The sequence below is a fragment of the Papaver somniferum genome, chromosome 5 (assembly GCF_003573695.1).
Source record: "Papaver somniferum cultivar HN1 chromosome 5, ASM357369v1, whole genome shotgun sequence".
Lineage (NCBI taxonomy): Eukaryota > Viridiplantae > Streptophyta > Magnoliopsida > Ranunculales > Papaveraceae > Papaver > Papaver somniferum.
Genome location: NC_039362.1, coordinates 106,758,109 through 106,830,197, shown reverse-complemented (window position 1 = coordinate 106,830,197; position 72,089 = coordinate 106,758,109). Strand labels below are relative to the sequence as shown.

The following is a 72,089-nucleotide window of genomic DNA, read 5'->3' as shown; positions in this document are numbered from 1 at the left end:
TACGCTAAATGCATTCGAGAGACCAGCGACAGTGGTATAGGTAGGATTTCCTTAGTTTTGTTTTACTTGAGGACAAGTAAAATTCAGGTTTGGGGGTACTTGATGAGTGCTAAAAAGTGCATATTTCTATATATTTTTCTTGGCATTTAACTCATCTTTTGTGCATTAATTCTACATTTTATCCCATATTCTGTATTTTCTTTATTTTCAAGAATAAATATTTTTCTTAATTAATTTTGTATTTTTAGGTAATAATTGAAGTTCGGATGAGTCGCGGAGCGAAAAGAGCAGAAAAGTAGTGAAAAGCCGGGAAGAATTACGCAAGGAAGCCGCAAAGAATGGAGCACACGTCCAAAAAGCTAGGAATGGGCTCAAGAAGGAAGAATTGTTCTTAAAGAAGATATGGGCTTGGCATACCCAAGGCCCAAAACCCTTACCCAAACCCATTTTCTATATCCATAACCGCCTCCATTCTCAGCCGTTAGATGGGACTACATCGAAATCCTACGGTCGCTCCTTCGTAGAGCATCAAAATCTGAAGTCTCTGCAAAACACCACAGCGCTTAAATTCCAAGCCTTCAGATTAGATTGTAGTTGAATCCAACGATCGCTTCTTTGCCTGCGCATCAAACCTCGATACTTCCGCTTAACATTACAACACCTAACTCCATCTGGTGTCGTTAATTTTGTTGTATTGTATAATCCAACGGTCGCTTCAGGATCCACTTCATCTCACCGTCAGATTGATCTTTCATCTCCATATCCCACGGTCGAGATTCGCCAAACATCGAACTCGATGATCCCGCTACACACCATAGCGACCGAACCCTATGACCTAACCAAACATCCCCTTCTTCCCAAAACAATCTACCTTCACCTTCTTCCTCTCCACCATACCCTGTGCAGAACCACCACCATCACCCTGCCACTGCCATCGCCACCACCTACTCCATAGCCACCTAAACACCACCACCAACTCCACTATAATCATTCCCCCCATCTTCTAGCCATCTATCCTACCAATTTCTTTTCTTTTCTTTCTCAGAAAACCCTAGGAAAGAAATTGGTACAATAGCTAGGGCTAGAGAAGAAATAGAAGCATGGGAATGGAACATAGGACCAAGGAGAAGAATGGGTCGAAGAAAAAACTCGTCAAATCACATCAATTTGGGTAAGAATTTACCAAACCCTAGTTCTGTCAATTTGGGGGTTTTTACATAAATCCTAATTAGGTTGAGATAGAGCATGGAGAAGATAAAGTGGGTGATATAGGGTAGGTAATTGAACCTAACTGTGATTTTCTGTCACATTAGGTAGAACCCTAATGTCTACTGTTTTGGGAATTTTTGGGTGAAAAGGGTGTAAACCCTAATTATGTAATTGGGTATAAAAAGGGGACTGTGGTGTGTGTAATGAATTATGCCTGGATTAGCCAGTGTGTCACCCAAGAGCACTGGAATAGCCAGTGTCTCAAGGGTTAGTGTTTAATTTGCAACTATCTTTATGTTTATTCCATTACTCTTATTTAGTTTCAATTCAGTTCATGTTTTTGTTTTATGTCTTCTGTGTTTGTTTATGATCAGTTCAATGCTCTGTTTAGTAATTGTTTTGTTTTTGTTGCTGTTATGTGAGCTCACATGTGTATGTGTATAGCTAGGCTGATATGATGCCTTAAGTAACTGTTAGTGGTGGAATGCTAGGTTATAATTCATGTAAATTGAGTTGATTGAGTAATGGAGGAATTTAGTGCTCAACTGTGCTTGTGATTGATTGTGCTGTCAAAAGACAGTCAATGCTAGGAGTAAACAGTTGAGCAAGCTTCTTCTCCTTCCATTCCATTTATGTATGCCCTGGAACATAGGAAGGCTTGAACCTTCACCTAGCTCCATTAGGGACAGGGATTTAACATAGAATTACACTATCTGGCTAGGTCACAAGGTGGATTCATAACCTAGTTGTGTTGTTTCTCTGTTTTGTATTTGTAGTTTTGCTCCCCTGCCATTGCCCTTGGCTTAGGCCTTGGTTTATTACACTGTCATTTTATTGTCTTTGCTTCACTGTTTATCTTCATTGCTGTTTTCTCAATTGTTCACTGTTAAACTTTCACTGTCACCTTCTCACTTTCACTTTGTTCCATTTTGTTTTGCTTTTGTTCTCTGTTTAGTTTCATTGTTCTGTCACCTTCTCATAATACTTTTGTTCTGTTTACTTTTGTTCATTGTTTTGCTTTTGATGTGTTCACTGTCACCTTCTCACACACTTTTGTTACTTCAGTTTCAAGATCTGTCACTTAAAAGCCCATTTGTTCTCTTGCTTGGCTAAAGCCTAGTTCATAGCTCAGAAGCCTAGCTAATCTAAAGGCCCAGCCAACTGAGCCCAAGGCTCAGTTCATTCCAAAAATCAAAGGTCCAGTCCACTGTGGACTTAATCAAAGCCCAAGGCCCAGTGCAATTCAAAAGACCAAAAGCCCATAAGTTCACAGTCAATCCAAAAGCCCACTGAGCCCAAAACCATTTCATTATTACAAAAACCCACTAAGCCCAAAGCACAATTAGAAGCCCAATAGCAATTTAGAGCCCAAATAGCTAGAAACTCCAAACACCCCCAGTCTCTGTGGATCGACCCGTACTTGCACGAGCTACAACTGACGACCGTGCACTTGCGGTATTACTGTAGGCCCGCAAGTGCACTTTTTAGCACTCATCAACTGACGACCCATTGTAACAATGAAATGGTTTTGGGCTCAGTGGGCTTTTGGATTGACTGTGAACTTATGGGCTTTTGGTCTTTTGATGTGAACTGGGCTTGGTAACAGTGAACTGGGCCTTAGGCCTTAACCTGAACTGTGGCTGGGCCTTGAACTAAACTTTGGTCTTAGCTGAGCCAAGCTCAGTTGCAGCAGCAGCAGTGCAAAGGGCAGGTGCTCAGCAGGGAAAGGGAGAGCAGGAGCTGTTCAGGCAGACAAGGTAAAGCAGGCTCTAGGCAGACAGGGCACTAAATCACACAGGACCAAGGATGGCATTTACAATGACATGTACAAAGAAAAAGTGACAATGGTATATACATGGAAGCAACACAGGGCAAAAGGATGCAAATTTACAATGGCAATGAAGATAGTAGTGAAATAATGAGACAATGGATGATAAAAAAAAAACACAAGAAAACAGATACAAATACAAAACACAAAGCAGGTGACAGAACAATGAAACTAAACAAGAACAATGGAACCAAGGCCTAAGCCAAGGGCAATGGCAGGGGAGCAAAATTACAGATACAAAACAGAGAAACAACACAACTAGGTTATGAATCCACCTTGTGACCTAGCCAGATAGTGTAATTCTATGTTAAATCCCTGTCCCTAATGGAGCTAGGTGAAGGTTCAAGCCTGCCTATGTTCCAGGGCATACATAAATGGAATGGAAGGAGAAGAAGCTTGCTCAACTGTTTACTCCTAGCATTGACTGTCTTTTGACAACACAATCAATCACAAGCACAGTTGAGCACTAAATTCCTCCATTACTCAATCAACTCAATTTACATGAATTATAACCTAGCATTCCACCACTAACAGTGACTTAAGGCATCATCTCAGCCTAGCTATACACATACACATGTGAGCTCACATAACAGCAACAAAAACAAAACATTTACTAAACAGAGAACTACAAATTAACATGTGAACTAGAATGAAATGTGAATTAAAACATAAAACAAACTGAATTGAAACTAGATAAACTAAAACTGAATTTGGAATTAAAATTGAAAATTAAAATTAAATCTACAAATACAAAACAGGGAAGAAAAATCTACCCAAGAGGAACTGGCTAGTCCAGCCCTCATGGGGATACACTGGCTAGTCCAGAGATAAGCCTTTACATACACCACAGTCCCCTTTTTATACCCAATTACATAATTAGGGTTTACACCCTTTTCACCCAAAAATTCCCAAAACAGTAGACATTAGGGTTCTACCTAATGTGACAGAAAATCACAGTTAGGTTCAATTACCTACCCTATATCACCCACTTTATCTTCTCCATGCTCTATCTCAACCTAATTAGGATTTATGTAAAAACCCCCAAATTGACAGAACTAGGGTTTGGTAAATTCTTACCCAAATTGATGTGATTTGACGAGTTTTTTCTTCGACCCATTCTTCTCCTTGGTCCTCTGTTCCATTCCCATGCTTCTATTTCTTCTCTAGCCCTAGCTATTGTACCAATTTCTTTCCTAGGGTTTTCTGAGAAAGAAAAGAAAAGAAATTGGTAGGATAGATGGCTAGAAGATGGGGGGAATGATTATAGTGGAGTTGGTGGTGGTGTTTAGGTGGCTATGGAGTAGGTGGTGGCGATGGCAGTGGCAGGGTGATGGTGGTGGTTCTGCACAGGGTATGGTGGAGAGGAAGAAGGTGAAGGTCGATTGTTTTGGGAAGAAGGGGATGTTTGGTTAGGTCATAGGGTTCGGTCGCTATGGTGTGTAGCGGGATCATCGAGTTCGATGTTTGGCGAATCTCGACCGTGGGATATGGAGATAAAAGATCAATCTGACGGTGAGATGAAGTGGATCCTGAAGCGACCGTTGGATTATACAATACAACAAAATTAACGACACCAGATGGAGTTAGGTGTTGTAGTGTTAAGCGGAAGTATCGAGGTTTGATGCGCAGGCAAAGAAGCGATCGTTGGATTCAACTACAATCTAATCTGAAGGCTTGGAATTTAAGCGCTGTGGTGTTTTGCAGAGACTTCAGATTTTGATGCTCTACGAAGGAGCGACCGTAGGATTTCGATGTAGTCCCATCTAACGGCTGAGAATGGAGGCGGTTATGGATATAGAAAATGGGTTTGGGTAAGGGTTTTGGGCCTTGGGTATGCCAAGCCCATATCTTCTTTAAGAACAATTCTTCCTTCTTGAGCCCATTCCTAGCTTTTTGGACGTGTGCTCCATTCTTTGCGGCTTCCTTGCGTAATTCTTCCCGGCTTTTCATTACTTTTCTGCTCTTTTCGCTCCGCGACTCATCCGAACTTCATTTATTACCTAAAAATGCAAGATTAAGTAAGAAAAATATTTATTCTTGAAAACAATGAAAATACAGAATATGGGATAAAATGTAGAATTAATGCACAAAAGATGAGTTAAATGCCAAGAAAAATATATAAAAATATGCACTTTTTAGCACTCATTAAATACCCCCAAACCTGAATTTTACTTGTCCTCAAGTAAAACAAAACTAAGGAAATCCTAACTATACCACTGTCGCTGGTCTCTCGAATGCATTTAGCGTATGCACTAAGCCTTTTAAACCACTAAGTGTCCCTAGTGGACGAGTTGAAGTCTCGTGAAGGTTTGCTTAGAACGTACCTACAAAGTTCTAGGTCAAAATATAAGCTCAGATTCCATCAAATGTGACATGTGCAAGTCAGTTAAGCTCACAGCAAAATGGAGATGTCAATCTAGCTATCGAAGGCACAATCCTAGCACTGATAACAAATAAGGACATGTGATAAGAGTGTAAAGTGTATCTACACATGTGTAAAGAAAGATCGGATGTTATGACTACTAATCACCAAGAGATAGTTTCTCAGGCTAAGAACCAAGGTCGAAATCTAGCTAGCTGTCCGGACTTTACGAGAATTGTGAATGAGTTGGAGGTGTTTCACAATTACTCGCGTTGTACATCAATGGAATACACCCTTCCTTGCTTATTACAATAAAACACAAAAGATGACTATTTACATGACTCTTATTTACATTGACTACTCTCTTTTATTTTTGGAACAAGAGAATGGAATTGATAAATACTTGATTTTTTTGTATTTTTCTGATATTTTTTTTTTCTGAATATATACATCGTTTTTTTTTTTTTTAATATTTTTTTTTTGATAAAGAAACACTTTTGATACATATACAAAAGGAAACAAAAGATTACATGACACTTTGCAAGAGGTAGCCCTTTTTGATGCACCCAGTTAAATTCGATGGTTGTCTTTCTTAATGTAACCTCCACCTTCTATCCCAACCAACCAAAGAACAAGCTAGTCAAGTTTCGTTCAGTATTCTAAAGTGATTGGCAATCGTGACTTCCTATCAAACACCTTGAAGATCGAGGCTATACATGTATTGGTAGATCGTGCGCGTGCAAATTTCTTATCACTATGTGAATTGTGCTAGAATCAGGGTGCCTAAATATCTAGACTAAGACTCCTAATAATTACATATTTGCACAAGAGTCAACATTTCAAGGTAAATGAGCTCCATTTTTATGTTTTTTTCAATTTTCAATTTTTTATTTTCATTTTTCATTTTTCAAAAAGAAGGAGTTCTTGTTTTCAATTATGGCATATTATCAAAGTATCTACTTTTCACCCCCAAACCTAAACTAAACATTGTCCTCAATGTTTTAAAATATGAACAAAATTATAATACAACATATGAAGAGGATCATGTTGAGTAGAGAAAAAGGAAAGAGAATACCCGATTTCGGCGAAAGCAATATTAGAACTCCGTTATTCAAGGAAAGAATCCAACATATGTCAGCCGAGATCATATTGGATTAGAAAAATATATACAAAAGGAACAAAAAGGTTTTTAAGAAATTTTATCTACTGGATTATATACAAAAATTCACCATACACTAACAATCTAAAGAGTTGAGGATCAACCCAAAAGACAAAGTGTAGAGGTTTCAACAGCTTCACACAATAATAATATGATAGGCATGCAAGTGAAGCTGTGAAACAAAATGAGCTACCCCCAAACCTGGATTTTTCAACGGATAAAATTTTGGAAACAAAATCTCGCAGTTTTGGGGGTTCATCATGCACAAGGTCTAGCTCAAAATGGACTGTGTTTGGGATGGTCAGAGAAATTAATTCCAACTGTGTTTCTTTAAAGATGTTATATTTAGATGCAAAATGGTCCAAAAGGACTTCGGAGGCACACAGTTCCAATCCTAGATTAGGGACTCTCAGAATAGTTGGTTTAAAATTTTTGTGACAAACCAAATCTAGCTTGGGTGGAAAAATCTCAATCTGTGATTTAGGCGAGAAAGTTGGTGCATCTAAGTTATTTTCATTTGTACGATCAATAGTACTAGCACATACTTTCCCTAAATCAGAAACAGGTAAATCATGCACACATTCATGGAACAAAACATCAAGACCTAAATCGGGATCATGATTGTCCAAAGTACTCACATCAACATCAGAAGGGACAGCATCTTGTGACTTAGGCATGGAATCAGACACAACTAATTCATTTTCAATTATAGGAACATTAGTGTCTACAGAAGATTCAATTTTTCCTATATCATGCTCATCTTCAATGAACAATTGTACAAGCCCCAAATCAATCTCAAAATCATATGAGTTGCAATGATTATTAGAATTAGAAGAAACAACATTCATGAAGGTCGAGGGCGAGAAGCCATATGTTATTGAACCAAAAGGTTCCATAATGTTTTCATGTTCTTCTAACATAACATCATCATCATAATCATCATCATGGTAACATGCATATTGGTCCCTATTAACAATTGTGGTATCCTTAGTCGACTCATGTTCCTCTAGGTTAGGATCATATTCAACATCATTTACATGAATGGGACTAGACACTTCATTAGGAACAACACACATTTCATCATGAATTTTTTCATTTTGTTTAATAAGCAACATCCGATCTAAACATGCCTGCATTCGTAATTCCAATCTAGCATTATTTTGATCAATGAGTCTGAGATTTTCCATGATAGATTCGTACTTCATAGGGGAACAAAATTCTTCATGTTCGAATTGTGGTGATGGGTGCATGTGTGCATGGTCATTTGGGTTTATAAAAGATTGATCGCAACCCTCAAAGGATTGATTATGGTCCCAATGACTACCAGCCTCACAATTTGTGGGCATTTCATAATTTGGATTTTCATGGGACTCTCTAAATTGTCTAGAATCATGCAACATATAACAGTTCTCAACAGGATGGTCTAAACCACCACATAAGGTACATGCATAGATTTCAGGTTGTGTTGGTTGATACATGTGTGAATAATTATCAGGGTATATGTATTGAGGCTCATGACTATGAAAATGTCCATAACAATCCCTATAACTATTGACATCATGGTCTATGAAGGGCTCATAATGTGGCACATGCCCATAAGCAAGTTCTCTAAGAGTTTTATTTCCATCCCCAGGAGCAGACCAAAATCCAGACATGTTATGTTTATCAAGCAATTACACAATTAAAAAGAGAATAAGGCCCACAATTTTCAGTTATGGGTTTCAAAATTTTGGTTTTAGACTTTAAGGATAAAGCCTATTTGGGAATTTGGTTTAAATGGGAGCAAAAAATTTGGTGGGATAAAAGAAAAAATTTGGTTGTTAATGTGGGAGCAAAATAAAATTTGGTTTTAAAATTTGGGAGCAAAATTTATTTATTTATTTATTTATTTATTTATTTTTAAAGAAAATAAAATTTGGTTTTTGAATGGGAGCAAGCCCACTGTTGGTTTTGTGTTTGCTTTGGCTCAGCTGGTTTGAAAACGTTTGGTGAAACTGAGTCCAAAATCTCGGCCTAGAATTTGGGTACTCGGCCCACTAACGAGTTAACCTAGCGTGATCGGTTACAAGCTCAGCTGGGTTTAAAAACCCAGACTACAAAATACCAGTCCAAATTAAACAAGCTCACAAAAATTAAATACAAGCCCACAAAAATTAATTACAAACCCAACAGAAAATAAAAAGCCCAAAAATTGGCTTTAATATTACAAGCCCACAATTAAGAATTGGAAGCCCACAATTCGGGTTCTCTTAAATGGGTTACCTTTTAAGCACAGCCCAGCTGCTCTGATATTGTTGCAAAAACCCAGTTGGGCTTTGGTTCTTTTCCTTGGTGGCGTCCCAGCAGAGGAAAAACTGGTTCAGAACAGCAGGTCCAACAACAAATGAAGTGAAGCAGATGCAGGTGCAAATGCTATGCAGTGAAATGCAAAAATAGCTAATAAAACTACTATAGAAACAAACCCGAGTCCCCGGCAGCGGCGCCAAAAACTTGGTGGGCCCGGGAAAGCGTATAAAATTGAAGAGAAATGAAACGCGGGCCTACAGTAATACCGCAAGTGCACGGTCGTCAGTTGCAGCTCGTGCAAGTACGGGTCGAGACTGGGGGTGTTTGGAGTTTCTAGCTATTTGGGCTCTAAATTGCTATTGGGCTTCTAATTGTGCTTTGGGCTTAGTGGGTTTTTGTAACAATGAAATGGTTTTGGGCTCAGTGGGCTTTTGGATTGATTTTGGAATGAACTGTGAACTTGGGCTCAACAGTTCAATTGTGAACTGGGCTTGGGTTTTTGAGCCTGGCAGTGAACTAGGCCTTTGAGCTTTAAACAGATTACAATGGGCTTTTGTAAAACAAGGTAATGAATGCTGTAACAAGAACAGGAGAAACAAATGAGAAGAAAGAGCAAATAGTGGCAGTGAAGCTGTGATATTTACAAAGCAATGAAGATGGTAGTGAAATAATGAGACAATGGATGATAAAACAATAAACACAAGAAAACAGATACAAATACAAAACACAAAACAGGTGACAGTGGCAGTGGAGAGTGATAGTGAAGAAAAGCAAAGGAAATGGTGAAAATGGCAGTGAGGATGGCAATGGAAATGAAGCAAAGAGAAATACCAAGGCAGTTAACAAAGCAAAGATGACAAAACAGCATGGAACCAAGGCTGTGAGCCAAGGGCAGGGGTGAGTTTGTCATCTTTGCTTTGTTAACTGCCTTGGTCTTTCTCTTTGCTTCATTTCCATTGCCATCCTCACTGCCATTTTCACCATTTCATTTGCTTTTCTTCACTATCACTCTCCACTGCCACTGTCACCTGTTTTGTGTTTTGTATTTGTATCTGTTTTCTTGTGTTTATTGTTTTATCATCCATTGTCTCATTATTTCACTACCATCTTCATTTCTTTGTAAATATCACAGCTTCATTGCCACTATTTGCTCTTTCTTCTCATTTGTTTCTCATGTTCTTGTTACAGCATTCATTACCTTGTTTTACAAAAGCCCATTGTAATCTGTTTAAAGCTCAAAGGCCTAGTTCACTGCCAGGCTCAAAAACCCAAGCCCAGTTCACAATTGAACTGTTGAGCCCAAGTTCACAGTTCATTCCAAAATCAATCCAAAAGCCCACTGATCCCAAAACCATTTCATTGTTACAAAAACCCACTAAGCCCAAAGCACAATTAGAAGCCCAATAGCAATTTAGAGCCCAAATAGCTAGAAACTCCAAACACCCCCAGTCTCTGTGGATCGACCCGTACTTGCACGAGCTACAACTGACGACCGTGCACTTGCGGTATTACTGTAGGCCCGCGTTTCATTTCTCTTCAATTTTATACGCTTTCCCGGGCCCACCACTAGTCGATTAAGATTATTGTGAGGTGATCGATAATTCTAGGCTGTTCTTCGGGAATATAAGTCCGGGTATCGATTGGAACCTGTTCACCTTGATTTATCAAAATACGGAACAAAACTCGTAGGTATTTCTGTGGGAGACAGATTTATCTATTATCGTAGACTTTTCTGTGTGATACAAATTTGTTTATTAAAGTCTTCGACTTTGGGTGTAGCAACTCTTAGTTGTGGGTGAGATCAACTAAGGGAATCAAGTGCGTAGTATCCTGCTGGGATCAGATACGTAAGGAGCGCAACTGTACCTTGGATCGGTGTGAGATTGATTGGGGTTCAACTACAGTCCAGACCGAAGTTAGTTTGTATTAGGCTAGTGTCTGTAGCGGCTTAATACATTGTATGTTGAATCTGGACTAGGTGCCGGGGTTTTTCTGCATTTGAGGTTTCCTCATTAACAAAACTTTTGGTGTCTGTGTTATTTCTTTTCTGCATTAAATTTTGTTATATAATAGAAATATCATAGGTTGTGCGTTGTATCGATCAATTGTGAAATCCAACCTTTGGTTGTTGATTGAAATTGATTGATCCTTGGATATTGGTCTTTGGTACCATCCAAGTTATTTCTCTTGTATTCAATTAGACTCACAAATTTTTGTTTGCTTGAGTAAGGATTGAATCGGGAAATTGAGATATTAACTCTTTGATATATCTTTCTTAAGATTGAGTCTAACTGTCTAGTTGATTCTCTTGAAAGTATATTGGAATTAGTCCATACAGATTGCTAATCGAAATATTGGGTGAGGTTGTTAGGCCCCCTCTTTTTCAAGCTATCTTGTCCATTTATTGAAGAGTTAGCTTTCCGACTATAAAATTTTATTCATGATGCTCCGGACGAGGGAGGTTATGATGACCTTCCGCAAACTTGTATAAAACCCATTCTTTCAATTTTTTGTTTCTATTAAATACTAGCTTGAACGGAAAATTAGTTTTCTTTGATAAGGCTTTGTTCTTCCTCTAGGTCTTTCCTTTATACACACAACCTTTCCTCTTATGACTAGTTTCAGGTTTATTGTTTCTCTCACAAACCATTCAAAGCGAGTATCGCTTTCTTTTCCATTCAAAATTAATACAGACATGTCTTTTTGTGCATGCTCTCTTTGCCTATGGAGGACCTTCGAATATCTACATTACGGATATATAAAGTTACAAAAATATAAACATACTTCGAAATATTTGATTTACACGTAAAATGTCTATTAATCTACCAAGTCATTCATATAGTGATAAGATGTATCTTTGTACAAAATATCAGCGGGAGAAGGTTGATCATGCATTGGTATTGGTTCACATTGGATCCACAAAAAAATAGCTGAACATCAATAGCAACCACAAAAAAGTAATACTCTATAGTTCGGCAATGTAAATAATACTGTTGAGAGGGCCGAACACAAAGTTCGACATCCTCTCAATGTGAGAAAATTATATGAGAATATCGAATTTTGGAATTCCCAAACTTCCACATTGGAAAGGTAACCGAACTTCGACCGGGGTATATATAACACTTTTCAAACTCAAATTTTTTGCAAGGAAAGTGATACACTCGAGTAAACCGAATATTACTCTGTATACTTTACCATAAAAGTTCGGCTACCTGAAACAGATAGCCGAACTAACCAAAACCTCCATTAAATAGTAGTTCGGCTACGCGCGTCTGCTGAAACACTAGCCGAACTGCACTTATAAAACAGTTCGGTTACATGTCCTTCGGATATCGTAGCCGAACTCTTTTGACCTAGCCGAAATTTGTTTATAAAAATTTTAATTTTTCAAAAATCTGGTAAATTCAAGCAACATTAACTTAATCTGAATCATACTTGAGTACCCAAGGCTTCATCCTCTTGTTGTGGTTGGTAAAATCCATCATTTTGATCTTGAGGTTGAGTTTTGGGAAGAACGTTTTCACCATCTAACAAATAACTCATTTTCGGATCGTTGACTAACGAATATTGCAGGAGATGAAGGAGGTTCTGACTCGGAGGAGGAGCTATCATCACTAAAATCACTCATTTCAAGTGAACCCATCTCAAAATATTTTTTTTTTTTGGGTTCACAAACCATCTTTTTGTTCTTCTACTTCTTCTCTTTTTCTCTCAATAATTCTTCTTCTTATAACAAAACCCTCTTATTAATAAATCACTAATCACTAACTAATCAACAATTAATCATTCCACTAACTAACTTATCTAACAAGGGTAAGTTTGGTATTAACAGAAATATTTAGATAAGGGGTGTCTTAGGTCTACTTCATAATAACCTACTAAAATTAAAATGATGGTCCCCATGAAAAAGGGCCGGTGCCCAAAAACTCCTGATTAATTTGGGGCTTATGGAGTTTATTTGGGGCCTAACGCTAGATGACAAAAGTGGGTCATTATGAAATAAATCCAAAAACCCCTTAGCCACTATTTTTACTAATATCTAGTTTATCCCTGATTAATTAGCTAGGTGAAAATAAACGGTTTTAGACGTAAAACCAACTAATGTTAATTGAACTTCCAAACATCAAATAAGTGATTTTTATTTTTATTTTTTTTCCAAAATCCATAATCGGTATATGTTAGTGCACTCGTGGACTGGTTCTGGGTTAGTGTTCTTCATTCACGAAGAATACACATGATCGGTTAACATTGGTAAGGTTATAAACCGATTCCAACAATCGGTGAATTAGAAAACTTATATAAACCGATTGTTTCAAATAAGGAATTTTTTTAATTCTAAATCAAACTAGCCACTTTCGTGGGCATCACTGATGCACTTAGCACTGGATGAAGCTTTTAAACCCTTATACGATCCTAATGGACGAGTTATAATCTCGGGAGGATTTACATAGAAATATACCCACAAAATCTACATAAAAACTTCTAAAACTATTAATCTTTATCGGAAGAATATCCGTCCGATATATTGAATGACATATGGTCCGGGTTAAATTTCGGAATTTTGGACTTCATGAATTCATAACTTTCAAAAAATAAGAATTCTCCACCTTATGCCTCCAAGTAGTGCCTTTTCGCGACTTCGTCTACACAAAACTAAACATATGCTTACTTTTTTAGTGTTCAAGTGGAAGATCAAACAACTGAGGTCATGCAATAAAAATCAATAAATACTTATAAATTCTTGGATCGACAAGTCTCAATGGCTATGACAAAATATATTCTCTTGTATGCCTACATAATCAACAATTCCTTTTTGGATAACTTGGAACCTTTAGTACATTTGTCGCCAAGTTCTTCCCCTTGTATTTTGATAATGTACCACGAATTGGAGATACACCCTGCCCCAGATTTAAGAGGTTACCCTTTCGGATAAGACATCTTCATGTCAAGTTTCATTGTACCATGTTTTGACTATGGTCAAATCTTCGGCAAAATCAAATGATGCCATGCTTGTATGTAGAGATATGAAATGAGTAGTTGCAGCGCATAATAGAAATGAATAGAATGAGAAAATTTGGGCTGGGTATGAAGTCTCCTCAAAATAGAGAAAGACCCCGACACTAGTTTTTTTTTTCTTCGAAAAAATCGAATAATTGAGAACAATCGGTATTCGTAAATGTCCATAAAAACCGATTTCAAAGGAATCAGTTATTTGTATTTGTCCACTTTGGCTGATTGCGGATTTGAAAAGCAACAACAAATTCTAAAGTTCGATCCACCGGCCATAATTGGTTTGTCTTATCGCATACACAATATGATTGTGTGCAAATAAAGATACAGGAAACTGACTTCTCTAAGGCTTACAGAATCATACCATACATAACACCTACATAAACCGATTCCAAGGTTGTGTTTACAAAATTTTTTGAACAAACCGTATACATAATTGTACCATAGATCCATTGCATATCGTAAACATATTAATCCAAACCATAAACATAATAATCCAAGCAAGAAACATATTATCGAAACTTAAAAGATGTCTTTTAATAATTCAAACTTAAATAGTTATGCTAAAATATAAATTCATCAAGGATCAGTAACACCACCATCATTTTCAGCTCCAGCACCACCGGCATCGGCAACTGCAACAACATCACCGACATTGGCATCAGCAATGCCACCTGCATTGGAAGCAACATCAATAACTTTATCGGCAACAACATACATTTCTGCCCAAAGAGTATCCCCCTCAGCGTCCTCTACCCCCCGTGTTACGATTTCATCCCTCATTCTTCTGGAAAATCTAGTGAGCTGAAAGAGCTCTTCCAATGCAAACTGGTCAGCAAGTGCCAATGCCTGATCCAACTTGGTCTCCCTTCCAAAGGAGAACTTGTACATGCTTCTTTCCACGATCTCCAATTTCCTGACACCATCCTTTCTCCGTGGCCCGATTGAAAATCTCAGATGACTGAAGTCCATACCTACAAAAAATCAAGCCAATCGGTATATTAGAAAACGACGAAGCCACCGATTCTGCACTTATCTAACTTTAAAAAAGACAAACCCAAGAACCCGTACATATGAAAATGTATGTAATCCGATTATGGGTATAAAAGTCTACAAAGAAATCAAACTCTCGAAACGGTATATGAGGAACATCCTATAACCGATTCACATGACCTAATATTTAACATATAAATACCAGGAATCGGTTTATGAAAGTAGAAATGTTTTCTATACGTGTTTAGGATTAGAGGTAATTTGAGCCTAATTTTGTAATTTCACCTACTTAGACACCTCTTTGTATACTTCTAGTTGGAGCAAAATTTTGATAGGCTCCAAAAAAGAAAACCTAGGCCCCAAACTAGCCTAGCCGGGCAAAAAAATCGTTTAAAAATAAGTGTAGCCAACTCATTGTTGTACTTACGTAACGTATCAGTTTCACCTTTGCAAGCACAATTTTCGGTCCGCGAGTTATAACCCCAAAAGTGTCACTATTCATCCACAAAAAACTCATCAAAACAAAAGTAACACAAAAACCCCATCAAAACAAAAGTAACACAAAACCCCCAAAGAATTTGATGAAACCAAACATCATAAAATTTGATGAAATCAATTTTGAAATTTGGGTTTTTTGTATCAATTTTTAAAAATTTGGAATTTTTGTATCAACTTTGTTTAAAATGGAGTTTTAATGGATCCCATTTAAATGAGATTTTTGTACGACAAATATGATCACCTTGGATTTTTATGACCTGTTTTGTTTAGTTTTAGCAGATAATTTCCTCAACTGTTAAATCGGATATTCGTTAAATATATACCCCCTTAAAAAAAGAAACAAGTTAGGGTTTCACCAAAATCAACCGATCTTATCTTTTTCTTATAAAGCTCTGCAAGTAATTCTTCTTTAGTCGATCATGGCTATGGAGTGTATAACAGAGTTTCCTCACAATCATATGGATCGCCGTCCTCGTAAAAGACCAAGGCTGTTAGGTTGGGATGTTCTTCCTTCTGCGACGTCTGAGGTAGTTTTTCCTTTCTTTTTCCTTTTATTTTATTTGAAATTGTAATCTTTGTTGTTCTTTAGTATAGATCTGATGCTGTTTTTGTACATCTCTTATTTGTTAGATCTACATATGTTTTTTTTTGTTTTCCTTCCCGATTTAAAAAATAATAAAGATTAGCTTGTATCTGATATTTTCTATAGTTTTTGTATTTTTTTTCTGGTTCTGATTTGGTCCTATAAGATGTATTTTTATTATTTAATTTCATACTTTTCCAATCGCTGTTTTGTTTTAAGGGTTTGTACAACGTATTAAAATTGTTCAATTTTTATATTTTCGCATCATAGTAATTGGATTGAGCCTTATGATTCTCTTAATCCGTTTTGGTGGAGGATGACTTTTTTTGCTGAATTTCACATTACATTTTCAGAAAATTGTAAGTTGCTTAATAATAACCAAGAATTATGTGATGTTTTTGCAAATTTTGTTGTGGTATATAAGATATATTCGAAAGGGAATACTATTGAAGAATTGACTGACTATAAAGGGGTGAGAATTTTAAATATGTTTCTTTGTTTAAGAAGAATATGAATGGGTGGATGTGTGTAGGCTCAGATAGGAATAATATGTGCGCAAGAAGTTGGAAATGTTACGAGCTTTGTTCCTTCAGACCACACTACTAGTTCTTCTCTATTTGGAAAGGGTGTTGTTCGAAATGGTTCTCCCCCATGGAGAGATGATGATAAAGATGGGCATTACGTGTTTGCAATTGGAGATAATTTAACTGCTCGCTGTAATTACACTGTCCAACCATTGCTCTCTATAAGAGCATAGACTGCTAGTAGATTTCTAATTGTGTTAATACTTTTTCTATTTGCGTTTTCTCATATCTTTGCATTTCTTTTCTTACAGACAAGATACACAGCAAGATGGGTGAAGGTCAGTTTCTACACTTCCAATTATAAGCTACAGTTAGTATAATTATGTTGTTGTCTTTATTTGTTTTTCTTGTAGATGGGTTGTTACATTTTTTTGTGCTCTGTTTTTATTGATTATCTTTTCAAAAGAAAGGTTAGTATCGCGTGCTTCTTGGCTTTGTACTTATCTTTAGTTTCTTTCCCTCTGTGTCCAGGAACCTTTGGGCAGGTTTTGGAATGCTGGGATCAAGATAGGAACGAAATGGTGGCTGTCAAAATCATCCGTTCTATTAAGAAGTATCGTGAGGCAGCAATGATAGAAGTTGATGTTCTTGAGAAGCTTGCTAGACACGATAAAAATGGGATCAAGTGCGTAGTTTTCCTGAGCAGATTCTTTTTTTTTTCATCTTTTTTTTTCATCTTATGATTCTTATGTGTTATAGCTGGCATTTTTAGTATTGAGTGATACTCTGGATAAGCTGTTAAGATGCTTTATTCTTTGCAGTTGTGTGCAAATACGTAGCTGGTTTGACTATCGTAACCATATATGTATTGTAAGTATCTGATTGGTAGATTGATTTCCCAGTCCCACATATCTTTACGAGGGTTAAGGGTGTTAAAACATGTATGGATTTAAATGATTTCAACAGGTATTTGAGAAGCTTGGTCCAAGCTTATACGATTTTCTCCGGAAAAACAATTATCGCTCATTTCCTATTGATCTAGTCCGTGAACTTGGAAGACAGCTTTTGGAATCTATAGCATGTGTGTAGTAAAATTTTGCTGGTTCAAGTTAATTTATCTTTTCAAGTTCAATCATGAATCCGATAGTATCTTAGTTGTACAATTAAGACTTTGTTTTAAGGTTTATTGTAGTTGTTCAATTAAGATCTTGTTTTAAGGTTCCGTGGGTGCAGTTACTGGATTTTTTCCCATTGGCGTTAAATGTGTTCAAGATCTAGTCTCTTTGATTAGTTTTGATCTTGATTTTAATACTCAGTGTCTTACCTCTTTATGATTTCCTACAGTTATGCATGATTTGCATCTTGTCCATACCGACTTGAAGCCTGAGAACATACTTCTTGTGTCGCCAGAGTATGTAAAGGTGCCGGATTTGAAGGTAAATTGTTTAGACGTACATTCTCCAATCTCTAGGTTCAAATTTCTTAGAAGAAATAGTACTTGGATATTTATTTGTGTCCCACTTCCCCTGTGTATGTTTCTCAATATCTAATTTTCTCTTCTTGCCTTTTCTATCAGAAGGTTTCTTCTCGATCGCCCAAAGATGGATCCTATTACAAGAGGTTGCCAAAATCAAGTGCTATCAAGGTTATTGATTTTGGCAGTGCAACTTATGATCGTCGTGATCACAGTTACATTGTATCAACACGGCACTACCGTGCTCCTGAGGTTATTCTTGGTAAGTTACTAACACGTTCAGTCATATTTGTTATTCTGATCTTTTAGGTTGCTGTGCCTGTATTTGGCCACTAGCTTCTGTTGTTTGACTGTGTGATATTCATTTTGGTTTCTACAGGACTTGGATGGAGTTACCCTTGTGATATTTGGAGTATAGGTTGTATCTTAATTGAGCTCTGCTCGGTAGGTTTTCGCTTTGCTGCCACATACTATTTTATTATACATAATTTTGTGTGAAAAAGCTGCAACACATTGTTTTTGCAGGGAGAGACAATGTTTAAGACGCATGAGAACATAGAGCATCTGGCCATGATGGAGAGGGTAATGGGGTCGATACCAAGTCACATGTTGAAGAGAGTTGGGTATGTGATTCCATCTTTTTAAGTTTTCTCTTGTTATGTTGGTTATTTTGAAATGTTCCATCTGGTAACTTGTTCATTTCTTTGTCTTCAGATATCATGCCGAGAAATACATAAGAAAGGGAAGATTGAATTGGCCTGAGGGTGCGACATCCCGGGAAAGCATTAAAGCTGTTTCGAAGTTGCCACGTTTACCGGTATGTGTGTTCAGGTGTTGTTTTTAGGAAGTTGTATACCATATATTTGGTAGCTTAATTTGGTAGCTTAATGTAAATTCAAACTCAAATCATAGAGTGATTTATAAGTCTTATTTAATGTGCAGAACCTAGTGATGGATCATGTTGACCACTCGGCTGGTGATCTAATAGGACTGTTGCAAGGTCTCCTCACATTTGATCCTTCGGATAGAATGACTGCTCGAGAAGCGCTTAGGCATCCTTTCTTCACACGAGAGCGTCAAAGAATATCTCAAGCTTTTTAACAACCAAGTCGAGCATTGTACGAATTTACCTTGTATATAGAACTTATTTTGTATCAATTGTGTTTGTTTCCGTATGTTTGCGTTACAAGGATTTCTATTGTAGTTTGCCTTTACAAAAAAGTTAACAGTTGGAGAACTTTCAGAACTGTAGCCACAATTTTTCGTCTGTATCAAGGAACCGCGTTTTCTGTTTCTGGGTAAAAACCTTGACAAAGCCAATATTTTTTATTTCGCGACAGAAGCCAATAAAATTTATTAAGGAACTTTTTTAAGTTTGCAGGTTGAGATTCTTTGCAAGTTTTTACCTAGTTGATTCTTTCCTTTGTGTACAAGAATTAAAGTGATGGAAATGCGAAGATGTGAATATAAGTAGGGGAAATTAGGGTAAGGCCCAACCCATGGATAACCCGTAATATGAGGCCCTTAATTAAAAGATGTTTAAATCTAGACCCGAAATATTAAAAGACTTTGATACCCTTATGCATATTATCAAGCTCATAATTAAATAAAATTTAAATTCAGGCCCAAAATTATTAAAATAATTTATCTCAACAGTTACATGTGTAAGCAGAAGTTACACATGCGTATGGCATGTGTATCTACAAGTTACACATGCATATAGATGTTTATCTCAACACTTACACGTCAAAAAAAAAAACACATATTCAGTTGTTATTGAAATAAAAAAATTTCTGTTTATCAGTTGCATATGAGAATGCAATGACTACAATAATTTCTGTGAGGTTGAAAACATGAGGGCAAAGACAAAATGATTGCCATTTTTAGTTAACCAGTCATCTGGGTATGCTCCTAATGCTCCAAAGATATACCTGTAACAGTATCAGGAGGGTCGAAAAGGTTATAAGCTGAATAGCCAAATAAAACGCACAAGAATCTATACATAACAATAGCCAACTAAAGGAAAACATGATGTGCCACAAGAGCTATACATAACAATGGAAATTCAGCTTCTATGCAAGCAAAAATGATTATTCATTTAACAATTCCCTTCTTTTAGAGTGGCCGAGAATAACCTAGGGGATGTTTAAACTGACTCGCATCTCAACACTGCATAAAAACAAGGGATGCGAGTTTTAATTATCCGTGTATGGAAACACTGAATAGTATTCTACTTGCAACGAAATATGTCTTGTCTAGAAAGGAGGTTAACTATATATATGTAAATTCTGAGCTCTACGTACACAAAAAATTAGTCGAACGCACAAAGGCAGAACATAAACATATCTAACTAGAATGTGTAACTATAAGTTACACATCTAATTAGCATATGTAACTAGTAGATACACATAAAACTAGAATGTGTAACTTATAGTTACACATCAAATTAGCATGTGTAACTAGTAGATACACATCGATTTGGCTTGTGTACCTAGAAGTTACACATTTAATTAACATGTGTAATTACTAGTTACACATCCATAGTCTACCAATGCTAGTTTAACATTAGACTAACAAATGCCTAAGCACACATTTTCAACTATAAAACGCAAAGGATCATCACTGCTTACCTTGACAGTAGCCAATATCCTTATCTATCTAGGCGTAAACTACTAGAATATCCTGAAATAAGAGATCAGAAAGAAGCTATTTACTATTATAAGCATGGTGATGTTATACACAACATTAGAAAGATGATCCTATTGGTCTTACCAGTACCAACACTGATGTAAATACAAAGTTGAATGCCAAGGATGAATATAGCACAACAAATTCTTGTTTGGTGACGTTAAGACATGAAATTAGTTCCTTCCAGACAAGTTCCCTGTGGCATTGGATAAAAGCTCTGGGTAGGAAACTACCATATTCTAAAAATTATAGGTCCATGAAACAGAATCTTCAAAGTATGGAACTCCCTAGCATGCATGATACACATTTTACCAAAATATATAAAAAACCAAATAATTTACACAGTAATGTATTACCTAGCAGCCATATCAGCAGCCTTGCTGACACTTGAATCACGTAAACTTTTCATCTCATCGCCGACAGTCTCAACTTTCTTTCCCTTGTCAGAATCGACACCATTTTCATCTCTCAACTTTCTGTAATAAGTAGATCCATAGACTCCTTAAAAAGGAAAACAATGCAAAACTGGCAAATAAACTGCTTTACTAATTTGCAGGAGCTAAGCGAATAAATTACAGTTAAGAGATCAGTTGCAATAGAAACTTAAATAGATGTGTAATACGACTAGTGTAACCGTAAGTTACACATGATACGACTTGTGTAACCGGAAATTACACATGCATATGGCATGTGTAATCTAAAGTTACACATTCAATTAGATAGTGTAACTAGCAGTTACACATTCAGTTAGTATATCTTGGACATAAACTGGGGATCAACAACAACTATGGCATACTTCAGTATAATAAAAAGAATAATATCACCAAGTATAGACTCATTCATGATACCCTTAGTTTTACTTACTACCATCAGGAAGCTTCTGAAATTCGGCTCGTACAACACCTCTGATTATAGCCTCAGCATTCCCTCCCTTGCATATCTCAGAGTATAACTTTTTTGTTTCAATTCCAGCTGCTGAAACCAAAACAGAAGAAAACATTAGCAAAACATACTTTGAAAATCTCAAAAAACAGTAACAATCGAAAAGCGGAAAAGAAAGAGTTAATTACTTCCTCCTTGGGTTGGTTCGTAACACTTGACTTCTTAATGATTAAAATCCCCAAGTTATCTATCAATAGAAATCAATTTTTCTTTCAATTTAAGAAATTCTTCTATTGCTACTGCAATATGGTTCAAGGAATTAGAAAACCAGCGGACACGAAGCTTTCAAAGTTTTCAACAATATCTATGGTTTTAACACCATATGACCAATGTCCTGCCAAGCAAATCAAATGAACTAGAATGCACTGTCTTGTATGCTTTGTTCAGAAATTACCATGAACTCCCCTCCTCAAATGATACCATCTGACTGCAGTCGACATTCCTTCCTATTGGATTCAAACATCCAAATCTTGTGCCCTAGTCCACCTGGGGACCTCATAGACCTGACAAACATATCCATTAACATGTGTATCTAGAAGTTACACATCCAATTACCATGTGTAACTAGTAGCTACATATCCATTTAGCATGTGTAACTAGTAGCTATACATCCATTTAACATGTGTATTTATAAGTTACACATCTAATTAGCACGTGTAAGTAGTAGCTACACATCCATTTAGCTTGCCGTATTAGCCTTTCAAAAAGTTCTTAGTTAATAATATCTTAATGTAAACTTACACTATAGAAAGCACCCTTGAAGTTCACAATTTCCTCAAACTTCAAGAGTTCTGTATGTACATCATCATAAAATTCTTCATAACATTGTTCAACCTCTTCGTCAGTTTGCTGGGAGACAAAAAAAACAACCAAGCTTTTAGATAGAATATACATGCAAATAATCACGACAAAATAATAAATCGAATATATATATATATATACACCAGGTCAATCTCTAGACATTGTCAGGCTTAGAAAATTGAAAACATGAATATCTTGTGTAATATGCTCTAGAACACCTTGGATCATGATCATAGTTTGACCATATGGAAAGAAGCAAGAGAACACTAATATAAAACAACATTCTCAATAAAGAAAGGCGCCAGTTAAAAATGAAAGGAAATCCAAGCCATAAGTAAATTTTTATTTTTTAGTTATATAGCCTAGAGAGATGATTGTAGTGATGAAAATTTACTAGTTAACTAATTGGACTATGTTGTCTCCATACCATTAATTGTACATACGAGACTCTCAAAGATAGTATACACTAAAGCTTCTTATTGTTTTTCCACTATAATATTTATCGAGCTGACAAGAACAGAAGTCATATAGTTATCAAATGTCATCTAAACCATGTCTACGTATGAGATATCATCACCTGCATGCTCAACCTTTAGAAGTACTATCTGAGAGAGAAGCAAACAAGCAAATACTTCCTAAAAACAGAAACGCCGCTGACAAGTTGAGAACTCAGCCACTCAAATACTTTATTCAACGACATCTGTAGTTCATGTTTGATTTTGCATCATCTCAGAATCCATTCTCATGGTTTTCATTGACTAAACCATTTAAAGAATCAGATCAAAGAACAAATCCATAAAAAATCAACCAATAACATTGAAATAAATGGGTAATAGAGATAATGTTTCACTGATTTCGAATCATAAGAACGATTATCGACCATAATTATTAAGGATATAAATATACACAGAAATTAGATCAATAACCCTAGAAAAATTTTGGCAATTTTTTCTCAAAACTCTTATATGAAAAGTGCGATTCTGAAAATATTATATTAGATCTAAGTTCTAATTATGAGTTCATCAAGAAATTTCAATTGAAATCATATTTTTAAGAGTTTCAAAGTCGTAAAATAAGTTTTGAAAATTTTCAATTCTAACTCTATACCTTAATGATTTAGACGGAATTAAAGTATTAAGGAGAGAACAACATACCTTTCAAATTGTTTGTTGATGATTTTGATCGCCTCTTTCGATCAGATTCATCTTTTAATGATTTTCATTTGCTTTTGCCTGCGATTTTGAATTAAACTTCGAGAACACAAACTGCTAATGAAAAATCAGGTTTGAATCGAACGCTTTCTGATTCACAAAGTTAGGTTTATGAGGATCGATTTCATCAGGATAATTCTGTTATGGTGTTTCTTTCGGTGAGCTGGAGAGAGAAAAGGAGAAACAAAAACTAAAATGAAAATATCTAATGATATAAACAGGAAAGGGTATTGTTGTCATAATTTAAATTCATAATAATTAATTATGGGCCAGATTTAAAGAAAATTTGATTTTTTTAGGCCTAGCAATATCATTTTCCTAATGTATGGAGTTGACAATGAATGATCCATTTAGTGGGGCTTCTATATATTGAAACCATATAGAAGGGGGTCATAGTATTTTTCACATATAAGTAAGCATCTTTGATTGCCACAAAATCACGGTAGACGAGAGTATGAAACACAAATTTAGAATGACTAATGAAAGGAGGACATAGATAATGGCTAATCAATGAAGGACAAATCAGACATTAACGTTTCGTTATGCATTTGTGCGAAATTAAAGTCCCGTAAGGTGGTCCTGCAAGAACTATGGTGCATCGACCGTGCAACCAATGCGAATAACGGATGAGACTTCCAAAATTTGATCTTGTTCTAAACTTTCCCTGAACATCAAACTTCACAGTATTGTTTCCCACCTCCTTCCTGATCTGTTGGATTTCGTTGGATGATAACTTGACTTGACTTGTCACGAAATGTATTCCCAGTAGCTTTGATTCTGCTTTTCCAGCTGAAAATGGACTAACTGAGGTGGTTGCAATGAGGGTATTCATATAATATAATTCAATGACCATGTAACTGTAGTCGATTTTCACTTTCTGGTTCGGATTCGTGAAGTTGGTTAAGATGGTTACATCAGAGTTGAGTAGAGAACCATCAGAGGTGAGTTGCGCATTAGTATCAAGGTAGATGGTATTGAGCGTTGCGTTGGGGATGTCGAATGATGGATTTTTTGGACGGAACACAAGATACACAATGAGAACGATTAGTCCACCAAGAATTATCATAACCCATAGTATGGCACAAAAGAATGCGATGAACCATGTAATGGGTTTCGTTCTACGTTGATTTGGTAGCTTCAGATCATGTCTATGACTATGCAGATATGTTTCTCTTCAAGGGGTTTGTTGTTCTCTTTGAGGGATTTGTGGTTCTTGTTGATGTTGCCTTTGTTGTTGTTGTTGTTGATTTTGATGTTCTTGTTGACGTTGCCTTTGTTGTTGTTGATTCTGATGTTCTCGTTGATGTTGCCTTGGTTGTTCATTTTGATGTTTCTGATGTTGTTGCTGTTTGTGTTTTGGAAGAAAATGAGGGTTGTATTCATGTTGACGGGACATGGGGTTCTGCGACTATTGTGATATGAAAAATGACCCAAAGAAGAGGGTAAAGAAGTGAATAAACAGCAGCGAAGGAGAAGGGACTTCATGAGGAATATCAAATGAGAACGAAGAAGGCAAAGAATAAGTAGACAAGTTTGGTATGGGTAGTAAGAAAGTTTGAAAAGTTAGAAGGTTTCATAAGCAAGTGTCCAACCTTGGGCAATCTATTGTTTTTCTTCTCTTTCTTTTTCTAAAATTGATAAAAGTATTCCCCCACACCACCCACACCCACACCCACACCCACCAGCTATTCTGCAAAACCTCCCTTCCCACCTCCCAGCTATTGTGCAAAACCTCCTTTTTAAAATCGCCATTAGATATAACCTCATTTAACTTGGATGTGCCCCAATCGAGAAGTTATAATTATTAAAACACACAAGTAGAGTGCACGTGCGTTGCACGTAAAGTGCAAACTTTCAAATACACCTTCGCTCCAGTTAGACATTTGTTAGCCTTATAAGCAAGCACGTCTGCTTTGCTGCATAAGTAAGCGACAGTTCCTTAGTCGCAACCAGGATTTTAAAATAAATAAATTAGGCATAGTTAAAAGCAAGTGACTACCTTGCTTTCTTCACAAAGGTCGAGGGAACCACAACCACGACCGACGGGCTGTTCAGATATTCTTCAATATTACTGTCTGCACTCAGTGAACAGTCTCCCTAGAGGATGACTTAGACTCGTACGTTCCTTACTTGTTTGGAGAAAATTGTTAGCAAACTTTTACAAAATTAATTAAACTTAGTAAGGCTGACATATCCACAGTTTGGAAAGATGATACTTTGGCTCTCAAAGCTAAGTCCACCAACAATAGGCTATCTCGTCATAGTTTTCAGGCCGAAGGCCTAGGTTTCTCCCTGGGACGGTTGAACTTGGCAAGCGAAGATGGTCCATGAAGCAACCAAGGTTCAAACTTCCAATAAGGTTCTTGGGGATGAGGCTGTCAGGGTGAAGCTCGTCTCATTGCAAATGGCATCAGCCAGTGTTAACCCAAAAACTGTTGCACAACATAATTGTAACTCTCAACACCGGTGTATATTAAAAATGAAACTGTTGTAATCAGTACACTCACATTTGGATCAACCATGACCTTCTCCAAGCTAGTTTCCTTAGAGCAAGTCTTATGGTGAAAGTAGTGACGGAGCCAAGGTTTATTGCTCCGGGGTCAAATTCAAGGATAATCTACATTTTCAATTTCCTCTTACCTTATTTGCCCCCACAAATGGCTGAAATTATCAGAAAAATGAAGCTTTTTTACACCGGAGTTTGAAAACAAGTGGGGTCCGTAGACCCCATTTGTCTCAATGTGTCTCCGTCCCTGGGTGGAAGAGTTCCATCTTCCATCTTCCATGTCACTTCAGCATTTGGAATTGTGGAAGAAAGTGCAAGTGTAGTGGTGAAATAGTGAAAACGCTATTCTTAATAGCACAAAAAAAAACGCTATTAAGAATAGCACAAAAAAAATGCTATTAAGAATAGCACTCAGTGCTATTAAGAATAACGTTTTTTTCTCAACCGTTAGATTTCAACAACTCATTTTAAATATACGGATAAAAAAAACGCTATTCTTAATAGCGTTTCTTGTCTTCTACTGCGCTATTCTGATTAGCGTTTCCATGGATTCCACGGACCCTTCCATCAATTCATGGAACCCTGCTTGGATTTTCTGTGGAAGATCCCAACTTGGAAGCCACTAGACTTGATATTTCATGATTTTTCTACACTTGGAATAGGTTGGATTCCACCATAAGACTTGCTCTTATACGTAAACAAAAAACCAACCAAATGCAGACTATAAATTTCAACAAACCTTGTCAATCATTGTGTTCAAAATCGTAAATTTTAACAAACCAAATGCAGACTCTATGAGAAATGAATAATGACATTATTGCTTCAATTGATTATAGCCTCGTCTCATGTCAACAACCTAACTTAGCTTTAAAAAGCACCCTATGGAAAGTAACCTATTGTTTGCTTAATACTGTCAAATGAATCTCACCTATGAACCAAAATACCTGTATCATAAACAAATACTGAACTGTGAGCATAAATGAATGCTTATTAACATTGAATAAGAAAGAATTCAGGACATGTAGCTGAGCAATTATTTAATTTTAAAAATACGACTCAAAATCAATACAACTCAGAAAGGCAGAATGAATCATCTCTGCCTCGGCCATCAGCTCGTCACAGAATGAATCATCTCCGAGAAAATTATACCAAGTCCAAAGACACAACGGGATGCATTAATCGGCCTACGAACAACTCAACGAAAAGAAAAGTCTTAGCGAAAAGATAAACACCAATTTCAGATATAAATTTCAATTTTAGCACAAGGAGAGTTGGCTTTATAGAGGGGATAATCCATAAAAGAAGTAAAAATCTGAGAGCGTGGCATCATGAACATGTGTTGGTGCAGTTAATTGATTTCTGTCTAATTTGGGGATTTAGGGTTCCAATTTCTCACATGTCTCTTCATTTCAATTCTCTCGTTGTTTCTCCTTTTTGTAGTTTCAGGATTTCTCAATCGAATTGTTAAACGAACCCTGGATTTGAATTCATGTTTCTAATATCGGAGATGAGAGGAAAAATTTGGGGGAACTGGTATTCATGACTGCTGCTGCTGTTTCTCATATTCGAGAGGAGAGGAAATAGAGATATTCTTTGACGTGTGAGATTAAAAGGGGGAGATTGGGTTTGAAGGCTGGGATTAAATGTGCATGCGTTCAAATCAGAGGCGGTGAACGAAAAATGGTTAACGATTTCGGACTTTCCTTGCTGGCATTAAAGAGGGGGAGATACATACCCATGAAGACATGTCACATTTTCAGCCTCCCACACCGAATTGATCGTTCAACAGTCACCTTCTCCCTTGTATCTCTGCTTCTACATCTCTTTTAATACCAGTTCAAATCGATGTTCTGATTTCACCAAAAACCACATAACTTCCTCAGCTGATTTAAAATGATCAAGAAAGGATACTGCCAAACAACTGTGATTATGGGAGGTGGATATTCAAGTCTGGATAGTGAGGTAAGTTTCTGCAGCAACACCATTAAAGGGGGTAATGCAAATTATAGTAATTTCAATTTTTTATTTTTCAGGTTACCAGTGAAGATGTTGTCTTGGTGATGGCAACCTCACTGCTTTATCCATCCATTGAATTTCACCACAGTTAAAGTTTTGACACCTCAAAAATCTTCTATCTGGATGAAGCAGTGAGGTTGTCATCACCAAGACAACATCAAGAAAAAGGGTGTTTAAAATGTCATACTCTCTTGCATTGGACTAAAGATTGTCCTAAAGGAAACATGAAACAAATTAGTGCAAGTAAAAATATTAATGTGCAATCAGTTTTAAAGCTCACAATGAAATTGAAAAAATCATTGCAATCTTAATATAAGTAAATCGGAAATGTAATAAACTGGTTTAAGACTTTTAAAGTAAGATCATGTCTGAACAAGAGAGTAGACTTTTAAAGCAATATCATGCATGAACAAGAAAGTATATCGGCTAACTAAGTCTAATTAAGACCATACACGACCATAACAGAGTATTGCAATAGTTTTCCACGCACAAGTAGCCTTAACATAGTAACATCTGCATATAAAATATGGAAACGACCTGCACAATGCTAAGCTAAACTAGTGTACAATCTCTGCATGCACATAAAAAAAGAGCACACACACGTGTACATGCATCTAAGGCTTCCAAGTCGGTGGTTTGAAGGTTTGGGATGGGGTCTAAAACCTTCCCTCATTTCATTTGTTCTAAATTTATTATGGTATAGAGATCCATGATCTCGTCAACGCAATTTGACCGGTCTAGAAATGATCAAGAGACGATTTAGTCGCTAATGACTCGATGAATCAAATTTTAATATTAATTAATAGAAATTAATAAAATAATAATTTGAACATGAAAATAGTATCGTTGGATAGGTCTCGAAAAGTTATACGGGATGGAGTGCAAGAACGCGCCAATCGGGTACGAAATGAGGAATATGCGGCACTCAAAAGTTTAATTTATGGAAGTTTGACTTTAGTCAGTACTGTTTGATTTCGGGTTTAACTTTGGATTTTACTAAAACGATAAATTAGTAAAACTAAACAGTAATTATTTTCTTATTGATATCATAATAGGTGTAACCATGGTGTCATAATTAATTGAATATAACTATCATTAATTAGTTATTATATTGTACGAGACTTGAAGAAGTTATCTTCTTCTTATTTTTGTTTGTAAGAGAGTGGGTGCCTGTTGAGTTTGGGGAGCAGCTTAACATGAGTCATACCAACTTCATTATTGTTTCTTTTAAGTGATGAGTTTTGAGAAAGATAGGTATTGAAAAAAAAATACGGAGAGAACACAAAGGAAAGGAAGAAATAGCTAGCTAGTAAAATAGATGATATAATGATGTTGATAACTTGGAATCATGGAGGAATTCAGTGAGATGTTAGTAGAAATATATTGTTGTGGATGTAATAATAAATATTAGGACTTGGGAGAGTTTCTGTTGATAGAAAGAAGGAAGAGGTGGTGTTCTTGGAGTTCTTGATAATGTTAAAAAGGATTAGAAATTGGTGTTGATCGTGTTCATGACGGAGGTGAAGGAGAAAAGATGGAAACTTGTAAAATCAACTTAAGTAACCTCACTGATTCATTTTTGATTGTTTGTATTGAATAGGGTAATGATTGGATATGATAAATAGCATAGAATCAATCAATTATGAAAACCCATACTCATGAATTTATGTGGAGTTTTGTGTGACTCTGCCTTATGTTCTCGCATGAATATGATCGATTTAAGTTGTGATTTAGATGTAAATTATAGCATGATATTATAGAAGGGTCTTTAACCTTTGTAGAGAGCCTGAGTTTACTTAATTTGGTTACCATGAAATTAGTTATGAATTTTCAAAGTTCAACCGTTGCGACTGAAATTCTGGGGACAGTTGTGAGTAAGCAACTAAACGTACTTTTTTTTAGGTATGATCGGATCAGAACTGGTTTCTGGTCAAAACTACAAAGTTGTAGAGGAGACGAATACATTTCCAAAGAGATATTAAGTGATTAATTTGGATATAATATGAGTGATGTATGATCCCCGAAAATTGACTCCTTGTGTTGTGTAGAAACTCTAAAAATAGGTATTAGTGTCTGTCAAGTGTTTGTAAAATTGACTGACTCAACTGGGGAAGTCAGTGAGCTGACTAGAGAATCACACCGAGTTAGATGGTTGAGTGTTGGACCGGGTCGTGGGTCGACCTGATGGGTCGGGTTTGGGTTTATGGGCCTGTTTAACGGGTCGGGACGGGTCAGGCCCAATAGGCTTAGGACCAGAAATCTTATTTTGTGTTTTTGGACCACTTATAGTCCGAATTAGCTTTCAGTTCCTTCTGCAAAGTTGTAGAGTTTTTCGAGGGCTTTCTGATGATACCCTATTTGACCCTATTTGGATAAGCATCTATTAATTTATGCCTAGAACATTAAATACCATGTTATATAATTATTGATAAAACTAGAACCATTAGTTATTTCACTTAGCCTATAGCTATAGACTTGTATGAAATTATGTTGTGAACTTTGTATGAGCCTTTTGGCTAAATTCTTAGAGTGCTTGTGTGATTAACAATTAGTCTTTATTAACAACGGTCGATTCAAGGATGAACCAGTGGATCGCGGATCTCGAGGTAGGCATGGCTTGTCATCAAATCAGGTGGGAACTCTGTAGCCTTCTTGTAATCATTAAGTTTACTTTATCTGCGAGCATGATGAGTCTTTAATTTCTGTAAGCATATTGTTTATAACTCAATGGGTATGTTGTTTAATATGCGTTGGGTGGTTTCCCCGCGAAGAGTGTCTGTGTTTCCCCATAACTCTTGGCTAAGTTTTAGTAGGGAAATGCTACGTTGTTCGAATATTACCTAGTAGTTCGGCTTTACCCCGATTGGTTATTATTACATTTTATTGTCTTATGATAGTAGTCCGGCTTTACCCCAGTTAATTATTACCTAGTAGTCCGGCTTTACCCCGGTTGATTATTATATATACTATTTTATTTGGGGAAGTCACTCATGTGCATATTATACTTGACTGTGCAGTCTTAACAGTATGACTGTGTTACTATGATCTTGACTTAGGAAGAAATTCTAGGTTCATGCCTGGATATGGTTATTATTCGGTGACTTCGGTCTACGAATAATGATTGGGCCTTTTGTGAACCTGTTGTGCGGGGTCAGATCATAGTAATAAAAATCTTATTATATTCTAGACTTAGATGGTGGCATTGGGTTTTATGAGGTGTGCGCATTCCACGATAATATCTTACGGTACCCGGATTCATGCTATCATTTGAGACTGGAGTTATACCTAGCATCTTCTTCTCCCTTGAGTGAGACGAGGTTAGGATAACATATGTTTAGGTTGTTTAACTCAATTCTCATAGATCCATCCGGTGGTGTATCTTTCATGGATATTGCCACGATGGACGTAATATCTGGGGAAAAGAGTTGAAGCAATCTTCTGCTTCGTGTTGTGTGTAAAAGGTGCTATCTGTTTTCTTCTATTACTCTGTTTTAATTTCATTATCTTTTAGAACTATGAAACATGTCAGAGATTACTTCAAAGTTATATGTTTCCATTGGGCACCCCTTTGGGATGATGTGCTCACTCGTTCCTGCTTCAGTTTCAGTAATCAGAAAAAATGGTGCGCTTGAAGATATCCGTTATCGTAGGTTAAAGCTTTTTGCGATGTTAGAGATGTTATATATCTTTATTCTTTATTTAATCTGTAAAACAACACATTAATATATTCATATCACAAGAGAGTTCTTCATTTATACAATATCAGAGTGTATGTGTTTGTTTTTGGAATTAGCTTATGTAACTGAGTTTCTTAAGATCGGTAATATAGGTTTGATGCTTCAATTAGGTTGTAATCCTATTAGCTAAGAAGGAGATTAGGTTGGGGCGTCAGATATGGATATGGAAGTTTGCTGCTATTAGTGCTCTTCCAGCTCCACAACCACCTATATAAGGAGGAGGGACAAGTCTTGTTGCAGCTTTACCTCTTCTAGTTTGTTGAGAAGGTGGTGTGCGGTGTGCGTCTTCCTCTAGCTTCACCTCTTCTAGTTTGTCGAGTAGGTAGTGTGCCTCTTCCTCTAGCTGCACTCGTTCGTTGTGAAAAATCATGCTTCCTTTCCCATAATGATCCTATAACAACATCCATAATCTAACAACAAACCGCACTAAATGATTATGTGAATAGAGTGTAAACAGAGAAGAAGTACACCTACCAGCAGGTTCAGTAGAAGGATTGCCTCTAACTTGGATCCTACCTCTTCCCCCACCCCTTCCTCCAACACTTGTAGATGCTCCACTCTTTGTTGGGAAAGTTCTGACATTATGGGCATTTTGTAACACCCTGTTGATGGATGAAAACGATTTGCTGGTTTTTGAGGAAAAGTGGAGAGGCGAACGATTCCACCATCGATCAAATTGCCTAAACCTTTAGCAAAAAGATGCACTGTACGAGAGTACTTTGAGTTCGAGAGATCAATCTGTAGGACTCCGGCCTAAACCAAGACAATGGACGTTCCAGAGTCAATTCGGTCACAAAGAGGGATGAGAGTTGATATGTAGGAGGGAAGCTGAGAAGTGTGTGAGATCAATGATGATTGAAGGATTGTGTATGTGTTGGAGAGTTTTGCAAGTTTTGTGAGCTGCTGGGTTCAGATAAGTTCTGATAACTTGAGTACCGTCATGTTGAGTTCTTATTGTTCAATCGTTTATATTGCAGAAATAGTAAACACATTGATCTCCAGTAAGTGTGAATGTTGAAGAGTGAAAGAGTGGGAAATCGTGGATACACCAGTTCCACGTGCGTGGGAGAATTGGTTGATTGTCTATCCACTAATTTTCTAACTCCTTCAACTGCTTGCACGACTTACTCACATTTCTCAAACACACGTGTCGTAGACCGTCAGACCAAAACCCTAGTGAATATCCCTCGATGTGACATGATTAATGCCTCGTGAATGTGGAGTTTGCAAGGCAGACGTGTATTTAATTGGTCAATTGTTGACTTGACTAGACCACGAGTCTTAGCCTTGATGAGTCGAGCATAATGAAAGAACGTGGTATGCTCTGAGACTCATGGATTGAGGATAAGGTGTCTGCTAGGACATGATAATGCACATACGTCGAGTCTGATGAATTGTGATGTATTACTTTACCTGTTGAGGCAATAATGATTTTATGATGATTTGGATTGTTGCAAGTCCGATGAGATTGCTCGATCATGGACCTATTATGATATGTTGACTATTTGACAGAAAATCGGATGTTACTGAGTTATGAGTTATGTAGAGTGCTCATTCCTGATCTACTATGTCATGTATTGTCGAATGACAAAGTAGGATTAAAATATTAGTGAATATTAGGCGATCGAATGTTCAATTGGATGGACGTCCAATGAAGTATTGGATGATCGGCCAAGTTAATGGTCATCCAATGAGGGTGCTCTCGTACGTTCGAGCAATTAAAAATGCTGGCAGCAGGATCAAATATTAAAAATATTAATTGCTGGATCGATATAAAAGTTTTCAACGTTTATCGAATTATTGTAAATTCGAAACCCTAATTTTGGAGAACCCTGAACCCTGAAGATGTGGAGTTGTCCAACGTGGGTCAAGAAATATCGACCAACCAATGGGCATGAGAGCTGACCATTGGTGGTGAACAGACAACCGAGCGTGCGGAGAAACGTCCATGAACAAGGATTTGGAGAATTATGAAACATATAAATTATTATTGAATAATAAATAATAATTGAGAGACGTGGGACCGGCCGACAATTGCGGCCAAGGGACCGGCCAGGTCCATTAATGGTGGTGCATGGGCCACCATGTCCCTCATGCGTTCATTCCTGAAAATCTTAGGTATTTTGTTGATCGTTTGAGCAATATTTTGGATTTTCAGAAGAGTTTGATCTTGACTGTAACTCTTAATTTTGCATGAATGAGCAACTAGAACTTTGCTCGTAGGTCCACCATTTTAGAATATTAAGATACCGTTATTTTAATATTATTAGTAAATGAAAAACCTAATAGTCGTGGGACTAGGGTTTTAGGAGAGTTGAGCAATATTTGAAGAAATATGAAGAATTAGGAGTTTGCATGAATGAGGGAGTTTCAAGAGATGAGGAAAATAATAATAATAAAATAAAGAACTGTAGAGGCGTGGGACCGGCCGTCCGGTGTGCCTGGTCCCGTGACGCTCTTCCCTATTTTTATTATCATTTTATCAATCTTTCTTAGCTCTTCATATATCCCCGTTCGTCCATATTTTTGGGTGTTCGTTCGTGTATTATTAATAAGTTGACTCACACAATTTTCTCGGGGGTTACTTGGTGATGGCCCATATACCCGAAAAGTGAATATCTATCACCACCCCATGCAATTCAGCTGAGAAAAACTGTGAATTGAAGCAATGAGATATTATGATGAAAATAGAATATTTTCTAGGAATTCAATTGATGGATGTTGCACTAGAATTAATTAATTGGTGGCTCTATACTAGCAGGCGATATGTCTAGGAGCATTATATTTATTCGAGAGTTGAGGTATGAGATAGTAAAAGCATCATACTCGTTCTGAATGTTTATTCTGCATCGTCAGGAAATACTTGCGATATAGTGAAGATGTTATTGCTCTATAATAATGGTTAATCCATCTAGGAGCCGTCCAATCATTCTTGATTCTGTATAGAAGTGAATAGTGAAATTGTTCAGTATTGATGAAATATGCAAAATATCGAAAGCTCAATTGAGAGGCTTTAATAATTGTATATTTATGCATGCTCTGAGAGGCTATACACTCAGTCAAAGATTATCTTGGCACGAGCTTTCATGCCTAAATTCTGAAATATGAATTTCACATATTCGTCTGATTGCTAGATCAAAAATATGCAAAATTATGATTTTACGATTTTAGCCTTTCTCAAAAATCCACCATCAACATCAACTCCCCTGCTTAGTGAGGGACTGTCATGTACCGCCGTAAGCACTAGATGGTGATTTTTACACTTATAAAAGAAATAAGTAATATAACTTAGTCGTAAGAGATGTTACCGGATTCTCGATTTGCTCCAATGATGTCACGTACGAGCAATGGCTTGAATGAAGATCCTGGTAGTATGATAGATTTCCCGGTGAGCGTGAATTGATGACGCACCGCTGATTTGGGTGGTGGAACATACAATTTGATGGGTTTAGCACTTGCGGGCCCGCGACCCAAGAAAAGGAATCCTTGTCTAATTAGGTTTCAGAAATAAAAATTGTTATAAAAGGGATGAGACACCTTCTTTTTTTTGTTCTCCCACAACCAACCGGGCCTTCCATCTCCTTCACGTCCGAGAGATTTTTTTTTCTCTTTGTCATTTGCCGGCGCCAACTAATCACTGCCGACGACTTTAATTCCGAATTCCGACGCCGATCAGGTATATTTTTTTTAATGTACGTGAGTTGTTCACGTTGATTTTTTTTTATATATATATGTGAGCTTTCACGAAAAGTTTTTCTTTAAAAGTGAACGTCTGTCCGTTTACAAGAGACGAACGATTGTCCCTAGCATAAGAGAGATTTTTTTTTTTGAATAAACATACGTCTAATGGTAGTAAAAAGAAAAGATTTTGCCTGTGAGCTTTCACGGAAAATTTTATATTTAATATGTGTGCTTTCAAAAAATTTCGAGAATGGACTTCCGTTTCAAAAGATGGACGCTCGTCTGAAAAGATTTTTTTTTTTTTAATTTACGCGATTTGTTCACGTTCACTTTTGATTTTTTTTTTAATTCACGTGAGTTGCTCACGTTTAATTTTTCTTTTTTTACAAAAATCAAATTTTGATTTTGAATAAACATTGAAAGTAGACAATGATACATAGTAAAATAATGTATTTATGTAAGCTTTCACAATTTTAGAATGAACGTCCGTCCAATTTTGAAAAGTTGGTGGATGTTCATATAGTAAAAATTACGTGAGTTGTTCACGGTTTTATAAATATCAAGTTTTGATTTTTGAACTTTGCTCGTTTTTGCAGGTGTTTGAAGAAACGAGCAAGTCCTTGAAGCATCAACTTTTGCGTCGTAATCACTACTGTTAGTGAAGTTGTAAACATGTGAGAGTTGGGTTATTACCATTTTTGTAGACGCTTTTAGTTCATGTGAACATCTTTATTGTTCCATTTTTGTACTTCAATTCCATTGCTTTGCTGAAATTTGCATCTTGTGTGAATGATATATTGAAGTAGAAGTATTGTATGGATGTCATAGCTACTTTGCAGAGATGTCAGTTGATAGCTAATACTTCAATTGATGATGAAGAAGAAGGATCAGTAATCAAGAACGATACAAATATGGATCATGAATTATTCGTAGTTCAGTATAGACCTGAAAAATGTTTTCAAGGTTATGCATTTCGCCTTCTCATAAATCTTAGAGAAATTACTCAGAGAAAGTTGGTGTCTCCTCAAGCAATAATTCGATTTTGTCTGCAAGGTGGACATTATTCTGCTTCACCCATAGAATTTAAGCTTTCTTGAAGGCCTCTAACAGACTTCTATGGATGGAAAAGGCATATACTGGGTCACGACCATGTTCGAGCCATGTTATACAACGCACAGATAGATGAGGCCGTCAGAGCTATTAGAGACTTGTTCGTTTATCATGATGTGTGAGGTACTTGTGTATTCCTACTCACACTTTCATATGCAGATGGGGAGAATTCACCATCACCTTGGAGGACGTAGCAGTCTTGTTGCATCTTCCTGTTACAGATAATCTCCCTGGAAGGCTCTCAGCAGAAGAAATCACGATGTATAAAGTCTTGACAACTAAGTGTTGATGGTGGATTTTCAACAAAGGGCAAAACCGTAAGTTATGATACATGTTTCTGAAACGGCTTTCAGGCATGCAACCATTCATATTTTACGAAGCCACGACGAGTATGTCTTTCGAGAAGCCTCCACTAGCTGAGCGTTCGATCCCTGACATTTCATCGTGACCTCTATGCAGAATAACATAATCAGGCGGTTCTCCTTAAATTGAGAGCTTAACGCCTTCAGGACGTCAGTGACGCTCACTATTCCCTGACTGCAGGAGAGAGACCCACCTCCACAAAGAAGAATAGTTGGGCGGCGGACGCCTTCAGGACGTCGGTGACACTCACCGTTCCCTGACTATGTAGAGAGACCGTGTATAGATTCAGGCGGTTCTCCGTAGATTGAGAGCACTAACGCCTTCAGGTCGTAAGCAACACTTGTGACACCCTGATTATGCACCCTTCGGATGATATGACGCCTTAACTGGCTAATATCTTTCCTACGATAGTTTAATTCTGCCGTGACATTTACCACTAAATTCCCAAAATAATCTATTATTGCTCCTATTCCATGGTCGAATCCACGGCCTGATCCATGGAATGGCAATAACCATTTCTACGATTCCATGGTCGAATCCACAGCCTGATCCCATGGAATAGCAATAACAACTGTTCCGATTCTATGATCGAATCCACGACTTGATCTCATAGAATGACAATAAACAATTTTATTATCTCATTACTCCGATTCCACGAATCTCATGGAATGGTAATAGGTAATTTTATTACTCCGATTCTATGGTCGAATCCACGATCCCATGGAATGATAATGCATGTTTTATTATTCCGAGTTCATGGTCGAATCCGTAGCTGATCCTATGAATTGATAATAAAAAACTACTTATTTTAGTACTCCATTTCATGAATTATTCTCCACTGAAGTTTATGAATTAGTAATAAATACTCAACAACCGGGAATCTGGACCATCACTGAGTAAGCCCCACAGAAATGGTGCAAGTGTGCTCGACAATGATGCACGACTGAGCACCCGGATGCACAAATGAGCATCCAAAAATGTGGATAGATGAGGAATCCTACGAAAACAGGAGAAAACAACAAATAATAATAAAATAATAGGAGGCGCCCAGGGGCCGGGTCCACCGGCCAGCCGGCCATGCCCTAGCCATGGCTGGTCCCACGCCTCTTCCATTATTTTGCCCTATTTTGTTATTTTCATGAACTTATGAAAAACTCCTTCAATTTAGCAACTTTCCTTGTTTGAGCAAAACTCATGGATTCTCCATAACTTCACGGATTCATAAAAAATAGTATTATAAAATAGAGAAAGGTGTGCGGGACCGGGCAACCTAGCCGGCCGGCTATGCCGAAGCCATGGCCGGTCCCACACCTCACAATCCCTAGCTTTTTATAATTATTATTCCCTAATCTCATGAAACTCCTCTGTTTCAACAAAAACTCATGGATTCTCCATAATATCACGGTTTCATGAAAAATAATAATATAAAATTAGGCAAAGGTGTGCGGGACCGAGCAACATAGCCGGACGACCATTCCCTAGCCGTGGCCGGTCCCACACCTTGTAATCCCTAGTCTTTTATAATTATTATTTTCCTCAATTCATGAAACTCCTTGGTTTGAGCAAAATTCATGATTCCTTATTTTCTCAAATTTTGCTCGAATCATGAAAAACCAAAAGCCAACATGGTCACATGACCACATGACCGGCTAGCCTCTCACGAAAATTTTAAATGTTAAAATACTCTTATTTTAACATTTACAAAATATTGATCAATTGAGCATACATGCTCATTCCAATAAAAATCAAGAATTTCAGCCAAGATGAAACTCTTCTGAAAATTCACAATGTTACTCGAATGCACGTCAGGAAATACTGAAACTCTCAATATTGAGACACAGACTCCATGGAAACACGTGCATGCCTTAGTGAACGACCAGAGTCATCCCTAGGGCTTGCACAAAGCCGGTCCCACAAGATTTCATAATTCTGACCTAATTTGCTCAATTGCTCATACTGGGCCCAAATTCTCTCCAACTAACCAGGGGATTTGCTCAATCGAGCACCATGTGGTCCCACACCCCTAAGGGCTGGTTTCATGCCTTCTTGGCCGGTCCCTCACTTCTCCATGAATTAGGTTTTATCACCTAACGCTCAATCGAGCAACTATTTTCAATAAATGACGAAACCGGCATTTTGTCATGATTCCTTCACCAACAGTCCAACTGAGGACCCTGGTGCGTGCTAACTCGAACACTTGGGCATCACATGGATGTCCATAATATCATGTGGTCGGTCCCTCCCTTACTCATGACCAATTTTCAGCAATTCTTCAATTGATGAAGGATTGATAAAAAATTAGGGTTTCGAACAAACGCTCCACGAAATACCATTCTGAGCAAGTTCAAACACTATATTATATTGATCCAGCGATCAAACATCTGTATTAATTATACGTAATCTACCAAAATTTTAATTAATATTTTATTGGGTCACGTCACCAGTAAATAATTCGTCGAATTGAGCAATACTTTCTCAGTTGCTCGAATATTGATCCCACTATCAATATTCGGTAATTTATCCGTAATTCTTCGAATTGAGCAATACTTGCTTAGTTGCTCGAATATTGATCCCACTATCAATATTCGGTAATTTATCAGTAATTCGTCGAATTGAGCAATACTTGCTCAGTTGCTCGAATATTGATCCCATTATCAATATTCAGTAATTTATTAGTAATTCGTCGAATCGAGCAATACTTGCTCAGTTGCTCGAATAACCCACATATATTCAGTAACTCATCAATATTCAACAACTCGTTGAATTTACAATATTTGCTTAGACGAGCAAAATTAACATATATTCATGAATCGCTGAGCATTTGTCAAAAGTGCTCGATTCAACAAAACCTAGACTCATTGTCTGATCAGTCAACAACTGACTAACTAAGACACGTTTGTCATACAGACTCCACGATTCGTGAGACATCAATCACGTCACAAATGGGGGTATATCACTTAGGGTTTTGGTTTAGCGGTCTACGGCACGTGGATTCATCCACGACGAGAAATGTGCACAAGTCGTGCAAACGGTTGAAGGAGTTAGCAAAGTAGTGGGTGCACGATCAGTTAAGTCTCCACACGACATGGAACTGACTTTAACACGATCTCCCATTTTCCCACTCTTTCACTCAAGAAACCGTCACACTTACATGGATCAATGTGTTCACAACTCTGACAATATAAATAAGTCTCTGAATCCATGATTGAAGGACATAATTACATCATCAGTAATCGTTCATACAGAATTTCTCGAGTAACTACTCTCAAGAATTCATCAATCTATCAGAACTTATTCGAACTCATCAGTTCACCAAAAGTTGCAGAAACCTTCAACACATCCACAATCCTTGATCATCACTGATCCCACACAATTCTCAGCTTCCCTCTTACATATCAACCCATCTCCCTCTTTGCGACCGAATTGACTCTGGAACGACCATTGACTTGGTTTAGGCCGGAGTCCTACAGATTGATCTCTCGAATCTAAGCACTCCCTTTGCATTGCATCTGTGTGAGGTTAATCAGTTTGCTCGGTTGAGGAGTCTCGGCAACACGCTCGTCTCTTCACTTCCCTAAAAAACCAGCAAGTCGTTTTTCCCCATCCACACTCAGATGCATGAAATCAATAAAGCGTCCGGCAACTATTATACTCAATGGTTGAAGCATTGGTGGCCAATAAATAAGGATCCCAATAGACCTGTAAATATTACATTGGACATTGCTGTTTTTTTTCTTTGTGGTTGTCCAGAGACGTGTTTGAAGATAGTGGTAATTTGTTGAAGCCGTTTGTGATTCCCTTCGCTATCAAAATGGCATAATAATCTGTGGTACTTCCTGAATAAAATAATAATTCTTATTGTTGATGTATCCAGGAGGAGATTGGAAGATCAGAATACTAATGATGTCCATTCGTCTTTGGAGGATGATGAGGAAGAGGGATCTCACGACTCAAAACCGAATAGAGGTAATAATGATCCTAATGGTGACACCGGCAACGTTGACTCGTCGAACAGTTCAGAGACCACTCAAATAATTATCCATATTTTATTGTCTTTATATAAGTATGAAATTATTGATTTGTTACTGAATGAATGAGGATCCATATGAATGAATGACGAGTTTTTCCGTAATGCGTCATCAGAAAATTCAGAATTCAGTCTTTTAGCGAAAACACCGTAAAATCTTCCTTTGATATCAATTTTTTGTGATCCACCCCAACTTTCTTATTCACAGGAAATTTATTAGCTTTGGAAAAAAATATTTTTGAGGTTTGTGCCCGTTTAGGGTCGAAATCTATGAAACAGTAACTTCCAGGAAGTCTTCAGAAAATTTTCAGCTGTCATGTAGTTCAATGTTTCAGCCACATCTTTATGCTCGTTCATCCAATTACTGTGAATTTTAGATATATTGTATATGAAATACATACAAGAGAATTAAATATTATCAAACTTAGATTCCTTACCAATTTCTCCCATATCGTCGTCTAATGCAGGGAAGTGAAAATCACCTCATACGAGCTTGCTATAAAACATTTTTTTTGTGACTTTACACTATTTGCTTGTGTCTTGAATGTCTACCGAAGAATTTTGGCAATGGTAGTTCACTTACATTCTGAATTTGATGATTGCAATTTTAATTCCACGCTTGAAGCACTCTAACTCATATAGTTGTCGTATTAGGTGCAAAACAACGGAGTAGAGGATATATGGGCTAATAATGATGACATGAGCAATATCGTAAACCAAAGTGGTGATGCAACCGTCTCTGCACTTCAGGGTCATGAATATGTTGTTACCGAAGCCGTTGAAGAGACTGAAACCCAAGTTGACGTTGTTCCAGAGATGAAAGATACCAATCCGATAATGGAGACTCGCATGGTGTTGCACGAATATCCTAATGCAGGCGTTGATTTTGAACCTCCATTCAGTGAGCCTCTCCAATATCATGAACTAGTTGGTGGTTTCAGGGTCTCCACCGGATATGCTAGCTTATACCATAAAATATGGCAGAGGTATTGGCCATATCGTCACCACTAAGGATCCTGAACGTGCTTACTTCTTGATAATGTAAGTAGGAGCTATCCTGCGTGTCACAGATGAAATACGGACAAGGATAGAAGTGTTGTTACCAAAGATCTACTCTTTGACTGAGAATACAACTCAGATGCTTCTGAGAGACTTGGTTTCTATGTGAGGTGGCTTCGTCAAAGAATTGATGCCATTAATGAGACATGGAAGAAAAATGTACCTTTTCCAATGATGTTGTGATGGAGAAATAAGCAAAGATTGCTAGATTATCTAAAGAGCTGGAGTTGGAGAAGGAGGCTTTGCAAGACTTGAAGATGACACTTTCTGAAGAGCAGAAATCTTATTTTGCCGGTTTCCTTTAGTTTCCCTTTAATGATTTCTTGAACTCTGAACTTCTGAGAGACGTGAGGTTTTATTTTGGTTTTGATTTTTTAGTTGTTTTTGGATAAGTAGATGATTGATAGTTATGAGGATTTTCCTTTGGATTTGGTAGATATTTTATTTAAGTTAAATGAACTTTGACTAATTGTTGAAAGAAATTCAATTACTGAATGTTTATATTGCATACGTTTTGGAGGAATTGAAAATACAGGTGAAAGAAAATCCTAAATGCAAACTTCAGATGTTTTGGGCGTTCGTGCCTCAAACACTCAATATCTGAAACGTCGAATATCTCAGGCGTCAAATGCTTTGAGCCAACTATCTTGTATTACTGCCACACATGTCTTCCCATCCACATCAATTGACTTGTAGTATCCACCAACGACAGACATGGTAATTATAAAAGGTCCTACCCAATTGGATTTATTTGCAGAATGAAGATTGTGCTTAGTTGCTTTGAGAACTAAATCTCCTTCATGAAATATTTTAGGCTTGATTGTTTTTGCCTGAATATATTCTGCTGGTTCGACATTCCATTTACAGTGGGATTCCATGCTTGTGCAGACATCGAAGCTTGCCATCCACACCAGTTAACTTGTAGTATCCACCAACGACAGACTTGGTAATTATAAAAGGTCCTTCCCAATTAGATTTCTTTGCAGAATGAAGATTGTGTTTAGTTCCTTTGAGAACTAAATGTCCTTCATGAAATTTGTTAGGTTTGATTGTTCTTTCCCTGAATATATTCTGCTGGTTCAACATTCCTTTTAGAGTGGGATTCCATGCTTATGCAGACATCGAAGATTTCCGATCTTTTGGCACATGTTGACACTCTTGCAAGGTTATGGGGAAATAACCAAGATATTCTTTGTGCTGAGACATCATTTCAACAATGAATGTTTTAGTGAGATGTTTGATTCGTAGAGGTGTCTGATTCAACCACTTGGTAAAATATTGATGTGGTGAAGTTACCCATTCATAGCGTCTTGCAATAGCAGAGTTTCTAGCAGAACTGAGTCCCCATTCTAGGAGAGCGTCTGGGAGAATAGATGACATAGATATAATAGGATTGAGACTTGCTTGAGCGTGGAATATCTTGATGAATGTCAGTGCATCTTCTCCAGGTTCTTGCTTCAACCTCATCAGAGTTCGAAATTCCTCCAAATGCCTCGATGATGGAACGTCCACCAAATCTTCTGGATCGTAACTTTCCTCGTTAGAAAGATGTGCAACCAAAAGTGTCGTAGTCATCTTTTCGGCATGGATCCACATTCTTCCAAGGATCATGTCATATTCTGGATCTTCCTTGATTATGTAAAATTTAGTTTTCGTCCATGTCAAACTTATTTTCATCCTGAGAGTAATGTAACCATATGCATCCCTAGGCGTTCCTTCATGATCCCTGATTGGGATGTGAATATGCATAGATTCTTATCGAGTGATTCCAACAACTCTGAGGTTCTTCAATGGAATAACATTGACAACAGTACCAGCATCGATCAATGCTCGCTTGAATTCATTTCCTTTGAGATTAACTGTGGTAAGAAGTCCCAAGTCGTACATTTCTTTTGTCTTTGGCTGAAGGATCAGGGAGTATTTCCGGAATGGACAAAGTCTTCCTGACATGATGCGATTCAATGTTGCGAACATGTCTTTCCTTTGTGCCCTCGACAGATAGAGCAATTCACATATATGTTCGACCAAGGATTGAACTGCTTCTTTGACAGGTTGTTCAGCGAGAGTAAAAGTCCTGATTGGGAGAGGATCTATATGCACCCGTTCAGTCCCCCGATTAAGCTATCTGTTAGAGCACTGCTGGGTCGAACTCGCAAGTGTTTCTATCTCAAGCTTGTTCGTCAAGTTTAGTTGCCAAAACTATAAGTGTTGATTTCTAGTCTACTTATAGCTAAGTCTCGGTTTAGGATAGTAAGTGTAGTTGATATTTAGACTTCACGACGTTCATCGAATGAAGACGAAAAACTACTCAAGGGAACTTGTGAAACTTCATCAACAAAAGGTATTTGGAGACTTGAACTCATATATCACTCAAAAGTCTATCTACTTTATCTCCTATTTGAGACAAAAAGTCGTATTGCTATATAGACTTCAATTATACACAGTTAGTATTTCGAGCTCGAAATATGTGTTGGTAAGATTTCGCTTTAACCAAGTCCATTTTTATTCTTGACGAAAGTCAAAAGATGATCCTGTGAAAATCGCCTTGTAACATCTTACATGATTTGTGTGAGACAGTCATTTGATGTAGACTCGGAATGTTTCGTATTGATCATTCGATCACTTGAAAATTGCTTTGAAGCTAATTGTTTATGTGAGACAGCTATTGTCGTCTTTCAAGAATGTTTCAATGATTGAAATGAGGGTTTAGAACATGTAACCATGATTTGATATAAACATAGTGTGTATTCACATTTGTGTAAAGTCCAAAAACGGGAACCATGGTATGCGTACTCGTACGCGTACTAGTTGGTTGTTGGATGTCCGGGAACTAAGTATGCGTACCAGTACGCGTATTGGCGGAAGTTCAAGTTCCGTGAATTTCTGCTGGAGTTTGGAAGAGTAAAATGGTATGCGTACCCATACGCGTACTGGCGTAACCAAACTCAGTACGGCTACTTAAGGTATGCGTACCCATTTGCATACTTAAGTAGGTTATGTTCTAAAATCGGCTTTTTCATGAACTAATACATTTACATATTGAGGAATGCAACCTTTTACAAACGGTGGATATAATGTTCATGAAATGATTCGAGTGAATCAAAATCGATTTTGCTTCAATTGTGTCTTGTATACTTCTATGAGAATATAAACAATTGAACAACTCTCTAGCTAGTTTCATTTGAGTCATTTGAACTAGTTATGATAAGGTTGATATGAAAGTTCTCATATGGCTAACCATAGGTTAACTATTGTTGAACCAACTAAGTGTACACGTTTGGGTACGGTTACCTTTATCTAAATGATGGTACATTTCATTTGTGTATAACAAGCTAAGTTCGATATAACGTTTGAAAGATATTAGGTTGAATCTAATCAAGTTTTCATCTAACGGTGAATATTGAATGCTTTGTTACCAAGGTGGCATTGATTACAAAACCCCGATTTGAAAACTATATAAAGGAGAACTCTAGCAACTGGGAAACCTAATCCCCATACCTCATGTGTGATACTTGTTGCGACTAGAGTCGATTCTTCCTTAACTTTAGGTTTTCACGAAACCCTGTAGGTTAACGACTTGAAGACTTCATTGGGATTGTGAAGCCAGACCCAACTATTTTCTATGTAGTTGCATGTTCTGATCTTGCTGTTTTCTATCATGTTGAGTACTATCTTCTTTAAGATTTTCTCGAGATTTATTCTCCGATAGGCAAGATTGAAAAGTAGTCACAAACATATTCGTCTCATCTTTTGTGATTCCACAATATCTTGTTTCGTTAATCGATTAATATTATTGTGAGGTGATTGATAATACTAGGTTGTTCTTCGGGAATATAAGTCCGGTTTATCAATTGGTTCCTGTTCACCTTGATTTATCAAAAGACGGAACAAAACACATAGGTATATATGTGGGAGAAAGATTTATCTATTCAATAAACTTTTTTGTGTGAGACACATTTGTTTATCAAGTCTTCGACTTTGGGTCATAGCAACTCTTAGTTGTGGGTGAGATCAGCTAAGGGAATCAAGTGCGCATAATCCGGCATGGTTCAAGAGGCGTAAGGAACACAACTGTGCCTTGATTAGTGTGAGATTGATTAGGGCTCAACTACATTCCAGACCGAAGTTATCTTGGTAGTAGGCTAGTGACTGTAGCGGATTAATACAGTGTGGTGTTCAAATCGTGACTAGGTCCCGGGGTTTTTCTGCATTTACGGTTTCCTCGTTAACAAAATTTCTGGTGTCTGTGTTATTTCTTTTCCGCATTATATTTGTTTATATGATTGAAATATCACAGGTTGTGCGTAAGTTAAACCAATTGTGAATCCAACCTTTGGTTGTCGATTGAATAGATTGACACTTGGATATTGCTTTTTATATTAATCAGGCTCACGGATTTCTATCTGTTTGATTTGCCGATTACATTAAGAAACAGAGATACCAACTCTTTGATATATTTCTTGATTGATCCCACTTTATTAGTTGGTGCTCTCAGAATTATATTGGAGTTAGTCCATACAGATTTCTAAGCGAAATATTGGGTGTGGTTTTCAGACCCCCGCTTTTTCAATTGGTATTGGAGCAGGAAAACACGTTTAAGACCTCATATGTCTGTGTTTGTAGCGATCTGACTCTATGGACAGATGTGCTATCTCTATAAACGTACCACCAGTCTTCGATGACTCGAATTACTTATGGTGGAAAATTGATATGCGTGCCTTTGTTCAAGCGCGTGATTTTCAATCATGGGTTTACGTTGTTAATGGCTATGATCCTCCAGTTGTTATAATAGGCACTGTAACTGTTCTAGAGGATATTGGTGATTACGATGCTGTCAAGATTCTTGCTGCAAAGCAAAATTCTGACGGATTGAATGCAATCATTGTCGATGGTGGTTTTTAGTTCAGGGCTAAAATTGTAAAACCCTGTATTTAATGAGCCGTCATTCTGCAAAGAAACTGAGCCATTCAAAAGTGACGAGTGCCTAGGCCTCTTTACTTACATATGTATTGAGCAATTCAGTATAATTAAAATTTATCCAGAATGGTGCGTGTAGAAACAATCCCAAATATTCTGTAAATTTTATCTTCCACCTGCATTACTCACTAATGCATGGCATGTCGAGTATTTATTCTATGTTATGTTCCCCAACCGAACTCTTGATGTTGAGATGACATGAAAATTAGTGTTCGCTCGCAGCAAAGTAGCATGAATTTCCCGAAATGTCAGGATTGAGATACGCATAGAAGTACTCAATTAGAGGCACGCAAAGTTATGCTGCCCTCTGAAGCATAATTAGTGATTTTGTATGAACACAAAAAATTCACCAGAAATTGATTGATTTTGTGTCAGCCTACAAAATTCAATTTTTCTAACCTAATTAATTTATAAGAATTAGGTGTTTTGCGTCTTGCGCAATATCTCGAACCCTATTGGTCGATACCAAACCTAGGAAAGCTAGAAATTTAATCCACCATGGAGCTAGTAGGAACAAACCCTACCCAAAAACGAAAATGGGAAGAAAAGAGGAAGCCAGGACCATGAGGAGCCGTGGAAAAAAGGGGTTTGGCTGCACCACTTGGCCAGACAATTCGCCCTAACCCAAACTCCCTTTGGCCGGCGCTCCTTCTTCTATTTTATTGACCGATTCCCCCTCTTTCCCACCGACCAATCAGATCGCTTTAAATGCGCAACACACACTTTTGATTAAAAGTGCAAGTTGGTTGGTCGACACGCTTAATTCCTTAAGAAATTGAACATGGGATGCCCATGTCAGTCTTAAAACTATCACGACCATACATTTTGGCCAGCCAAATCGATAAGCCTGGTCCCCCTCAGTGCGGCCAACTAAGCTTCATGATACTAACTGGCGGGCCCACTATAATTCCAACCAATTGGAATTCTTATGGCGCGCCAGCAACAACCTTAACCGCAAGCCAAAATTAGGTCGGCTGCACGGATATAAAAAGGGTTTAAAGGAATTAAACCGCATAAGCCAGTCTTAAATCAATCGTGGTCGTCCAACTTCGCCAGCCGAATTGACCGGCCTAGATTCATTCCCAACCGACGAGCAAGGTACGGATATGATCACCAGCGGCCCGGCTACATCCCTAGCTGATCGAATTACTCCCTTCCCGCGGCTAACACCTAAAACTGTTAGCTTAAAACAGGTTGACAACACGACCATAATAACCTCACTACGACCAGCGGCAACGCATTATTGTCGCAAAACGATCTTGGACGTCTTACTTCGCTAGACGAATCGATCGGCCTAGATTTGATGTTAATCGACTAGCAAGGTACGGATATGCTCACTGGCGGCCCAACTATAGTCCCGACTGTTAGAGCATTGCTCGGTCGAACTCGCATGCGTTGCTATCTCAAGCATGTTTGTAAATGTTAGTGATCAAAACTATAAGTCTTGATTTCTAGCCTACATAGATAAAGGTCTCGAACTAGGATAGAAAGTGTAGTTGGGCTCAAGACTCCATGGCAATCATCATACAAGACGAAGGACTACTCAAGGAACTGGTGGATCTTCATCGACTAAAAGGTATGTGGAGACTTGAACTTATCTGTCACTCAAAAGTCTATCTATTCTATCTCTTACTCTTGATACAAAAGTTGTTTTGATATATAGACTTTCATTATACACATTTTATATTTCGAGCCGAGTTTATCTCGCCTATCTATTTATCGAAATATATGTTGGTAAGCTTTCGATTTAGCCGAATTCATCTTTACCTAGTGACGAAAGTCATGCTATGTTTCAATCACTTTGAAAATTGCTCTGACGAAAAATGGTCTGTGAATAACGGCTATATCCGTCCTCTGAGAATGTTTTAATGATTGAAATGAGAGTTTAGATTACATAACCATTGGTAGGATATAAGCATTGTTGTGGAAACACATATATGTATAAGTCCTTATTCCTTGAACCAAAGTTTGCAAACTTTGTTAATCAATAGAAATGGAAGTGGCATAAACCAAGTCCGCGAACTGGCGGAAGTTCTCGACCCAAGAATTTCTGCTGGAGTTTGTGAACTCCTTCCATGAGCTTAAGTCCGCGAACCCAGTCCGCGAACTTGAGCAGGTTATATCTAAAGTCGGTATTTCTTGAACTAATGTTTAAATAAACTAAGGAATGCTTTTGCAAACCGTGGATATAAAGTTGATGAACTGATTCGAGTGAATCAAACCGATTTTGCTTCGATTGTGTCTTGTGTAGTTACATAAGATCTAAGCAATTGAACAACTCTCTAACTAGTTCATTTGAATCATTTGAACTAGTTATGGTGAAGAAGAATATGGTTGATATGAAAGTAATCATATGGCTAACCATTTGGTTGACTTGTTGAACCAACAAATGTTAATGTTTGGGTACGGTTCATAAACCCAAAATTGGACATTTCATTTGTGTGTGACAAGCTAAGTTTTCGATCTAACTGTTGAGAAATATTAGCTTGAATCTAATAAGGTTTTCATCTAACAGTGAATATTGAATGCTTTGTTACTAAGCTAACATTGATTGCAAACCCTGATTTGAAAGTGTATATAAGGGAGAACTCTAGCAACTGGGAAACCTAATCCCACACCTTACGTGTGATACTAGTTGCATAGCTAGAGTCGATTCTCCTTTAACCTTTGGTTTCTTCTTCTAAACCAGGTTAACGACTTAAAGACTTCATTGGGATTGTGAAGCCAGACCGATACTACTTTTCTTATAGTGGTGTGATCTGATCTTGCATCTTCTATCATACGAGTACAATTGTAATAATTGGCTTAAGATTTTATATTCCAATAGGCAAGATAAAAAGTAATCACAAACAAACTTCGTCTCATCGTTTGTGATTCCACAATATCTTTTTTCACTGCGTCGATTAAGATTATTGTGAGGTGATTGATAATACTAAGCTGTTCTTCGGGAATATAAGTCTGGTATTATTGATTGGTTCCTGTTTACCTTGATTTATCAAAAGACGGAACAAAACTCGTAAGTATATTCGTGGGAGACGGATTTATCTATTACCGTAGACTTTTCTGTGTGATACAGATTTGTTTATTAAAGTCTTCGACTTTGGGTCGTAGCAACTCTTAGTTGTTGGTGAGATCAGCTAAGGGAATCAAGTGCACAGTATCCTGCTGGGATCAGAGGCGTAGGAGCATAATTGTACCTTGGATCAATGTGAGATTGATTGGGGTTCAACTACAGTCCAGACCGAAGTTAATTTGGAGTAGGCTAGTGTCTGTAGCGTCTTAATACGGTGTATGTTCAATCTGGACTGGGTCCCGGGTTTTTTTTTTTGCATTTGCGGTTTCCTCGTTAACAAAATTCTGATGTCTGTGTTGTTTCTTTTCCGCATTATATTTTTTTATATAATTGAAATATCACAGGTTATGCGTTGTTCAATCAATTAGAATATCCGACCTTTTGGTTGTTGATTTAAATTGATTGACACTTGGATATTGGTCTTTGGTACCATCCAAGTTATCTCTCTAGTATTTGATAAAGACTCGCATATTTCTATTTGCTTGAGTATATATCAAATCGAGAGATTGAGATATAAACTCTTTGATATACTTTTAATCTAGATTGAGTCTGACTGTCTAGTTGATTCTCTAGAAAGTATATTGGAGTTTGTCCATACAGTTTGCTAAGCGAAATATTGGGTGTGGTTGCTAGACCCCCGCTTTTTCACCGACCAATTGCATTGCTCCAGGCTTACCAGCAACACCGCTATTCACTCACCCAAAAAGCGTCGGCCACACGGCTTTAAAAGCCTCAAGTTCGATGAACGGCAGTAGATAACTGCAGCAAAGCAATCCCAACCACCCAACTTCGCTGGCCAAATTGACCATCCCAGATCTAATTCTGGGGGATCAATAAGATGTCGCCGTGATCACCGGCCATCCCTCTTCCATGAGGACTGATCGTCCAAACACGATCTACCTGTACGGCTGCTCAAAGGTGGCTGGTCGTGATGCCTAGAAGGGTCTTGAATAAATTCAACGGAAGCCAACAACTTCCGAAAATCATCTCAGCCACTCAGTCTGGCTAGCCAATTTAACCGGTCTAGATTTAACTTGGGCCGACCAATAAGATGTCAAATGGCTACCATCCATCACTCTCCTATAAGGACCGACCGGCTCACCTTAGGCGTGCACGAATAGCTCCTGGAAGATTCCTGAATATGTCCGGCCATGCTCCTTTTAAGACATTAAGCTCCGCGACTAATTTAAACGAGCCTTATATAAGAGCAGCTTGCATAAAAGCGATGCTTTATATACATCGATTACAAACGATGTTTTACAAATATCGATTTCACAAATAATTTAACTATTTGACCTAAAAATCATTACACGCTATTTCTTGCAAAAGTCTCATGGCTTGACTTGTAAAATATGACCGCCCGCTGCCTAGCTTGCGCGTGATTGGTCAAAATAACTAGGTACTGCAAACAAGACCTACTCAGCAACCTTCTGCATATTTTCCATGAAAATACTCGAGACATCAAACATGTCACAAAATGGGGGATATTCATCAGGGTATTGGTCTGGCGGTTTACATCGTGCGGCGTGCAACACGCCCATTAAGAGAACATGTCAGGAAAGGCGGACAATTAGTGGTAGCAGAGAAGTAGTGGGTGTAAACTGACCCGTCTTCCCTCATAGTAAGACGTGGTTTTCAACTTTTTTCACGACCCCCCACTTCTCCATCACTCAACTACTTCCACTTCATATGAGATCAGGGTACGCTCAACTATGACTTATATAAATAGGTTTTCAGCCTATTTTAACCAACGACAACGGTTATCAACACAAGTATCCAGAAAACACCAAGAACGTATAGCTTAAATTCCGCAAGCAAGTTCCACATTCTGATACAAGTCATAAAACAACCACACCTTCAGAGTTAACCATTCTGATCTCAACACCTTCTTCGCTTCCTCCCTAATATCAACCCTTCTCCTTCATTTTGTGACCGAAGCAAGACTGGAACGACCATTTCTTGGTTTAGGCCAGAATTGTACAGATTGATCTCTCGAATTTAAAGTACTCCTTTGCAGTACATTTATTTAGGGTTTAGATTCGTTTCTTGGCGGCACGCCCAAATTTACCATTTCCAGCAGAATCAGTTTTTACCCCAATACAATCATCCATGCCATTACCAAAAATCTTCAGCACCATGTGACTACGTGCACTCGGTCTAAAGATGCTTGGGATATCTTAGAAACCGTATTTGAAGGGAATACCTGTGAAAAAGAAGCTAGGCTTCAAAACCTAAGTTCTGATTGGGAAAACCTTCGTATGGCAGATGAAGATTCATTTGATGAGTTAATCACAAAGTGTCTGAAATTGTTAATGCAACTTTTGCGTTGGGTAAGACTATTCCTGAAAAGGACATTGTGATGAAAATTTTCAGATCTTTGCCATCTAGGTACGATTCTAAGAAACATGCTATCGATGAAGGAAATAACCTTGATGTGCTTTCCAGAAATACTCTCGTTGCGAAGTTAAATATCTTTGATCATGATCATGTATCCAAATCTGGAAAGGATATTTCTTTTAAAGCACAAAAGAACACTAAATTACTTGATAAAAGTAAAAGTGCTGGCATCTCTGATAATGATCCTTTTGAGACTGATTCATCAGATGAAGATCTTGACAATTCAGTCTCTTTGATCACAAGACAGTTTAGAGATCTTCTTTTGAAGAGAAGTAAACGGTTCACTAGATATAAACCTAAGTTATCAGTTAAACCTTATAATCGTGTTCCTCCTAAAAACAGGGACAGTGACGATACTATGACGAGGATATGCTACAATGCTTCAAGTGGAATTGGTCATTTTGCAAATGAGTGTCCAAATCGTAAAAAGTACACTGGAAACAAAGGTCTTGCTGCAACTCTTGATGAAATGTCTGATCACTATGATTCAAACGAAGATAAAAAATCAAGTGTTGCGCTCCTTACTGAAAATATTAATTTTTATAATTGTAGCAATGCTCACATAAATCTTGATATTTTTCCTGGAGAGAATTCTTCAACAGTTTTGGAGGATAAAATGGATTTTTCCCTATCTACTGGAGATTATATGTCTAATGTTTCAGGTACCACAATTTGTCTTGCATCCTGCTCCGCTATTGTGTCTGAACCATCCTCCACGTTGACATGTTCTTACTGCACTCTTAAGGGTCATACACTCTCAAATTGTTTCAAGTATAAGAATAAAGTAAGATATGTCAACAAACTTCAACGGAGAGCAAATCGATTAGCAAACAAGCTTAAACTTGTTCATAAATCGTCTGAGGTGTATAAACTAAATCCCTCTCCGAAAGGGTTAATTTATAAAGAACCAGTTAGACCTCTCCGGAAAAGAACAAGGTCTAAGCATCTTGTCTCAAGTGCCTGATTTCAAAGAGACAAGAGTAAAGCACATTCAGGTCTTAAAAAAGTAAAAATTTTGTTCGTTTTTCTTTGGTTTTCTTTTGTTTGTTTGAGTTCAATAAAAATTGGTTGATCCTTTCATATCACAAATTGGTATTGAAATGGTCTTGCCTTTTTCGTTAAAAAGAAGGGTTAAAATCGACAATTCTACCATCTTTAGGGCTGAGAATTGGGCGTACGTGAATCCTTAGTTTGTATAAAGTTTCTGTAACCCTACATTCATTTTTCCTTCTCTAAAAAAATCTTTTCATCACAAGTTTGCTTCTAGAGCTTGTTCAGTGATTTTCTCTCACAAACCCATTTTTATGGAGACTTCAAGCATCATGACTTCTGATGGAAAAGATGTTAATATGATTGTTAAGCCGTCATCATGAAGGAAAAAGATAAATTGGTATCTCCCTTGCCCTCAAATTTGAAATGAAAAAGGAGGAATGTGAGAAAACCAAGGTCTGGTCCTTCAAATTTTCAGAAGTTTTCTGGTGTTCTTGAAGAGTTGAAGGAAATAAGAAAAGAGATGCAACAAATAAAGGCTTTTGTGCTTAGGACTCTTGAAATTCAGAAGGCCCTGGTTCGATATCAGTCAAAAAGGTTCGTTGAAATTGACTCTAATCTTCATGAACCTTATGTTCCAATGGCTGTTGATGACAAGGAGTTCGGGGACGATAAAGTATTTTTCAAAGGTCTTAATGTCTAGGAAACTTCTTATGATAATTTATTCTTGGGTTTAAGAAGGATAACTAGAGTTTGGAATAGCCATTATTGTGAGTACACATAGCTATGTCCAACGATTCTCATCTTTCAATGTTTTAGATTTATTTATTTAAATTCTAAAGTTTATTTGGAAGATGATTTTGCAGTATTAATCTTTATGGTTTTATATATTACAACTTGTTATGGGATATGTGTTTTTGCGTCCGTAAACTGTGATTGTCCCATACGTGGTCAAAGGTTAAGTCTTTCATATGTCATTATGCAAATATTGATAAAAGATTGAATGCACTTTTGACAACAAAAGTTAAACCTATTATGTCATTATGCAAATATTGATGGAGATAGGATGAACTTTTGTTTACAAAGATTAAGTCTATCATGTCTCTATGCAAACAGTGATAAAGGACAGTATTGGTCTTCGCTGATCTACATCTTTGTGTAAATATTGTTTGGCTCCGTAAGTTTTCTTATGTTGAGCATTTCCGATTAATTTAATCATGGGTTCTCTTGTGGTTAATTTAATTGAGTATTTTGGATACAAATTCATGTTTCATGTGATTTGTTAATGTCCAAAGAAATCCTTATTTTCTTGTGAAAGTAAGGTCGCTCTTGTTGTTCTTTCGGGGAGTGCGGCTGTGGAATATTATAGGGGTTATCTTGTATCTTTATAAACTCCTTGATGAATGCATTTAGCTTCGGCTATATGATTGCATCTGAATAAAGTTATGTGTTTCTCATTTGGTCATGAAGTATCTCTATCGAAATTTCATTAGGATCCCACTAGTTTTCGTACCTTTGCCAATTTATATTGACAAAAAGGGAGAGAATTAATATGTAGTTCACACTACAAATACATATGGTTTACGGATCATTATGTAAGGGGGAGTGGTTTTCATGAGAGATGAAGTATTGACTAAGGGGGAGTGATACATATCACCCTAGTACTGTTGTCAAATTTGTGATACAATTGAACTTTGATACTGTGTAATAATACTATGACAATGTATAACAATGATTGAGAGCTGTTGTTTTCTCATTGTTATAGCTACGGACCTTCTACAACTATGATGCTGAGTTTAACACATTTAGAATCATTGGAGTACTTGGAAGTGATGAAGATTTCAAGTAATGTTGAAGAAACCAATGAGATCAAGCATTAAGATGAGAAGCTACAAAGTTTATTTATTTTGTAATTGTTGATGGTGGTTTTTAGCTTAGGGTTAAAATTGTAGAAACCTTGCATCTGATGTGATGTTACTCTGTAAGGAAACAAAGGCATGAGTGTTAACCTCTCCGCTGGCATACTTATTGAACCATTCAATATATTTACATGAAATTTATCCATACTGGCGCATGTAGCAACCATCCCATGTTCTGTAAATTTCGGCGCCTTGCATATATTCACTTAATATAAGTTTCTTTGAATACTTTCTACGCTATGTTCCCCGGCTGAACCCTTAATGTTGATATGGCATGACAACTCGCGCAGCAGAGTAGCACGAATTTCCAAATATCAAGGATAAGGTCTTTGCATAAGGTATTCAATCAGAAAGCATGTTGTTCTCTGGCTATGAACTTAAAGAACTCCGGGTCAACACATAGAATTCAATCAATTATTTTTGCGCCTTGCGCAGTGTACCAGACCTTGCTTGTCGAAAGTAAGCCTAGGAAAACTAGGTAATTATATACGCCATGGATTAGTAGGTACAAAACCATGCCCAGAATCAGAAAACAGGGAGTCGTAGCAGCAAAGGGAGGCGTGGCCATCCCTTAGTCCAGCTGGCGCCACTTGTCATTGGCCACGCCCCATCCTAAACCGGCCCTATTTCCCTCGACCAATCAGGTCGCTTCAAACTCGCCACACGCACATAAGTTATGGCTGGGCCCTTACTTGCCGACCCCACTTCCCATCGACCAATCAGGTCACTCTAAAGCCGCCACACTCACACCAGAAGTGTAGCCACGCCCATGCTTGGTCGGCCCCTCTCCTTCCTACCGACCAATCAGGTCAATTTAAAACGCGCCACGAGCACTAGAGGTGTGGCCGCGCCTTATGTTTGGCCATCCCCTTTTCTTGACCAATCAAGTCGCTCTAAACTCGTCACCATACATTAAAGGCCAAACGCACCCTGCCGCGCCACTATACTAATTGGCAAGCCAAACGCGCCCTGCCACAACAACATATTAATTGGCTTTCCAAAAAAGCCGCACCAACATGCCGAACATGCCATGTTGCGCCAATAAGTTGAGCGGCACGCCAACATGCCACTCCGTCACACCAACATGCCAAACATGCCACTTCGTGGCAACATGCCATAAATAGCGCCCTACATGCTAACCTACCTCCTGTTCGGGTCCAACGCCGTGATAAGCCCAAATTAGGGTTTTCTAGTAAGAAGCACGACCCAACATTAACCAAAACCCTAATTTTCGCAACACCTGACACTTCGGCCCCACAACATGCCACGAGCCGTGTGGGTCCCAGGAAGCCCTAGGAATGACGCCATATCATAGCCACCCATGGCAACCCTTACTCATGTGGTCGTTTCCACACTACGACATTGCCATAGTTCCTTTGGCATAGCTATGGTGCCGTTTGCACAAAAAGTGTCGCCATGCCGCGGCCGCATGCCACACGCACCAATTAGGGTTTCGACATGCCAAACCCTAATTTAGGAAAAGTTGCTACGCCAACCAAGCCAAGTAACGTTTCCCAGAGCGTTGGGATTGATGTGGCAACATGGCCAATGTTGCCACGCCACATGTGGGTCAAACACCGAGGTGCCAAAGTTTAGCGGCCATGGCTATGCCAGATGCTACTTTGTGCCACCGGCATGTGCTAAAACGAGCCTAATAGCATTGCACGCTATTTTCCTGCGATAAGTACCTTGACTTTGACTTGCCACACGTAGCAAAGTGCTACATGTTTTCCACGAAAACACTCGAGACATCAAACATGTCACAAACTGGGGGATACTCATCAGGGTATTGGTCTGGCGGTTTACAGCGTGCGGCGTGCAATACGCCCGTTACAAGAAAGTGTCATGAAGAAGGGCGGTTAGTAATGGTAAGAAGTAATGGTGTAAACGTTTCCTTCATCATGGAAACATAAATTCTAACGTTACACGTTACTCCACTCTTCCACCACTCAATCGTTTCCACTTCCTACGAGATCAGGGTACATTTTATTACGACTTGTATAAATAGGTTTCACCTATTTCCACCAGACAACAAGTTTTGGTCGGCAACAACATAGTATCTAGAAATCACCTGGTAGCTTTCCATTCTGCTAGCCAGTTCTACTTTCAGATACAAGTCATAAACAACCATACCTTCAGAATCAACTATTCTGGTCTCAACACTCTCCTCGCTTCTCTCCCTAAGACCAACCCTTCTCCTTCACTTTGTGACCCCAACAAGCCTGGAACGACCATTTCTTGGTTTAGGCCAGGATTGTACAGATTGATCTCTCGAATCAAAAGTACTCCCGTGCAGTGCATTGTTTAGGGTTTAGATTCATTTCTCATCCACACATCCAAAATTACCAAAATCAGCAGAAACGGTTTTCACCCACAAATAATTGGCGACCACAGTGGGAGATCAAATCTCTCGGTTGCAACTCCAATCTTCAGAAGATGGTCGGTCTTAGAACTGAGTCCATGATCCCAAATTCCACTCAGACTCCGGCGAATGGCGATGTCTTTTCTCCCAACACGACGCCTAATGGCGCAGCCAATGAAGAAACTCCAAGGTTGGCCGAATTGGCATGGGCTCAGGAGATCCACACAAGGAACATGGACCTGATGAAGGAGACGATAAACAACATACTCAACTTTCTTATCAGATTTACATCAGATATGAGTGGTTCACCAGCCCCGCAAATTCCAGCACTGGGGACTGATGTCCCGGATGATTGTTCTCAGGTCAACAACTTCACCACCAATCAAAAACCGGTGAACCAGGAAACAGTCGAGTTGGTGGAAAGTTTATTGAACTTCTGCACCTTTCAAAGGACCAGCGAGAGAAGACATTTACTGCGATTAATCAAATAGCCCTAGACGCGTGTTTGGTTCCTTTATGCTCGGAGACTCCAAGAATATCAGACATGTCCATCAACAACGTTACATTTACTGAAGATGACATGATGGAAGAAGAAGGACATAACCGGTCCCTACACGTCACTGCTCGCATCAAGGATTCAGAGTTCAAAAGGGCCCTCATTGACACGGGGGCGTCCTCCAATGTTATTACTCTCAGAACGCTCAGAACATCCAAGGTGCGGCTAAGCCAAAGTATACGGCAACCTACCATGATGACAGATTTTGAAGGCAACCAAACCAGTACGTATGGATACATCAACCTGAATATGTCGGTAGGACCAATCCAGTCGAAGGTAAAGTTCGAGGTAATCGAAAAGGAGCCAGACTACCACATGATACTGGGAAGACCGTGGCTCCACGATAACAGGGTCGTTCCTTAAACATATAACCAGTGCCTAAAGACCATGTTGAATGAAGAAGTTATTCGCATTCCCGCGTCATCATCTCCTTATGCACCAATATGTGGTATGGAGATGTTCGAACCGAAAGAAAATTCGCGGGACTCGTCAGGCAAAGTTCACTGCACTCTACTCCCGACGTGGGAATCAATCGAAGAAGAAGACATGCTTCCATCGCTACACAAAGAGAGCCAACCTCGTTCCATCCCTCCAAAAGAAAAGCACGCCAATTTCCCCTTATCAAACGGAAGTACAGCTCATACATTTTTCCAGAACCATTTGGTTAACTATTGTTGAACCAACAAATGTTAATGTTTGAGAACGGCTACATAAACCCAAAATTGGACATTTCATTTGTGTGTAACAAGCTAAGTTTTCGATCCAACGGTTGAGAAATATTATCTTGAATCTAATCAGGATTTCATCTAACGGTGAATATTGAATGCTTTGTTACCAAGCTAACATTGATTGCAAACCCTGATTTGAAAGACTATATAAGGGAGAACTCTAGCAACTGGGAAACCTAATCCCCACACCTTACATGTGATACTAGTTGCATAGCTAGAGTCGATTCTCCTTTAACCTTTGGTTTCTTCTTCTAAAACCAGGTTAACGACTTAAAAACTTCATTGGGATTGTGAAGCCAGACCGATACTACTTTTCTTGTAGTTGTGTGATCTGATCTTGCATCTTCTATCGTTACAAGTACAATTGTAATAATTCGCTCGAGATTTATATCTCCGGTAGGCAAGATAGAAAAGTGTGAGTGGGGAAAAACGATTTGCTGGTTTTTACGGAATTGAAGAGTCGACCGTGTGGAGACTCCTTGAACCGAGCGAAATGTTGAACCTCACACAGATGCACTGCAAGAAAGGAGTGCTTTAAGTTCGAGAGATCAATCTGTAAGACAACGGCCTAAACGAAGAACAATGGCCGTTCCAAAGTCAATTCGGTCACAAGAGAGGATGGATTGATCTGTAGGAGGGAAGCTGAGAAATGCGTGAGATCGATGGTGATTTGAGATTGTAGGTGTGTTGTGAATTCAGTGTGAAAATGCTCTGAATGATTGAATTTTGCTCAATTGAGAGTAATTTATGTGAGTTCGTGTAGACGAAAGATTGTCTGTATGAACTTTGATGAGAAATTGCTCGTTTTGGCGAATGTTGTTCGATTGTTCGAAAAACCTCTTTTCTTCAATCAGGATTCAGAGACATTTTATAATGCCGGAGTTGAAAACACCATGATCCCATGAAGTATGACAGTTGATGGAATCAGAGAGTGGGAAATGGGGAAATCGTGTTAAAACCAATTACTCATCGTGCGGAGTCTTGGTTAACTTTCCACCCACTACTTTGCTGACTCTTCCAACTGATTTCACGACTTTCTCACATTCTCGTCGTGGGTGAACACACGTGCCGTAGACCGCCAGACCAAAACCCTAGTTAATATCCCCCCATGTGACACGATTGAAATCTCGTGATTATGGAGTCAGTTGCTGACTTTATGGGACGATGAATCCATGTTGCGTTGAGTTGAACATGATTAGCAAATGTTTCGAAACTCATGAATTTAATGTGTCTGCTGAGACGAGGTATTATTATAACCTAAGACGAGCAAAACTGTGTTTCTAAATTGTTGAATATTGGTAGTTGAACCAATATTCTTTGATTTGAGCAAATATTGCTAGTCTGAGCGAATATTGCTAATTGAATAAATATTGCCGGTTCGAGCGAATATTGCTAGTTCGAGCAAATATTGTCCTTTTGATGAATTGTTGGTAGTTGGACCAAATAAAATATTAATTTAAGTTACTGACTACTGGGTCGAGCAAAATAAATATGAATATCAATCATGGAATCAACATAAAATTATCAGAGTGTTCGAATCTGCACAGAATCACGTTTCTGCAGAGCTCTGGATTCAAAACCCTAATTTTACCGAAATGATGATTTATTGCAAATCAACACGGGACCGGATACATGGGATGACGGGTTCACCATATAACGCCAAGATGCTCGAATGAGCAAAAAAAATACCAAATTCTCTTGAGGACCAGTTGGTGAAAGAATGATTAAATGCTGGTTTAATCATTTACTGAAATAATGCTCGTGTGAGCAACAAATCATAAAACCTGATATAAAAAATATGAGGGGCCGACCAAGAGGTCATGAGACCGGCTCTTGTTTGTCTGTGGGACCAGTAGATGGTCGTTTGAGCGAACTTCCAATTGTTTGGAAAGAGTTCGAACCTAATATGAGCAACTGAGCAAATTAGGTTAAAATCATTAAAACATGCGGGACCAGCTGTTTGCAAGCCTCAGGGTCACCCTTGGTCGGTCAAGGGGATGTGCCCGTGTCACCATAGTGTCCGAGCTTCAGTCCTGAGAATTTTGATATTTTCTAATGCACGTTTGAGCAACATTTGGAGAAAATATGCAAAATCCATGGTTTTGCTGAAACCGGCAAAAATACATGAGATGATGAAAATAATAAATAAACAAGGAATCACAAGTTATGGGACCGGCCACGACTAGGGCATGGCCGGCCGGCTGATACGCGGTCCCACCTGCTTTTCCCAGTTTTATGTGATTTTATGTATTTTTCTCTGATTTAAGGGAAATTCCATGAAATTGGAGAGTTTGGCGAAATTAGGGAACTTCCATGAGATGAGAGACATAAATTAAAATATAAAATAGGGAATGGGAGTGTTGGACCGACAATGGCCGTGGCATGGCCGGCCGGCCAATGGGCGCGGGCCCCAAGGCACTCTTCCTAATTTTATGTAATTTTGATGATTTAAGATAATTTTTCATAAAATCAAAGGGATTTGTTGAAAACCAAGATATTTTGTTGAAATCAGGGAGTTTTCATGAAATCAGGAAACCAAACACCAAATAATAATAAAATAATAGACGTGTGGGACCGTCTAGGGCATGGCCGGCCGGCTAGAGCCCGGTCCCACAAGTTTTCTTAATTTTTTTAATATTTTCCATGATTTTAGAGAAAATACATGAAATTAGGTAATTTTAGGGAAAATTCAAAAAATCAAGGAATTTTCATAATTTGAGAAGGAATAATAAAATAATGGGACGTGAGGTGTGGGACAGGCCACGACCAAGACATGGCCGGCTGGTGCTCGGTCCCGCGACACCTTTCCCTAATTTTATTATTTTTTGATAAAATCATGTGATTTAGATAATTTCTTTGAAATAAAGGAAATTTGCTCGAACGAGAGGATTTTAATGAGATCGTGAAAATAGTAAAAATATGATAAAATATAAAATTGGGCGCGGGACTAGTCACGGCATGACTGGACGGCTGGTGAGCCTAGTCCCCTGGCGCTTTTGTTTAATATTTTATTATCATTATTTTCCCTTCCTATTTTGCATAAGTTCCTCGTTCGTTCGTATTTTTAAAATGCTCGTTCGTGCATTCAAAATGCTGGTCTGTGTATTATCTGCTAATTACACTTGCACCATTTTGTCAGGGCTTATTCGATGCCCAGATGCCTGTTTCGATGAATATTTATTACTAACCTGTGGAATTCTGCTGGGAAGAACCACAGATTGAAATAACGAAATATAACGAGGAATCATAGAATATTGCTGAATATTCAGGCGATTATTTGACGACTCGTAGAATATTGCTGGATATTCAGACGATGGCTCGTAGAATATTGCTGGATATTCAGACGATTTAAGATAATTAATTGATGGATCTATACTAGAAGGGCTACCTGTCTAGGAGCATTAATTATCTGAGGGTTGAGCAATATGAACTTGCTGGAGTGTCATATTCCTCTTGCATAGTCGGGGAAAATCTGGTTACATCCCGAAGACGTTGTCGCTATATACTAGCAGACATGCTGTCTAGGAGCCGCCTAATCTTTCGATTCTATACAGTATGAGATGTGCCGTGGCCTCAGCTGAGAGACTGCACATCTTCATCTTCTCTGAGAGACTTTCTCCATCAGAGGTGGCATGATCTTTCATGCACAGAGACATGAGTCTCGGTACTCATCCGATTGCCGGATCCGGAGTAATTACTGAAATTGCTCAGTATTCATGAGATGCGCCGTGGCCTCAGCTGAGAGACTACACATCTACACGTACTCTGAGAGACAGCCTTCTCAGTCAGAGATTTATGACATGAGCTTTCATGCTTTAATGAGAGACATGAGTCTCAATACTCATCCGGTTGCCGAATCTGGAGTATAGTTTTACAATTCTACCCATTTTCGAAAATCCACCATCTACATTAAGTCCCCTGCTTAGTGAGGAACAATCATGTTCCTCAGTCAGCATTTAATGGTGATTTTCCAGGTATAAATAAAAATAAGTAATTGAACGTAGTCATAAGATAAGATATTACGGGATTTCGACTGAATGAGCTAACCATGGTTTGAGAGGAAACCTCCGTGGCATAATAGAGCGTCATCCAGTGAACATAAAACCGCGTAGAACCGCTGGTTCGATGGTGGAACCTTGGTTTGTTTAGGATTCACGGGTCGGGCCCAAAAGGGAAATCCTTATGGAATTAGGTTTTGGAAATAAAATTAGGTATAAAAGGGATTAATCTTTTTTTTTTATTCTCCTTCCCACGACCACCATCCTCTTCATCACCTTCACGTCCGAGCTTGACAGGAGCAGGAAGGATTTCGCCGGAGCGTCACCGTCCGTCCGACCGGAGCTAGCACCGTCCGGCCAACTTCCGGCCGGCGCCGACCAGGTGCGTCCAATTTTTTTTTTTAGAGTTTGATGATTCCATGAGTGTTTCATGCTTTCACCATATCAAAATCCTATACATGTGTATATGTTGATGTGGGTTTTGTAGAAAACCCTTGTTTTATCAAACGTATGTTCGTTCGATCGTTAGTTTTGAAAACTAATAAAAATCCCTGATTTATGAGAGTTTTTTTATATATGTGGACTTAGGTCCAGTGATAAAACTTAGTGTATGAGCTTTCATGTGAACCAAGATTTTACCTTAATAGATGTGAGCTTTCATAAAACCGAAATAAACTCCGTTTTAAAGGATAATGTTTATTCGAGGAAAATATACATATATTTTTTATGTATGTAAACTTATGTCCAGTGATAAAACTTTATTTATGAGCTTTCATGAGAGTTAGTATTTTATCACAATAGGTGTGAGCTTTCACAAAACTAGCATAAACCTTCGTTTTTAATAAAACACTAATACGAAGGAAAATAGATTTTTTTTTACATGTAGCCGTGACATATTTTATGTGAAACATGATGACGTATTTTATTCACATGGATTTGTTCTTATTAGATAAATTCTGAAAATTTATATGAACAAATTGCATTAATTATTGTTTTGTAAAATCAAGACATGGGTTTTGAGTAACCTTCAAACTATACAACTTATTTGTGATGAAGTCATGTCTTATTGTAAATATCATAGTTCAGTTGTGTGAATGTTCACATTATGAAAATTATGTACATGATTTTATGAGAAAATCATTTTCCATGAACTAATGAAGTGTTGTTCGTTATTGCAGGTTTCAAGGAACGAATTGATTTCGTGTGTTAACTCTTGTATTGCAACCACTATTGTTAGTGAAATTGAAAGAGGTAAGAGTTCAAGACTTACCTTTTGTAGACACCTGCATTTTAATTTGAATGATTCCATCATCTTATTGAATTCGCGGATGACTGAAACATTGTGTGGATTTCACAGCAGCTTTGCGAGGATGTCTGATTCTCTAGCCAATGACGCTTACAGAGATGAAAGGTGTGCAGATGATGATATCTCCATAGAGGAAACATGCACGGATGATACTTCCGTTGGTGAGGAAGACGAAACACCTGGAGTCAATAATGTCCCAAATATAGATGACGCTTTCTTTGAGGTTCAGGAGACCGAAAATTGTCTCAAGTCCCCGGTATATCGCCTTCTGATCAATCCCAGGACGGTCACTCAAAAGAAATTGGTGACTCCTCGTGCTGCTATTCAGTTCTCTCTTGAACGAGGATTATTCCAGGCTTCAATGATTGAATTCAAGCTTTCTCGACGCTCTTTAGAGAAGTTCTCGGGATGGTCTAGACACATGCTAGGATTTCCTCGTGTTAGAGCTATGCTGGATAGAGCACAAATTACCAGGGACGTTCAAACATTTGGAGATTTGTATATCTTTCATGACACACAAGGTATTGTAGCTCTTCTTGATCGCTGGTGCATCCCAACTCATACGTTTATATGCAGCTGGGGAGAGTTCACTATTACCTTGGAAGATGTAGTTGCTTTGTTGCATCTTCCAATTACAGGTTACTTTCCTGAAAAACTTTGGACGGCGGAAGAGAAAGCAGTTTCCAAAACTTTAACAACTGAGATGGAGAGAATCAACAAGGTTTTTGGTAAAGGTTGTTACGCTCATTGGTTGACACATTGGTGGCCACGAGACTCCCCTCTTGATGAACCCGGCGGTATGTTGTCTATTGCTGCTTTCTTGTGCTTATGGCTGTCCAGATATGTGTTTGAAGATGCTGGTACCTTGTTGAAGCCGTTTGTAATTCCTTTCGCTATTAAATTGGCTCAAGGTGAACAACTTCCGCTCGGTAGCTTATTCTTGGGTTCTTTATATTCTAACCTGGACTCTTTAGTCGTAGACTCCCGTGTTTCGAACGGCTTCATGAAGATTGAATGCTACGCCAATACGATGTTCCTCCAAGCTCTGATGTGGGAGCGTTTCAGAAACTATGCACCCATTCCCCGTAGTGTCTTACAAAGTCTGAACTCTGCTGATGCTCGACGTATCTTCCATGAGAAAGACAACGCTAGGATTATGCGCTGGTCTACGAAGCAAATTCAGTCCAAGACACGCTTCATCGACGTATTAGATGACGAGTCTGAGTTCAACTTCCGTCCTTGGGTGGTGGTTCCTCCTCACGTTTCTCAAATGAAGACTTTCAATTCTGGAGAAAGTAAGTATTTGAAATTCGGTGCTGATTTTAGTGATGGCGAAAGATCTTTCATGCTGAGTTGTACTCCCGGTCACATAATATCAGCAGTGTATGGAGATTTTTCGGTGGGGGAGTATAATATTGTCAGATGGGTATGGACCAATGTGTTCCAACCTTCAGAAGTAGAAGACCATCAGTGGAACAACTTAATACTTGTTTAGATCACACACATGATGAAGGAATATCCTATTGGTTCCCTTGTATTGATCGAACCACGTACGTGACTCCAGGTTACATGGAATTCTGGGATCAGCAGCTTGAGCGTCTTAATGATTATGTAACGGCCTCCCAACCTTTACTGAAGGACCCCCCTTCTTCTAAGATGAGTGCCTCTCGTCCCAGACTAAGGAATATTTCTGGTGGTGACAAACGAAAGACATCTCCAGGAGGTTCACCGGTATGTATTCTTTTGCATATTCCTCATACAACTCGTATAATCGTCTTTAATTACTACATCAATTTCTTTTGCAGGAGGGTCGTGCTGTGAGACCTCAAATTGAAGTGAATTTCTCAGAGGCGGAGGCAATTGCCCACGGTGGAGAAGGCAAGAGCAAGAATTGCAAGTTGTTGCCCAACACCATAAAGTCCCCAGTCGCCTTTTTGGTGAGTTGTTGATATTTTTCCGCTGTGACTTCTTCCATCCGCATTATCAGGATCTCAAAACCAATATTTGTTATTTGGTTACAAGACTTTGCACCGTCTAGTATTGAGGGTCTTCGATTCTCTGCTGCTAGGCAGACGACTTCTGATTTGAGCGTTGAAGAAGAAGTCGCCGTGAGTAATTTCCTTTACCATCGGACATAAAAGTTTCATGTGAAGATGCTAATTACTTGATAATATGTCCAGGAGGATGTCATCATGGAGGCGGAAAGTGCTGATGTTCGACCTTCCTCTGAGAATATAGATGAAGGCGCTTCCAAAGATTCGGAGCCAAATAGAAGTAATGAACCCCTTGTCGTTAATACGGACGATCATAATTCCTCGAGTACTTCGGAGACCTCCAAAGTAAGTATATACCATGTACCCTCTTCATAGAAGTATGAAAGTGCTTATTTGTGAATGAATGAATGAGAATCTATGTGTATATATGAAAAAACTTGGTCGAACTTCGTCGTCAGAAAATTCAGAACCCAGTTTTTTACCAAAAACGCCGTAAAATCTTCATCTGGAGTCGTATTTTCAATATCTGCATATGTATCCTCAATCCCAGGAAATTTCTAAGCTTTATTAAATAAGATTTTTAAGTTTTGAGCACGTGTAGGGCCTGAAAAAGACGAAATAGTAAACTTCCAGGAGACTTTCAAAACTTTTTTCAGATTGCATGTTGCCCGATGTTTTTCCCACAACTCCTAGCTCGTTCGCCCAATTGCCATGAAATTTGGACATGTTGTAGATAACTTCCATACGAACAGAATGGTATATGACCCAACTCTATAATCCATACCAATTGCTCCCAGTTCGTCATTGAACACAGGGAAGTGTAAATTTTCTTCAGCTGAGTTTCTTTGAAAACGTGTTTCATGACTTTGATGCTACTTGTACACGTCTTAGATGCATGATAAGGAACTTAGATGATGTTAGTTCACTTAATTTCTTAATTTTATAATCGTATTGGATTTCCATCCTTGAATCATTCTAATCCCATGTAATCTTCGCATTAGGTGCCGAATAACGAAGTTGGGAATTATGAATCCAGTAATGATGGTTTGGGAAATCCAGTAGTTTTCGGTGACAATACTTCCATATCTGTGCATCAAGATGATGAAGCGCTGGTCGTTGATGCCATGGAGGTAGAAGAAACTCTAATTGTGCCTCAGACGGTGGAACCTGAACCCGAAATACCGGAAGCTACTTCTTCTGAAATTGTCTCTATGATCACCGATGCTGCTCCAGTAGTTGAGAACCAGATGATAGTGCATGAGTATCCGACTGCAGGGATTTCCTTTGATCCTCAATTTGGTGAGTTACTCCCGTATCACCAGCTTGTTGGAGGATTTAGTGTTCTTATCGGATATGCTGCTATGTACAAGGAACTGTGGGAAATGTATGGACACATTGTTGTCACTCGGGATCCAGAATGCAGTTATTTTATGACGAAACAAGTGGAGGATATCTTGCGTGTCATAGATGATATCCGTATTACTGCCAGAAATGCTGTTACTCAAGATGTACTCTTTGATTGGGAATACAACTTGAAGAATGCTGAAGATCTTGGCTTCAATCTGAAGTGGCTCCGTCAAAGACTTGGAGTTATCAGGAAAGCATTAAAGGGCGATGTTCCATTCCCTACCAGTGATGCCGTGTTGAAGAAGATGAATGAAGTTGCTGATCTAACCAGGAAGCTGGAGGTGGAAAAGGCGGCTCTGAAAGTCTTGGAGGATGCAGAGGAGCAGAAATCTTTCTTCGATGGCTTTCTTTAGTTTCCTTTCCATAATCCCATGAATTTCTGAACTTCTGAGAGATGTGAGGTTTTCATTTGGGTTTTGATATTAGCTGGTTTTGGATTGCTAGATGGTTAAGGATTTTCCTTTAAGTAAAATGAACTGAATTTTTGATAAATTGCTGAATTCAAATATTGATTGCAAGTATTGCAAACGTTTTGGAGGAATTGGATTACAATGAAAGAAAATCCTAAATGCCAAATCCAGACATCATGAGTGCTCAAACGCTCAGTACCTCAAATACCCAATAATTTCTGAAAAACGCCTTAAGCCAATTCTCGTGAATTACTGGCAGGGTTCTGCCATCCGTGTTGACCAATTTGTAGTATCCTCCAGTTATGGACTTAGCAACCATAAATGGTCCTTCCCAATTGGAGCTCCTTGCGGAGTGGAGATCTCGTTTAGCCGCCTTGAGAACCAAATTCCCTTCCTCGAATTTGTTCGGCTTAGTAGTTCGCGCCTTGAATATCTTTTGCTGATTCCATGGTTGTGGCACGTATGGGCACTCATGTAGAGGAGAGTACCCAGCATACTGTCTGTCGTGCTTAGCCAAGTCTTCAACAATAAATCTCTTAATAGAATGACCGACTTGGAGAAGCTCTGAACCCAACCATTGGGTATAATATTGGCGGAGCAAAGTTGTCCATTCATAACTTTTGGTAATTGCTAAATAGTTTGTAGGGAGAAGTCCTTGAATCAAAGCATCATATTTGAACATTGGTAATATTGGAGCACGAAAAGGAATAAGATTTGCCTGAGCTCGAAACCTTTTGACAAAGGTATGTGGATTTTCCCCAGGTTCTTGCGTAAGTCCCATCAAGGTTTTTACTTCCTCCAGATGCTCGAACGGTGGGGTGTCCTCTGTTTCCTCTTCCAACATGGAGTCTTTGTCAACGACAGAGCGTGTTGAAAGCTTTGAAATTACCCTTCCAGCATGAATCCAAGTTCTTCCAAGTATCATGTCATATCTAGGATCTTCTCAAATTATGTAAAACTTGGTCTCAGTGCAGACCAAATTCTCTGTGACTTTGAGAATGATGAAGCCGTATGCATCTCTGGAGATTCCTTCGTGGTCCCTGATTGCTATGGGAGCATGAGTAGCCTCTTGTCGAGTAATGCCAGCAGCTTTGAGAGTTTTCAAATGGATGATGTTGACGGCGGTGCCGACATCAACAAATGCTATTTTGAACTCATTCCTTTAATATGCACGGTGGTGAGCCGTCCCCAGTCATACATTTCTTTGTCGGTGGCTGAAGGTTCAGGAGGTACTTCTGGAATCAATCGGCGTTTCCCAATCACTATGTGGTTCAAAGCTGTGAACATGTCTCCCCTTTGTGTTTTTGACAGATAGATCAATTCATAGACATGCTTTATCAATGACTGAACCGCTTCCTTGAATGGTGCTTCAGAAATGGAGAAAGTCCTGACAGGAAGAGGATCTCTGTGTACTCCTTCGGCTCCAAGGTTAAGTTCTCCTGACTCAACTTTTTCTCTGAATATGCGTTTCAAAACTTTGCAGCTACTTGTGGGGTGATTGACGAACCTGTGGAATCGGCAGTAACGAGGATTTTCTATATCTTCCTCAGTGGGGTTTCTCCTGACATATGGCAATTTGATTGCACCATCTTGGATCCAGGTGTCTAATAGTTCGAGCACTTCTCCAATGGGGAGAGGAAAATCAGGTGCATCATCAGGAGCTTTTGTGCGGTGTCCAGGAGCCTGTGTCTCTGGCTTGTCCTTCTTTTGCGTCTTTAGAGGAGCTGTAGTATGCTTGTTCGGGGATTATGCCTTGCGCTTGCTCCCTTCAGCAGCGTTTGCAGAGGGTTGCAGGTTGTACTGCTTGTTGATCAGGCGTCTGCTTCGTCGATTGTCACGTGATTCCTCAGTCTTTGTGGACTTTTCTCTTTCTAACAGGGCAGGTGCAGTGGTTGCTGATCTCTTCGCGGCTTCGTGAAGCTCTGAGAAAGTCTGGAATCGAAGATTCTCCAATAGAGCCCTGTAAACCGGGAGCATATCGTTAATACACAAATCTACCATCTGCTGCTCTGTGACATTTGGGTCATGACAGTCCAGGGCCTGGACTCTGAATCTTTTCACATAATCATTGGAATTTTCACTGACCCTTTGGAACATTCTTTCAAGATCAGAGAGAGTGACTTGCTCTGACACGAAAAAGTACTTCCTGTGGAAGGCGTTGATCATTTCTACCCAATTGTTAATAGTCCCCGGTGCGATGTTGTTGTACCAGATGTATGCTCTGCCTTTCAAGGATTTTGAAAACTCCTTGAGGCGAACAACATGGTTATGTTCATGCTCTCCCAAGGCTTCGAGGAAACGAGAGACATGTTCTCGAGCATTGCCAGTTCCGTCATACAGAGTAAAAGTTGGAGAAATGTAACCTTTTGGAAGGGGAATCCTCTGCGTAGCGGCAGGATAAGGAGGTTGGTGACGATGGACATGTGATGTCTTGTCTTTTCCACGGTTCTCCAGAAGGCGCTCCACGTCTTCCCGAGTAATGAAATTTGATGGTTCCTTTGCTGACGAATCTGCAACTTTGCCAGTTTCATCATCATCCACTGTATGGATTGGGATTACTTCAGGATCAGCATCATCTGAGGATTTCTCCTTCTCTTTTCCTTTTTCTTGAGTCTTCTCTGTCATCTTATCAGTAAGAGTTTTGAGATAATTACACAACTCCTTCTGTGTAGCATCCATGTCAGTCTGATTCTTTGCGAGAGTCTCCTGCACTTTGATAAGATCAACAATGGTAGGTGGTGGATTTCCTCTGACTTCTTCAGGGTGTCGACCGAACAGGGGATGACCTTCAGCGTGAGGAGGAGTAATGTCACCACCATCAGTGTTGGAGGCCGTAATCGTTTCCGGGATATTCTGATTGTCATTGTTGTTGTTGCTAGTACTAGCATCGTTTGTGTTGGAACCTGTAACTAACCCAGACCTGAGACCAGCCATCTCGTGAAATCGTGAGATTGCAACCGAGAGATTAACCTCCCACTGTGGTCGCCAATCTGTGAGTAGGGAAAAACGATTTGCTGGTTTTTACGGAATTCAAGAGTCGACCGTGTGGAGACTCCTTGAACCGAGCGAAATGTTGAACCTCACGCAAATGCACTGCAAGAAGGTAGTGCTTTAAGTTCGAGAGATCAATCTGTAAGACCCCGGCCTAAACCAAGAACAACGGTCATTCCAAAGTCAATTCGGTCACAAGAGAGGATGGGTTGATCTATAGGAGGGAAGCTGAGAAATGCGTGAGATCAATGGTGATCTGAGATTGAAGGTGTGTTGTGAATTCAGCGTGAAAATGCTCTGAATGATTGAATTTTACTCAATTGAGAGTAATTTCTGTGAGTTCGTGTAGATGAAAGATTGTATGTATGAACTTTGATGAGAAATTGCTCGTTTTGGCGAATGTTGTTCGATTGTTCGAAAAACCTCTTTTCTTCAATCAGGATTCAGAGACATTTTATAATGCCAGAGTTGAAAACACCATGATCCCATGAAGTGTGACAGTTGCTGGAATCAGAGAGTGGGAAATGGGGAAATCGTGTTAAAACCAATTACTCATCGTGCGGAGACTTGGTTAACTTTTCACCCACTACTTTGCTGACTCTTCCAACTGATTGCACGACTTGCTCACATTCTCGTCGTGGGTGAACACACGTGTTGTAGACTGCCATACCAAAACCCTAGTTAATATCCCCCCATGTGACACGATTGAAATCTCGTGATTGTGGAGTCAGTTGCTGACTTTATGGGACGATGAGTCCATGTTGCGCTGAGTTGAACATGATTAGAAAATGTTTCAAAACTCATGAATTTAATGTGTCTGCTGAGACGAGGTATCATTATAACCTAAGACGAGCAAAACTGTGTTGCTAAATTGTTGAATATTGGTAGTTGAACAAATATTCTTTGATTTGAGC

The 72,089-nt window shown here is 38.4% G+C and overlaps 2 protein-coding genes across 3 annotated transcripts; one reads left to right on the top strand and one right to left on the bottom strand.

The window, feature by feature from the left end:
- Window positions 1-15,635: 15,635 nt before the first annotated feature.
- LOC113282376 (serine/threonine-protein kinase AFC2-like) lies at window positions 15,636-19,231 on the top strand. Of its 2 annotated transcripts, none has more exons than XM_026531363.1 (12): window positions 15,636-15,872; window positions 16,461-16,644; window positions 16,764-16,790; window positions 16,984-17,137; window positions 17,274-17,322; window positions 17,419-17,533; window positions 17,797-17,888; window positions 18,032-18,188; window positions 18,306-18,370; window positions 18,452-18,549; window positions 18,641-18,743; window positions 18,869-19,231. In XM_026531363.1, exons 1-12 carry the CDS (start codon window positions 15,765-15,767, stop codon window positions 19,025-19,027), a joined length of 1,311 nt encoding a protein of 436 aa, XP_026387148.1. In that variant the 5' UTR covers window positions 15,636-15,764; the 3' UTR covers window positions 19,028-19,231. The 2 variants fall into 2 exon arrangements, with proteins under 2 accessions (XP_026387148.1, XP_026387147.1); XM_026531362.1 differs by having other exon boundaries at window positions 15,637-15,872; window positions 18,029-18,188.
- A 4,731-nt stretch (window positions 19,232-23,962) lies between these two features.
- Window positions 23,963-26,354, bottom strand: LOC113279424 (NDR1/HIN1-like protein 10). The gene is made up of 2 exons (XM_026528120.1): window positions 26,209-26,354; window positions 23,963-24,740 (listed from the first exon to the last, which is right to left on the bottom strand). The coding sequence occupies exons 1-2, from the start codon at window positions 26,352-26,354 to the stop codon at window positions 24,098-24,100; spliced, it is 789 nt and encodes a 262-aa protein (XP_026383905.1). The 3' UTR covers window positions 23,963-24,097.
- Window positions 26,355-72,089: the final 45,735 nt, after the last annotated feature.

Coding starts and splice junctions, on each gene's coding strand:
- LOC113282376 (XM_026531362.1), top strand. CDS start 15,765: ATGGCTATGGAGTGTATAACAGAGTTTCCTCACAATCATATGGATCGC. Junction 16,791..16,983: donor ACACAGCAAGATGGGTGAAG/GTCAGTTTCTAC, acceptor CTCTGTGTCCAG/GAACCTTTGGGCAGGTTTTG. Junction 18,550..18,640: donor CACATGTTGAAGAGAGTTGG/GTATGTGATTCC, acceptor CTTTGTCTTCAG/ATATCATGCCGAGAAATACA.
- LOC113279424 (XM_026528120.1), bottom strand. CDS start 26,354: ATGGAAGATGGAAGATGGAACTCTTCCACCCAGGGACGGAGACACATT. Junction 24,741..26,208: donor CATTTGTGGGGGCAAATAAG/GTAAGAGGAAAT, acceptor AACCCCTTGAAG/AGAAACATATCTGCATAGTC.